The following is a 71,742-nucleotide window of genomic DNA, read 5'->3' as shown; positions in this document are numbered from 1 at the left end:
ATTAGTACTATATCCCCCCCCCCCCCTGCAAAATAATTATTGGTGAACAAGACTCTCTCTGTCTCTCACGTACTGACTTTGAAATCCACGTGGCATACTGTACCAAAGGTCCTATGCATGCACTTGCTGTATGACTTGCCTATAAAGTAACAACAGTACGGGCTGCTATGGGATGAACATTCCATATATCTAGTGCAAAGCTTTGAACTGCCCTTGACACCTTCATTATCGCCTCGCTTTGGTACAAACGTGCAAACTGGAAATGCCACTCGTGTGTGTGTATATAACAGAGGTAATTCCTGAGTATATTTTAAAACATATTTAATTGAATTATATTTATTACAATTACATTCCTCTTGAACAAAAAAAAAAAAGACTTCATGAACGTATGAGTATGACAGACACTGGTATCGGTTTACTATAAATTGACTAACTTACCTGCTGCTCAAATCAATCATGAGTAGAGCACAGACTGACTAAAGGTCAAGTCCCATGCACAGACCTGCCAACAGGAGGAACAAGGTTCTAACTTAAATACAGCACAGAGGAGGCCTCCATAATAAGGATACCTTGAAGTCACATCAAAGTGTATTCGGTGGGGGAAAAAGTTCTCTGCTGTGGTTTTTACAAACATGCACATAATACTATTATTATTATATCAGATGCATATATACTGCCAATGAGGAAAATACGTCCCCTTATGCTTATACTGCCCCCCCCCCCCTCCCCAGACGCATATACTTCCCTCATCTCTCTCTTGTTTCCCTTGCTGCCAAGCAATGACCAATGACTGCTTCAGGGTTAAGTCAAGCCTCCAACAAGATAGCGATGCCCTCCAAATGAGACCATTAATAAAGTAAAACGGAGGAGAAATGGACCAAGGAAGTAAAAAGGGGGGACGTGTACAAAGAGAACAAATCTATATTTTGATAAACAAATCAGCTATCCATGGCTTCAGACGGAGAAGGAGCACCAACTGAAAACAGGGTCAAAAATGCCATTGGGAAAAGCAGTTGCAAACGTCTGTGAATATCATGAAAACCTATATCGGAACTGGTTTGGCAAAAAAAGAAAGAGAAAAGTAGAGGAATAATAACATATGAGAATGACGTTTTTGGAAGGTTGGTGTGGTGGTTTGACATGAGCGACTGTGTTACAACAATAAAGAGAATAATGGAGAGAGTCACATGAGTGAGAGAAAGCTATGGGGACGGCCCGGAGTGGGTGGGGCCCGGAGTGGGGACGGCCCGGAGTGGGTGGGGCCCGGAGTGGGGACGGCCCGGAGTGGGTGGGGCCCGGAGTAGGGATGGCCCGAAGTGGGTGGGGCCCGGAGTAGGTGGACGCTGTACTAAACAATGAAGAAGGAAAAAAAAGAAAATGCATTTTTGTGACTTTGTTTACCAGCATGACTACCCTGCATGACTGTCTTTTCTGCAAGCCCTTTGTTGAAGACAAGGCTGCTAGAGATACAACAAAAAAAACACATATATAAAAGGAATTATTAAAAAAATGTTATATGCAATTAATATATATGAAAAAAAGATTATAATGAAAGAGAAGAGCTATATTTTGTTTTGAAAAAGTAAAAAATGTGAAAATTGAAACATGTATGTTTGCAAAATACACACTGAACAATGTTTTGTTAGATGAAATCTCTCTGCTACTACTGCCCCACATTCATTCATTCCATTTTATTGACCTCTGCAGTACCGTCTGCTTTTATTAAGCCGTACTTAAGTGTTTGTTGCTTCTTGTTTCATTTTTGTTTTTCATTCTAGCCAGTTATAATTCTATCTAAAATGAGCATTTAAGGGTTAATTTCACTCTTCATTTTTGAGAAGTGATCTTAGCCCTTTTCATCGATTCAAAAACTCAACGTTTCCCTTCCTTGAATCATTTTCACCACCACTGTAGCAGCCATTTTAAATCGATAGCGCTCCATACTGTATGTTTGAAGGGTGTATACATTACAAATATTCAATGTTTGCTTTTAGTTGTTGTTGAGAATAATAGACAATTTGTCAAATGATTGTAGCAGGGCAAATTGATACCAATGCCCGTTTGGAGAAGTTTGTAACAGGTTGTTATTGGAAGTGGCTGGGTGGTTATGTTCTGGGGAAGGCAGTCTTCTTCCATCAGTCCTCAGGGGAGAGACGGTGAAAAGGGGGTTAGGCCGGGATTTAATCTGATCAGCGGTAGATCCGTGTTATAGTCTGCTTGAGAGTTAAAGGTAATTTCCAATTGAGCCGTGAACGCGGTCTCCGCGAACGTGGGAACGTGGCCTTTAAAAGGTGCATAGCTGACAACGTGCGATTGGATTGAATCACAGACTTGGGCCCGGGGTTCAAACGAATGCAGATGAATGACCTGTGCACTGCGATTGATTTTTAAAGGCGATTTAAACTGTTTGAGTCGACATCTGTGGCTTTTGCAGCGAACATTATCCGTGTCTTTTGAAGTCAATTGCTGTGCTGGATTGAATCCAGGGCCTTCGTTAGTTATCCAATAAAGTGCAATATCTGTTCATGAGAGAGAGAGAGAGAGAGAGAGAGAGAGAGAGAGAGAGAGAGGTCAAGAGAGATTTGTTACTAGTCGAGAGATTTCAGGTTTGCATGAAACAAACTGCCATTCCAAAGTTGTGTCTGTTTTAAAAGAGACTCAGGTGTGTCGGTGGTTTGTGTGGATTTAGGTGGTTTGCTATTTTCCGTATATAATGAATTCTAGTATATAGATAAAATAATGTGAACACCTTACAGTGACGTGAAACGCATGCATTGTGACTTGATTGTCGATCTCCTGAGGGAACGCGGTCTCGCCATATCCCAGGCTCCTTTGTTGTGTGTCATGAAACCAGTCCGGATGTTATGAACACTGTGCCGTGTCGTAGAGCAGCAACGTCTTCCTCGGAGAGACAACTGAACACTACACACACTCTCAGTGTCAGCATGGGTGTGTAGAGGTAGCTTGTCCTTGTTGTTAGGTGGTCAGGTCTTGCATTCGTTCGTCATCCATTCGAGAACCATCCAGCTGATAGTCGTCGACGGGCAGCAGCTCACGGTAGCATACGTAATGTTATAACACGCTTCATACACGTTATAACATGTTATATCACACTTCATACAAAGACCCAGAGCTTCCAAACTGATGTCATTGAAGTACTTTAAAATGGAGGGGTGAGATTGAAAGAACCAGTGGCCACTACTGTGCAAGTTGGGTAGGTGTAGAAATGTGTATTTCACTAGAGTTCCCCACTGTTGAACAGGTTGGGTGAATGTTGGTTTTCCAGACACTATCTTTAATAACAGTGGCTTTCTCTTAAGGGTGTAAGCCCTGGCAGGTCCAGGATCAGCCCAGGCAGCTGTAAAAAAAAAAAAAAAAAAAAGTACCTCTGTCCATCCCTAATCATGCAATCTAATTGGACTATGACCACTAGACTTAAATGAATGAACTACAGAGTCTACTCACGTATTTAGTTCAATCTATGTTGGTTTCTACAGGGTCTACAAAGTTGTCCACTTTCCCGCGAAAATTGGTCCATGATATTTTTCTTCTTCCTCAATGTGTTTTGTTCACCTTTTCCTTTCAAACTATGATTTCAGGATTTTTTTTTTAGAAGGCATTAAGCCACTTAGGCTCTGGGGGTCGCGAACTGTAGTGTTGATAAATATTCCAGGGGTAAACTTCCAGTAACCACGGTTCGTGAACTGAACACACTCGCAAATTCCCAAGAATTTGAGATATTTTTGGGGTGGTTATGTTTTAATATAGCACAGTATTGTTAATACTTTCTCTGTTATTGACTGATGAGTATTACCTTCCTTTATTATTATTATTATTATTATTATATATATAAAAAATACATGTGACTGCCCACTTCAGGCTAAAAACAAGATGTCTTTTTTTTTCTCGTTTTCTATTGCACAATACTGCTATTTGATTTAACAATGTTGAACACAATGGGTTACAGTGTTAAGAGTGCTAAGTCTGTTTTATGTTCCATTTACAAAATGCCTTTTTTTTTTTTACAACCAAGGGATATACGTAGATATGGACTTCACAACCAATCCTCAACAACAGCTACTGTAGATGACACATTATGTGAGATTCACCCACACCCTGCAGTTAAGTGACTTTAACATATCCACTCATGGTATTATGAAGTCCTTATTTATCCTCACCGACCCTTTTTGTATACCTGGATGATCTATCTACAGTCAATGCATTCTCTGATTTCCGTTTGTTCTCATTTTGAATTGAAGGTTCACTGTAAATACCACTGGTACTATTTATGTACTATCAACAATTTTTTTGTGTGATAGAAACCAGAGACAACTATGCGGTTTAACTACTTGTATGGGTATACTATGGGTAAGGATAAATACATTGCCAAGCTAGTTTAGAGTTGCAAGTTGTCCCTAAGAAAACAAACAACTAACTCTTACCCTAATGCAGTTGTATTACCTCAACACATAGTATAATGACAGACAGAGAAACATAGATATACCTATTGAACCTATTGTATCATAACCATATGGATATATACAGACACAACTTAAAGGCAAATACAGTAACACATTATAATAACTCATGAACAAGCCATTAGAAATGATGATACATGTTACTGAAATGCTTGCAAATCAAAAATAATTAAAAAAACGTGTTTATTAATAGTATGTATACTTCTTACATAGTTGAATGCGTATACTTGAAAGTTGTTATTAAGGGTCACCACAAACTCATTAAAGACATATTATTACCTGTGGACCCTCAGTTCACGCATGGCCTTGAGTTGAAATATCGACAGACACATGTAAACCTAGTCATCAGCATTCCAAAGACAAAATGTATCTCATTTTTTTCACAACACTTTGTAAAAACAGACTTAGGTGTTATTGTTTGCTGCCATGGTAGGAGAACGAATAGGAGAAAAGAAGTGGTCACTGAAACACATGGTCGAGACTAATGCTGTATTTTATTTTTGAAATGTTGGAAACACAAAAGTATTATTCATCAAGAAACTGTATAAAGTATATTTATTTCGATGGAATGTTCATGATCTATCTTTTTATATTTTGGAGAAAAAAACAGAAACATATCAATAAAGTATCATAATTGCACATCGTTTCGACTATTGAGACTTAAAATGTATGAATGTCAATGCGATCTAATGTGAACGGAAATCTCCTTAGCAGCTTGAACGAATAAATGATTAAAGTCATGAACTGCTTTTTCAAAGACACTCAATTGCTTCAAATCATTGAAATGAACTTCAAATAAATGAAAAACATTTCAAATCAAGAGTGTTGTTTGCATTATGTCTGCGTCAACACTTTAATATTGTATCGATCATCATAACTACAACGCTTTCAGAAAATATTCACACCCCTTGACTTTTCCACATTTTCTTCTTTTACAGCCTGAATTTAAAATGAATTAAATTGAGATTTGTTTGTCACTGGCCTACACACAATACTCCATCATGTCAAAGTGGAATTGTTTTTCAAGATGTTTACAAATGAATTAAAAATTAAAATCTGAAATGTCTTGAGTCAATAAGTATTCAACCCTTTAGTTATGGCAAGTCTAAATAAAAATGTGCTTAACAAGTCAGATAACTCTGTGACCAATAACAGTGTTAAATATGATTTCAGTCGAGCAATGAATTTCAAAACACAGATTCAACCACAAAGACCAGTAAGGTTTTCCAATGCTTTGCAAAGGGCAGCTATTGGTATATGGGTAAAAAAAAAAGCAGACATTGAATATCCCTTTGAGATTGGTGAAGTTGTTAATTAAACTTTGGATGATGTATCAATACACCCAGTCACAACAAAGACACAGGCGTCCTTCCTAACTCAGTTGCTGAAGAGAAAGGAAACTGCTCAGGGATTTCATCACGAGGCCAATGGTGACTTTAAATCAGTTACAGAGTTTAATGGGCGTGATAGGAGAACACTGAGGATGGAGCAACAACATATTAGTTACTCCACAATACTAACCTAAATGACAGAGTGAAAAGAAGGAAGCCTGTACAGATTACAGATATTACAAAACATGTGTCCTGTTTGAAACAAGGCACTAAAGTAATACTGTGTTATGTTTGTGGCAAATCCAATACAACACAGAATGACACTTTCCATATTTTCAAGCATAGTGGTGGCTGCATCATGTTATGGGTATGCTATGGGTATCATGGGTATCATTAAGGACTGGGGAGTTTTTCAGGATAAAAAAATAACTGGAATGAAGCTCAGCACAGGAAAAATCCTGGTTCAGTCTACTTTTCACCAGACACTGGGAGATGAATTCACCTTCTACACCGGAGTCGCTTACCAAAAATACACGGAATGTCCCGGAATGGCGGAGGTACAGTTTTGACTTAAATCTATTGTACTTGAAAATCTATGACAAGACCTGAAAATGGTTGTTTAGTAATGACCAACAATCAATTTGACCAACAACCAGCTTGAAGAAGTATTGACTCAGGGGTGTGAATGCTTACAGTGCATTCTGAAAATATTCAGACCTCTTGACTTTTTACACATTTTGTTACATTTGTTATTCTAAAATGGATCACATGTTTTTCCCCCCCCTCATCAACCTGCACACAATACCCCACAATGACAAAGCAAAACAGGTTTTTAGAAATGTTTGCAAATTTATTAAAGATAAAAAACTGAAATATAACATTTACATAAGTATTCAGATCCTTTACTCAGTACTTTGTTGAAGCACCTTTGGCAGCGATTACAGTCTCGAGTCTTCTTCGGTATGATGCTACAAGCTTGGCATAGCAATATTTGAGGAGTTTCTCCCATTCTTCTCTACAAATCCTCTCAAGCTCTGTCAGGTTGGATGGGCAGTGTCGCTGCACGGCTAATTTCAGGTATCTCAAGAGATGTTCCATCGGGTTCAAGTCCGGCCTCTGGCTGGGCCACTCAAGGACATTCAGAGACTTGTCCCGAAGTCACTCCTGCGTTGTCTTGGCTGTGTACTTAGAGTCGTTGTCCTGTTGGAAAGTGAACCTCCACCCCAGTCTGAGGTCCTGAGCTCTCTGGAGCAGTTAAAAAAAAAATCAAGGATCTCTCTGTACTTTGCTCCGTTCATTTTTCCCTTGATCCTGACTAGTGGCTTCCGTCTGGCCACTTTGCCATAAAGGCCTGATTGGTGTAGTGCTGCAGACATGGTTGTCCTTCTGAAAAGTTCTCCCATCTCCACAGAGGAACTATGGTGCTCTGTCAGAGTGACCATCGGGTTCCAAAATGTGGAATAAGTCAAGGGGTATGAATACTTTCTGAAGGCACTGTATGATCAGTGTCTGTTTCATTTAAACTTGTGTGTTGCCCATTCCATGAGAAACAGAAACATTTCAAAACATAAATTTGTTTTATGTTGACTTCGTTTTAATGTTGAAGACATGGGGCTGGAGATATTTGATGATGCACAATTTAGTTTGCAAAAAAAATAGCATGACTTTGACCTTATTCATGAAAATACACTAAATCTGTAATATCAATTGAAATTTTGGGCACTCATAAGATATAAGAGAAGGTGCTTAAAGTAGATATTTCAGGCCATTACATTCTTCATACAGCAGATAAGTGTTTTTTTTTGTGACATTGTGTCAAGTGAATATGTAGGTAGGCCTTTGCCAAATAACACAAAATGGACACGTTCTAAAATCACAATCCAAAATCTATACACCAGTGTTTACTGTATAATGTCACATGACATTTCATCATAGTGTGGCTCAGAGCCATGTATCTCTATATATAACTCTGGTGTGGCAGAATACTCACTATCAAATGGCTGCAGCTGACATCACATGGACTAATGTGTCATTGCAAATAGACATATAGTACACTGAAGCCATATAAAATGGTTTTGTAACATTATGCCTATGTGTGTTACCGCAATTGACAATCCACAGAAAGATGAATGACCAATCAAGGACAAAAACAACACATAGGATGTCCATTCCATGAGAGAATCGTCCAATCAAATCAAACTTTGCCACACGCGCCGAATACAACAAGTGCGGACTTTACCGTGAAATGCTTACTTACAAGCCCTTAACCAACAGTGCAGTTCAAGAAGAAGAAAATATTTACCAAGTAGGCTAAAATAAAAAGTAGTAATAACAAATAACACAATAAGAATAACAATAACGAGGCTAGATACAGGGGGCACCAGTACCGAGTCAGTGTGCGAGGGTACAGGCTAGTTGAGGTAATCTGTACATGTAGGTGGGGGCAAAGTGACTATGCATAGATAATAAACAAACAGCGAGTACCAGCAGTGTACAAGAGGGAGGGGGTAGAAGCTGTTGAGGAGCCTTTTGGTCCTAGACTTGGCCCTCCGGTACCGCTTGCCGTGCGGTAGAAGAGAAAACAGTCTATAACTTGGGTGACTGGAGTCTGTGACAATTTTATGGGCATTCCTCTGACACCAGCTATTATATAGATCCTGGATGGGAGGAAGCTTGGCCCCAGTGATGTACTGGGCCGTTCGCACTACCCTCAGTCGCGTCTTACGGTCAGATGCCGAGCAGTTGCCATGCCAGGTGTTGATGCAACTGGTCAGGATGCTCTTGATGGCTCTCATGATTCATCCTTTTAGTGTGCCAATACAATAAATTGCACACATTAAGTGGGATAAATTGAGTGCTTGTTCAATATTACTAGATAACGTTAAGGACTAAAAAGCAGTCGGTGTGTGTTTGTGTGTGCAGGCCGCCTGAGCAAATGTCAGCAGGGGCCTTTTTCAGCTTTTAATGCAATGTGCCAATACACCACCCCCCTCAGGTGGTGAGATTTAGTTTTGGCCGTGAAGTCTGACTAGTAATGGAGATGGAAAACATTTAGTACAGTACCAAAGCACTACAAGAAATGAAACCCTTTCATCGTGACACCAGTTGACCTTCAGGACACACCCCTGGCACAAGCCTGGGACACCCCTCCCTGGGAGTTTCCTCACAACCTTTCTCTCAAAACAAGATGACCACATGTAGTTCCGCGTTTATCCATTGGGTTTCAGTTCAGTTGAGGCAATGTTTGACTTTTACTATTACAGTGCATTTGAGAAGTATTCATACCCCTTCACTTTTCCCCAAAATAATTTACTTTACAGCCTTATTCTAAAATGGATTCAATCTACACACAATACCCCAACATGACAAAGCAAAAACAGGGTTTTAGAAATTTTTGCAACTTTATTAAGAATAAAAAACGGAAATATTACATTTACATAAGTATTCAGACACTTTACTCAGTACTTTGTTGAAGCACCTTTGGCAGCGATTACAGCCTCGAGTCTTCTTGGGTATGACTCTACAAGCTTGGCACACTTATATTTGGGGAGTTTCTCCTATTATTCTCTACAGATCCTCTTAAGCTTTGTCAGACTGGATGGGGAGCGTCGTTGCTATTTTCAGATCTCTCCAGAGATGTTAGATCAGATTCAAGTCCGAGCTCTGCGTTGTCTTGGCTGTGTGCTTAGGGTTCTTGTCCTGTTGGAAGGTGAACCTTCAGCCCAGTCTGAGGTCCTGAGCGCTCTGGAGCAGGTTTTCATCAAGGATCTCTCTGTACTTTACTTTGTTCATCTTTCCCTTGATCCTGATTAGTCTCCCAGTCCCTGCTCCTGAAAAACATCCCCACAGCATGATGCTGCCACCACCATGCTTCACCGTAGGGATGATGCCAGGTTTCCTCCAGATGTGACACTTGGCATTCAGGCCAAATAGTTCAATCTTGGTTTCATCAGACCAGAGAATCTTATTTCTCATGGTCTGAGTCCTTTCGGTGTCTTTTGGCAAACTCCAAGCGGGCTGTCATGTGCCTTTTACTGAGGAGTGGCTTCCGTCTGGCAACTCTACCATAAAGGCCTGATTGGTGGAGTGCTGCAGAGATGGTTGTCCTTCTGGAAGGTTCTCCCATCTCCACAGAGGAACTCTGGAGCTCTGTCAGAGTGACCATCGGGTTCTTGGTCACCTCCCTGACCAAGGCCCTTCCCCTCCGATTGCTCGGTTTCGCCGGGCGGCCAGCTCTTGGAAGAGTCTTGGTGGTTCCAAGCTTCTTCCATTTAAGAATGATGGAGACCACCGTGTTCTTGGGGACATTCAAAACTGCAGACATGTTTCAGTACCCTTCCCCAGATCTGTGCCTCGACACAATCTTGTCTCAGATCTCTATGGACAATTCCTTCAACCTCATGGCTTGGTTTTTGCTCTGACATGCACTGTCAACTGTGGGACCTTAGACAGGTGTGTGCCTTTCCAAATCATGTCCAATCACTTGAATGTATTTAAAATCATAAAGAGAATTGCACACTCTATGTATAAACTCCCAGTGATTTATTGGGTAAATCACGTTTCGGCATCACTGTGCCTTCTTCGAAGAAGGCCTAATATACAATGGAATTGCTTACCAAGATGATATTGAATGTTCCTGAGTTACCAAGATGACATTGAATGTTCCTGAGTGGCCTAGTTACAGTTCATCTTCAAAATCTATGGCAAGACTTGAAAACGACTGTCTAAAAACAACCAACTTGACCGTGCTGGAAGAGTTTTTAAAATAATAATGGTCAAGTATTGTACAGTCCAGGTGTGCAAAGCTCTAAGAGACTTACCCAGAAAGACTCACAGCTATAATCGCTGACAGTAATTCACTTTTTGGCCTGAATACAAAGTGTTATGTTTGGGGCAAATCCAATACAACACATTACTGACTACCACGCTTCACAATTTCAAGCATAGTGGTGGCTGCATCCAGTGGCAACATTTTGAGCCCAACAAAATAAAAATACAAATAAAACTTGTGTTATATTGGTGTTAAATATGTTTGTTTTTCTTTTTTTTTTTGGGGGGGGGGGGGGGGTTGCCTGTTTTGCATGTTATTTTGGCATTAATACATGTCACATATCAGTTTGCAAACCATGTAAAAAAGATATACAGTGGGGCAAAAAAGTGTTTAGTCAGCCACCAATTGTGCAAGTTCTCCCACTTAAAAAGATGAGAGAGGCCAGTAATTTTCATCATAGGTACACTTCAACTATGACAGACAAAATGAGAAGAAAAAATCCAGAAAATCACATTGTAGGATTTTTAATGAATTTATTTGCAAATTATAAAAATAAGTATTTGGTCAATAACAAAAGTTTATCTAAATACTTTGTTATATACCCTTTGTTGGCAATGACAGAGGTCAAACGTTTTCTGTAAGTCTTCACAAGGTTTTCACACACTGTTGCTGGTATTTTGGCCAATTCCTCCATGCAGATCTCCTCTAGAGCAGCGATGTTTTAGGCTGTTGCTGGGCAACTCCCTCCAAAGATTTTCTATGGGGTTGAGATCTGGAGACTGGCTAGGCCACTCCAGGACCTTGAAATGCTTCTTACAAAGCCACTCCTTCATTGTCCGGGCGGTGTGTTTGGGATCATTGTCATGCTGAAAGACCCTGCCACGTTTCATCTTCAATGCCCTTGCTGATGGAAGGAGGTTTTCACTCAAAATCTCACGATACATGGCCAGAGGAGCCTCTTAAAGAAGAAGTTACAGGTCTGTGAGAGCCAGTGACCAAATACTTATTTTCCACCATAATTTGCAAATAAATTCATTAAAAATCCTACAATGTGATTATCTGGATATTTTTTCTTCTCATTTTGTCTGTCATAGTTGAAGTGTACCTATGATGAAAATTACTGGCCTCTCTCATCTTTTTAAGTGGGAGAACTTGCACAATTGGTGGCTGAATAAATACTTTTTTGCCCCACTGTATATAATTGAGGTCATAAAGCCCCATACAAACATTTTGTATTCTTGAGTAAGGCAGCTCCAAAATGCAGGTGTTTCAGCCTAGCTCAGTGCTTTCTGTGGTGGTGGGGCAACCAGTGGAAAATATGGAGCGTAGGGGTTGGTAATGTTCTCTAGTTGCTCTGTGATTGGCTCAGTGTTCTGTCACTCGTGAGGACACTACGTCACCGCCAAATCTAAGGGGAGAGCTCGAAAATTCAAGCCCCTTGGGTGCTGCCATAGAGTTACATTAGAAGTGTCCATCCAAGAAGGCTCAAGGTTATTGGCCATAGATAAAATGACGTCAAATCACGTTAAATCTACAGTAGCTTTTATTGGACTGATCATGTCAACATCATACTTTCAAAATCTAAGCTAGCAGTCATCGTCATTAATCAAGTCGACAATCTACTGGCAAATCCTTTTTAACATTTGTCATATGAAAATAGATAATGAAAAGAAATCAAAGATAAAATGTATCGGTGCTCATCAGCCATTGGACAAAAACATTACACAACAGGTTGGAAATCGCAAATTCAGTCTACTTTCCTCCAGACACTGGGAGATGAATTCTCCTTTCAGCAGAACATGAACCTAAAACACAAGGCCAAATCTACACTGTAGTTTCTTACCGAGAAGACAGTGAATGTTCCTGAGAGGCCGGGTTAAGGTTTTGACTTAAATCTACTTGAAAGTCTACGGCAAGACCTGAAAATGGTTGTTTATCAATGATCAACCACCAATTTGACAGAGCTTGAAGAATTTTGAAAAGAATAATGGGCGAATGTTGCACAATCCAGGAATGGATATCTCTTAGAGACTTACCCAGAAAGACTCACAGATGTCATCGCTGCCAAAGGTTCTTCTAGATAGTATTGACTCAGGGGTGTGAATACTTATGTAAATAAGATATTTCTGTATTTCATTGCCAATACATTTTCTAACCTGCTAGTTTTGGAATATTCAGATCATCATAAGTTGAGAACCTGATGAACATCACATCTACCTAAGCAGCACATCACTGATCATTTAGATTTGTGGACTGACATGATGTTTATCATTATACATTAGAACTCTATACAGTCCATCACTGAAGTCAATCATGGCATTCAAAGGGCAGTCGGTCCAACAAATGACAGTCAGCCATCTCAGTTGTCCGTCTCATGGAGCGGGCCCCATTTCAGTTAGGGAGCTTACTGTAACACACCAAGTACCAGTGCAGAGGCGGTGACATTTGAGAGGGAGGGTGAAGGTTGTTCCCGGCCCTGGAGCAAAAGGGAGCGAAAGGACGGGAGGGGCCAGGCGCAGATTGAATTTCAACAGGACAGCATTCCCAAAAAAAATTAAGACAGACAACATAAGAGAGAGAAGAGGGAAGGACAGAATTGTGAGTATTGAACAGCAAACAGGTAGAAACGATCATTCGTGAACAGGTCAGGGAGGTGAGAGACAAGAGTGGACGAGTACTGGAGGAGTGTCCATCAAGGAGTGTCTCAGGGTTGGGGACAACCGTAGAAGACCACGTGTTGGACGGACAGGCGGACATGGTGACAGACCGAAAGATTCATGGGAGAAAAACAATGTGACTTTCCATCCCGCAATTAGTCTCCGTTAGCGGCTGCCAGTCACTCAGTGAGTGACTCGCTACATCTGGCTATCAATTGCTCGTTAGTCATTATACCTCACGTTTATAGTGCATTGTCGTTACTGTTCTGTCTCAAACAATTATTTTATGGATGAAAGGTGTTGCATAACCCTTACCAATGAAATGTGTGAAATAAATGAAGAGTATACCGTACAAACATATTTGGATTATGTGGACATAGCGTACCTTAGACATAATTACACATAGTTTGAAGATAATTTTGTACAGTACAGGCCTTTGTACATTTACATGTCTCACAGAGAACTCAACAGTAACAAAGACGTTCGACATGACTGCTTCCTCTTGCATATTTACAGCTTACATCCTGCAACTAATAATGACTATATCATATGTGTAGTGATAATGCCTCTATTCCCACACTGATCCAATTCCACTCTGGTTTCAGACCCACATCCTCTTTAAGTCCAAACTGTCCTTACTACACACAAAGGAGAAAGGGCCCGGATTGTGGACTAGGCCAATAAAGGCAGGGATGGAAAACAACGACCCAGAAGGAGGTGGAGAAGGAGGAAGGAGAGACATAGAAGAAGGAGAGAAAGACAAACGGCTGAAGAACCAACTCAACAGCGAGGAGAAGGGCGAGACAGAGAACCAAGTGGGCGGTGAGAAGGAGAGGAAGCGGGTGAGCCGGCGGTCCGGATCACTGTGGAGGAGCGGCTGGACGCCGAGTGAACGTCTTGCGATCAACGTCTCAGGGATGCGCTACGAGACCCAGCTCCGCACCTTGGCCCAGTTCCCAGACTCTATGCTGGGCGACCCCAGGCGGCGGCTTCGCTACTTCGACCCATTGCGCAAGGAGCTCTTCTTGGACCGCAACCGGGCCTGTTTTGACGCCATCCTCTACTTCTACCAGTCGGGCGGGCGGCTCCGGCGGCCCGCCAACGTGCCCCTGGACATTTTCATTGACGAGCTGTATTTCTATGAGCTGGGCGAGGAGATCATGGCACGCTTCAAGGAGGATGAGGGTTTCCCCAAGGAGGAAGCCCCATCGCTGCCCGTCAACGAGGTCCAGCGGAGTCTGTGGATGCTTTTCGAGCACCCGGAGTCGTCATCGGGCGCGCGCATCATCGCCATCGTCAGCGTCATGGTGATCGTGGTGTCCATCCTCATCTTCTGCCTAGAGACGCTGCCTGACTTCAGGAGCGAGAAGGAGCTTCGTGAGGTAAGGCAGCAAGAGGGCAAGGGAGGAGTGAGGTGGGATAAATAGGACAATGGAACAAGTTGGTGTTTTGTGTGTGTGGGGGAATTTTTCAATAGTCCAAACTGGCATCCTCCACTTGTTTCCTCATCTTCATCGGCACTAATCTGAGAGCTCTGTATAACTGGAAGTCAGATAGAATATGTTAGTGGCCAACTGGAGGACTTACTTATTCTTGTTTGATTCTTCAAATTCAGTGTTCAACTTGGACTGAAATAAGTGCTGGTACTCATTTTGGGTGCCGGTATTGTTTATAGTTAGGTGCAGGAGCAATACGCTAATATTCTATAAGAGGAATGAACTGGAGCTCAAGCAGTAGAAAATGTGAGGTGCCGGTACTCAGCTCTGGTGAGCTCCTGCCCAAATCAAGCACTGATGCTATAGAAGGAGATTGAGTGGGCAAAGGCTTTTGGAGTGAACATTCAGTAGAAGGAAAGTGTTACAGAACATTGTGACATACTGGACATGTATTGGAAAGGGAGAGGGTAAATATTATATTTTGTGAAAGATGCATAACAAGCATATAAGAAGCGAGGTAATGACGTCAATAAAACAATTATGTCATAAAAACAACGTCATTGAAACAATCAAATGAAATACTACATTTTGGTCTAGCTCCCACTTATCTGCTTTTGAATATTTAATAGAATTTTGAAACGCGTCACGAGAACAAGATGGATGGAGGGAAAGATAAATGAGAGCCATGTGTCATTTTTTAAATCATAATAATAATTGGAACCGTTCAAATCGGATATTGGATATTTACTTCAGATATTGTATTGAATGAGTAGGGTGACACGTGTTTTGTGTCGTACAGTCAACTCATCAAGCAAAAACCTACCTCACATGGTCTGTGTGTCTTGAATGGGATGTGTGTTGTCACATGTGTCAAACGGCAACCGGATACCACTAACCAGCAGGTGTTTAGGTAAACACACTACCGGTGTACATAGCTGACTACAGTGAATTATGTGGAGAAATATTGACAGGGAGACAAATCAAGGAGCGATAAGAGTAAGGCTGACGTGTGATTATTTTAGTCAGCTGGTGGCCCAAGACCTCTACAATATACTTCAGTCACGAAGATGAGATGGGAAGACTTGGGAGATAAAGAGAGATATGTTGTGTCATGTTAACACATTGCTTCAGGAGAGCTGTGCTAGGCTGATGGCGGCTGCCTTTTTGCGCGAGGGCCGACAGCCAAGAAACGCAGTAACCCCAGTGAGGAACGGCTGGCTGACTTGAAGCGTGTTGGCTATGCTGGGAGGAAGACGGGATATAGCGGACAGTGGAGATGGATGGGGAGTAGCGTGAACACTCATGTTTCTCCTTGGCGATCTCAGGGGGCTATATATAGTGCCGGGACACTCCTAAGAGTACATCAACACGTAGATATCTGCCTTTATTAATAAACACTTCGACTGCGACCTCCTACCAGAGAGAAATCGTGAATAGGTCCCACTAGATTATACGTTTGATTTGTATTGTATCTCCAGACACACAGTAATATTTCACACATTGCACTCCTGGTTGTTGTGGTGACTTTTTCCCCTCGAGACGTTTTGATCACTCGACATTAAATATGAGAGGCTGAAATAAATAATCGGTGGACAGTCTGGCACTCTGACAGGGGAAAATAGACAGACAGTTGGACAGTCTGATAGACTGTCACCGGACAGATTGAAACTCAAAGCCAGAAATAATTTGAGCTCAAAGTGTGAAAACAGCTATTTCACATGTGAAAATGTGGATCTGCAAATTTGACGTGCTTTTTCCGTAAGGGAACAAATGAACCCCCAAGAAATGGCGCAACATTTTGTATTTGCTTGTAGTACATTTTGTTACTTCATCATCATAAAAATATAAATTGTTTATAACTAACTGACAAGAACATTGTGTGATCAGGCTGGACCAACAAAACAGTATTTTTCATTGGCAATAAGTACTAGATGATTAGTAAGGCATAAACCAATAATAAGCAGAGGGGTAAGTATAATTCTGTTTTTAGGAAGTGAAATCTGTAAATCGAAAGGAAAGTTTATTTCAAGTCACATTATCTGCTCAGTTTTCGCTCCAAGATACCAAACCCAAATATACCGAAAATGTTGCAATACATAACACAGAAAAATGCTCTACAAATCACAGTAGGCCCATAACGTCTCATCTTCATCCTCTGACAGATTAGAAGTTAAATTTGCATTTTTTTCTTACTCATTTTCCCCTCTTCCTCCCTGCCTCCCTGTCTTCTCCTCTCCCTTGACCAGGAGTACTTCTACAAGTACCACGCCCACCACAAGAACATCTCCATGCACATGCTTCCCCCTGCCAGTGTCTTCCAGGATCCCTTCTTCCTGGTGGAGACTATATGTATCTGCTGGTTCTCTTTTGAGCTGTTCATGCGTTTCATCTGCTCGCCCAGCAAGATGCACTTTTTCAAGGACGTGATGAACGTCATCGACTTCACCGCCATCCTGCCCTTCTTCGTGACACTGATCACCGAGCTCTCCAAGGACACGGAGAACGCACCGGGAATGTCACTGGCCATCATCCGTGTAATCCGGTTAGTCAGAGTGTTCAGGATCTTCAAGCTGTCCCGCCACTCCAAGGGCCTGCAGATCCTGGGCCAGACGCTGAGGGCCAGCATGCGTGAGCTAGGCCTACTCATCTTTTTCCTCTTCATTGGCGTCATCATCTTCGCCAGCGCCGTCTTCTTCGCAGAGGCCGACCACAAGGACACCGCGTTTGTCAGCATCCCCGGCGCCTTCTGGTGGGCCGTGGTTACCATGACCACCGTGGGCTACGGTGACATGTACCCAGAGACGGTGTGGGGCAAGCTGGTTGGCTCCATGTGCGCCATCGCCGGCGTGCTTACCATCTCGCTGCCCGTGCCCGTCATCGTGTCCAACTTCAGCTACTTCTACCACCGCGAGACGGAGTGCGAGGACCAAACCCAGTACACACACGTCAGGACCTCGCTGTGGGAGGACGAGGAGCACGAGAAGGGCGAGGAAGGGGAGGAAGAAGGGGACGGAGAAGGAGATTACAATGCCATAGAGGGCATCTGCAACCCTCTGAATAGGACTCTGTTGGGGGGGCTGTGCACTGGGCAGAGCAGGGAGTCGAGTGGGGCAAAGATGTACCTCAGGGAACCCCTGGTAACTCAGGTGTGACAACAGGATGTGATAACAGGATGACCCTCAGTTGTGATCCTGTCACAAAAAGAGAGAGAAACAAGTGAAAAAAGTAGGGATTGAAAAACAGGGACTACAAATGTTTAAGACAGCTGAATGGCAAACTGTCACTGGCCTAAAGTGTGAAAGCAGCAATACGTGTAGCAGAAAAACATACATGCCTGTTTAACACTACACTCACCAGGGGAGGCATTAAACGATTGACTGGTGTATGAACATAGAACTGCACTACCGTAAATTTCTTGCCAGAAAAAATAAAGGAGATTGAGTGACATGCTTATCGGTTTCCATGGTCATGCTGTTTATTATTTAAACTATGAGTTGTAAAAACTATTCATTGTAGTATGAGCTTGTGTGTTCTTTTAAAGAGTTGAATCTTCCTTGTCGTTTTAGTGCCGTCAATATAAAACCATGGCGTCTTCTCCTCTTTAATCTGATCTAGATTATACAGTTTGTAAAATGTATTTTTATTTATTTATTTATTCAGATGTACTATGAAAGAGCGCTTTCAGAGTGAATAAGCAAATGTTGGTCAACACAGACAAGGAGCAACTATGAGATAGACATAGTGCACAATGTTACTCAGTCACAGCTTCGCCATCCCAGTGACGCATGTGCTAATGCTTATAGATAACAGGTTTTACATGCCACTTTAACATTCTCAATCGGACTACAGCTACAGCATGCTTATGATGATGTGTGACTTCTTCTCAAGTTTAAACTTCAGAGCCAATATTTCCTGATGGCTGGAGCTACATACATGTAGCAACATTCTGGTTCCTATTACTGTATCATCTGATCTCTGATCAGATCACCGAACGTATTGTTACCAATTTAGAGGGAAGGAGCGTGGAGGTCGTTTATTCTCAGGGTAACTTGGTGCGAAAGGCCTATATTTGTGTATGTGTTGTTTTTAATAAAGATTATATTTTGTAAATTTTCTTAAGATGCCGTGTGCCGTCCATTGCTGTTGATAATCAGAAATGCTACATTTAATGGAATTCTCGCCGCGTTCCCTTCTTCAGAGAACAGGTGAAACTCTAGCTAGAGCTAGAGACATTAATGAAATGTTTATTTTCTGGATAATTAATTTTATTCTGTGGACAGCCCTTCGGTTGAAGCTTTGGGAAAAGAGACTGTTGAACAGATGGTAGAGGACAATTACACATGCAATTATTATAATTTTTTAAAAGTTATGTGTTTCCATTTTTTTTTTCTGAGACATTTCTGTAAAATCTCAGATCCAGGATGAGCCCCCACAATCTACCCTCGGAGTCGAGCTGAATTGCTGTACAGCATCTCTCTCTGAGCATCCGAGTGGCACAGCGGTCTAAGGCACTGGATCTCAGGTTCGAATCCAGCCTGTATCACATCCGGCCGATGATTGGGAGTCCCACAGGGCGGCGCACAATTGGCCCAGCGTCGTCCGGTGTTTGACCGGGGTAGGCCGTCATTGTAAATAAGAATTTGTTCTTAAGTAACTTGCCTAGTCAAATCAAGGTTAAATTAAAAAATAAAAATCCCAGGGCCTTTTCTAGAAGTAACACACTGTCTTGGTGAATGATGTGCTTTTATGTCCACTAGAGGGCAGTCCAAACCAACATCAATCGTACATCCACCATGAGGGAGTGCTCTAAAGTCTGTAACAAATACATTTTTGACACCACACTCCACAAAGCAAGTTATGCAGGCTCTAGTTTTATCATATCTTGATTATTGTTCTGTCATATGCTTAAGTGCTGCGAAGAAAGACCTAGTTAAGCTGCAGCTGGCCCAGAACAGAGCGGCACGTCTTGCTCTTCATTGTAATCAGAGGGCTAATATTAATACTATGAATGCAGTCTCTCTTGGCTAGGAGTTGGTTGTGGAAAGATTGACTGTGCCACTTCTTGTTTTTATAAGAAACATGAATGTGTTGGAAATTACAAACGGTTTGCATAGTCAACTGACACACACACACTTACCCAACCATTATTTTCACAGTACCCAGGTCCAGAACAAATTCAAGGAAACTACAGTCTTATGCAGAGCCATGAGTGCATGGAACTCCATTCCATCTCATATAGCGCAAGTGAACAGCAAACCTGGTTTCAAAAAACAAACAAAGCAACACCATGGCACAATGCCTCTCCATGTGACCTACATGTTGTACCACATTGAGACCACAAGATGTCACCAAATGATTTCCCCAACACTTTCCCTGGCTGCCACTGCTCTTGCTCAAAGACAAATAATTCCTGTGTCATCACAACTTTTGGACATATTTCAACAAAACCACTTTGTGGTAAATTTATACATTTTCTGGAAATGTTATAAAAGTCATATATACGTATATATATATATATATATATATATATATATATATATATATATATATATATATATATATATATATATATATATATATATATATATATTCCAATGAAGTTAGATCTATAATTGTTTTTTAAATATTTATAATATTTAAATATACAAGTAGGAAAGCCTTAATATGAGTAGTAGTAATATATTGGCTGAGTGTGTTGGGGACAACTCGCCCTATAGTTTTGGCAAGTTGGTTAGTACATCTACTTTGTGCATGACACAAGTAATTTTTCCAACGATTGTTTACAGACAGATTATTTCACTTATAATTCACTGTATCACAATTCCAGAGGGTCAGAAGTTTACATATGCTAAGTTAATTGTGCTTTAAAATACTTGGAAAATTCCCCAAAATGACGTCACGGCTTTAGAAGCTAGGCTAATTGACATCATTTGAGTCAATTGGAGGTGTACCTGTGGATGTATTTCAAGGCCTACCTTCAAACTCAGTGCCTCTTTGCTTAACATCATGGGAATATCAAAAGAAATCAGCCAAGACCTCAGAAAAACTATTGTAGACCTTCACAAGCCTGGTTCATCCTTGGGAGCAATTTCCAAACGCCTGAAGGTATCACTTTCATCTGTACAAACAATAGTATACAAGTATAAACACCATGGGACCACGCAGCCGTCATACCGCTCAGGAAGGAGATGCGTTCTGTCTCCTAGAGATGAATGTACTTTGGTGCGAAAAGTGCAAATCAATCTCAGAACAACAGCAAAGGACCTTGTGAAGATGCTGGAGGAAACAGGTACAAAAGTATCTATATCCACAGTAAAACAAGTCCTATATCGACATAACCTGAAAGGCCACTCAGCAAGGAAGACGCCACTGCTCCAAACCGCCATAAAAAAGCCAGACTACGGTTTGCAACTGCACATGGGGACAAAAATCATACTTTTTTGAGAAATGTCCTCTGGTCTGATGACACAAAAAATATAACTGTTTGGCCATAATGACCATCGTTATGTTTGGTGGGGTAAAAAAAGCTGAAGAACACCATCCCAACGTGAAGCATGGGGGTGGCAGCATCATGTTGTGGAGGTGCTTTGCTGCAGGAGGGACTGGTGCACCTCAGAAAATAGATGGCATCATGAGGTAGGGAAAATTATGTGGATATATTGAAGCAACATCTCAAGACATCAGTCAGGAAGTTAAAGCTTGGTCGCAAATGGGTCTTCCAAATGGACAATGACCCCAAGCATTCTTCCAAAGTTGTGGCAAAACGGCTTAAGGACAACGAAGTCAAGGTATTGGAGTGGCCATCACAAAGCCCTGACCTCAAACCTATAGGAAATTTGTGGGCGGAACTGAAAAAGCGTGTGCGAGCAAGGAGACCTACAAACCTGACTCAGTTACACCAGCTCTGTCAGGAGGAATGGGCCAAAATTCATCTAATTTATTGTGAGAAGCTTGTGGAAGGCCACCCTAAACGTTTGACTCAAATTTAACAATTTAAAAGCAATGCTACCAAATACTAATTGAGTGTATGTAAACTTCTGGCTCACTGGGAATTTGATGAAAGAAACAAAAGCTGAAATAAAACTCTCGATTATTATTCTGACATTTCACATTCTTAAAATAAAGTGGTGATCCTAACTGACCTAAGACAGGTACTTTTTACTAGGATTAAATATCAGGAATTGTGAAAAACAGAGTTTAAATTTATTTGGCTAAGGTGTATGTTAACTTCAGACTTCAACTGTATGTACAAATTATAATAGTGCAATAGCAGAGCATGAAAGTTGCCACATCAATGTTACACTGAGTTAATTAGTTCAGTTATTGTTACTAAATGTTACATTCCAATGTTATTTAATGTTGTTAGTTATATTCCATTCCAATATTATATTCCAATTAATGTTTTTTTTTATGAATTAAAAATGATTAAATACCTTTTGCTCCTGAATGTCAAGGTACCTGGGTACTTAAAAAAAACACCCAGTGTAAACTGTAGCCATTTATTTCCCTTTATAGTTTATTTGTCTAAGCATGATCTTCATCCACATACCGTTTCTTTCTTCCAAATGTTGCTTTTTTGTGTCAACAATTACACATTGTTCTTAGGGGGGGGGGGGGGGGGGCTAGTTACCCCCTAGTACTCCATGCATAACTGATAGATTCACACACACACACACACACTACATGTTTATGTTTTTAAGTGTATGTAAATTGTAAAGTCTTTTGTAATGTATTTTTCGTTATATATCGGGACCCCAGTAAGACTAGCTGTCGCCATTGGCGTCAGGCTAATGGGGATCCTAATTAATCAAAGGGTTCATTATGTTGGCTACAACCTTCCAAACACTCAGCACTTATTAGCTATTTATGGTGTGATGTGTTTAAGCATTTCTCCAGAAGAACTGCCCTGGTTGGTCTGGCCTATTCCTCCATTTTAGTATCTCTACTTGAGCATCCTTGCTGCTTTTGGTATTTTCATTGTATTGCTATTCAGTGTTTTAGAATTAAATTAATAACATGATCTAGCTGGTATTTTCACTGGATATCTGCAGACAGCCTAGTCATACTTTACTAGAAAACATGAGCACATATAAAGCTAAGTGTTACAAAATTACTCTTTATTTATTTAGCAATACTCTCTTGGACTCTAATATCAATAAGCTCCTAGACATGGTGTCAAAAGCCAGATAGAACTATTGTTCATACATAATTTAGCAACCTGGTCTCATAGACTAGACGTAACATAGTAAAATTAAATCCGGGAAACTCAAATTAGTATGATATGGTGCTATGGTTACATAAGACAGAAGGTTACTTAAAGCAATCATGTAAGAAGGGATGGGTGGATGGGTTGACATATAACGCGAATGTGTAGCAACCCAAAGGTTGCGTCTTCAAATTTCATAACGGACAATTTTATAATTTTAGCTAATTAGCAACTTTTCAGCTACTTACTACTTTTTAGTTGCTTTGCAACTACTAAGAATGTTAGCTAACCCTTCCCCTATCCTTAAACCTTTAATCTAACTCCTAACCTTAACCCTATCCTTAACCCTAATCCCTAGCCTAGCTAACATTAGCCAGCTAGCTAATGTTAGCGTTAGCCACTTAGCCACCTAGCTAACGTTGGCAACAAAACAATTGGAATTGATAACATATCATACATTTTTGCAAAAGCGTTACATATTGTACGTTTGCAAATTAGTATCATATCATACAAATTGAAATTTGTAACATATAATACGAAATGGATGCTGGACCTCCACAAAGGACTACATTCATACGAAATGTAACATCTCATAATAAAAAGTGTGTCTTGGATATACATACAGATTAATGCAAAATCATCTGAGACTAGGTTGCATTTAGGCTTCAAAAGGTTTAAAAATATAAATAACGCAAATAAATTATAGCTACAGTACAATGATTCAAACTTGAATTCAAAACACAAGAGAGAAATATACTGCATATAACATATTCAACATGACATTCAAAGTGAGACCATATACACACCAGTCAGTCCCATCATAGAGTTATGGAACTAAAGTTCACCATCTACTTACTGAACTCTTCGAACCAAAACATTTGCCACGGGCCAATAAAAGTAACAGTGTTTCTACCACAAGTGAAAAAAAATCACTTTAGGAATTAACATGGTTATACAATCCAGTATACCTTTAAATAAATATACTCGGTTCCTTGTATACTTCCATCAACAAACTCAATTTTCAACTTCACTTATCCCTGGAGAACTGTGGACTGACAACACCAGTGAGACCCCTGCCGAAAGGGTTATCTGAGTCCAGGTCAAGCTGTTGCTGATTCTGTTGTTGATTTTCAGCTGTATTCGTCATACTTCTAGATACCAAAATGTTTCTCAGGGGTAGGAACCGATGGAACGGGAGCCCATGTTGCGGTGTGGAGCCTTTTGAGGTGAGGGACACATAAAGTTTGTGATGTGAAGAGAAGAAACGAGAGTATCCATCAGCTAGCAGCAGCTCTCTGAAGGTGCAGTCAGCCTCTGTGTAGTGGCTCTGAGGAAATGGATAACATCGAAAGAAATGTGTTAGATGCAGTGAAGCAAGGCCTTTAGCTGTGCCATATTTCATGCTATAGTAGATGATATTTGTCCACTGCCCACCTGTCCCCTCAACTGGCCAATGCTGTCCACACAGAGGAAAAGGGATGAGGACACACCCTTGATAACTGTCTCACCTTCTCGAACTGACCTCATCTCCAACACACCTGAGAACACACAGTAAACACATCCAATACAAATGTCATCTATTATTCAGATGTTTGGGAGATGACTTATACAAGTATAAACTTCATAATACTAAATGCTGTAAGGTCTATCTGTCTGTCAAACACTCACTGCAGTGGAGGCTCCTCGGTGAATTTCAGAAAAATAAATAGTGAAACATAAAAAAGTCATCCCTTTTAGATTCAACTATACTAAATATATTCATGTCAATTAATACTTTATTAAAACACACTGTTTTGCAATAAAGGTCTGGAGTAGCCTCATCAGCACTTTCTGGTGGGCTCCCGAGTGACGCAGCGGTCTAAGGCACTGCATCTCAGTGCTAAAGGCATCACTACAGACACTGGTTCAATTCTAGGCTGTATCACAACCGGCCATGATTGGGAGTCCCATAGGGCGGCGCACAATTGGCCCAGTGTCATCCAGGTTAGAGTTTGGCCGGGGTAGGCCGTCATTGTAAATAACAATTTGTTCTTAACTGACTTGCCTAGTTCAATAAAATAAATAGTATAGCCGGAGCACAGCTAGTTTCCGTCCCCTTCAATACAAAACCTAGAAGGCTCATCATTTTTACCCCATTCCGTAGACTTACACAGTAAATATGACGACTTCAGGAGGACGTCCTCCAACCTATCAGAGCTCTTGCAGCATAAACTGACATGTTGTCCACCCAATCAAAGGATCAGAGAATGAATCTAGTACCAAAAGCATATGCTACAGCTACCTAGCACTGCAATGCATAAAATGTGATGAGTAGTTGGCTCAAAGAGAGAGAAAGACAATAGTTGAACAGTTTTGAACAAATTAATTTCTTCCTAAATAAAGGAAAAGCAAGAGAGAGAAAGAGAGAGGGCTAGCTATATTTCATAGTATTTTTTCACATTCACTTACTTAGCTAGAAAATGCAGCTATCTAATTTAGCCTACTCAAACACCTGGCTCAAACAGAGAGCTATGCTGTGTTAGCTAGCTGGCTAGGCTATCCAACACTGGAACTCTTCCAAGCCAAGGTAATCTTTTCGTTTTATTAATTTATTGCCATTGGGGCCCGCCAGTGTAACTATTAAGCTGCTTGCTGTACACAGTACTGCATGATTGTAGTTTACTAACGCGTAAGTTGTAGTAGCTATTTTGACTATGACGTTAGCTAATATGGTGACAATGATGTAGGCTGTGTGTAGCTGTTAGCGGTTATGGTATGAAGGTTTGGCTTGGAAAGGTTTTTCTGCCTGGTCACAGACAGCTGTTTTGTTGTGCACTGAAGTCCACAAGCGAAGGGAAAAGGTGAAAGGAGGACAGCGTGGAGATGCGAAAAATAGTTATACAACCAGCAAAGTGATCATGCTGTTTGTATGTGGCTGCTATGAAAGTGAACTGTGTGTGCGGGTTATCAGAGGTGTTTTAATTCCACTGTTTCTTAAACGGAAGCAAATGGAACAAAACAGGGATAAACGTGCCTGAATTTGTCCAATAGAAACTCTTGTTTGCAACTGTTTGGAGTAATGATTACACCCTAGATTAGCTAGATGCAGGCAAGAGTGTGCAAGGCGATATTGAATGTGTCATTGTCTGTTAACTTGATTAATACATATTTTCTCCCGACCTGTGCACCTACCTTGTAATAGAAATAAGCCCATGATCATAAAAAAAAGTCCTCCCTAATCTTAAACGGCACCGACCGCAACTGACTTACTGTGAGAGGTCTGAGCAGGGCTTCCTGTCACTTTTCCATCTGGGGTCATCTCCAGAAACAGTTCTTTTCTTTGATTATCTGGGGGGGGGGGGAGACATTACATGTAAACATGACAACAACAACAACAACAACGACAAAAACTATTACTACTAGGAAAAAAAGATGGCCTACATACCACGAGCATAAACCGAAGGATCGATAAGTACACACCTGAAATAAGTTTTTTTTTTTAAGTGAATGAACATAAGACAGAAGAGAAGTGAGCTTAATACCTGTGTAGAGATGTCTTTCTCTGACTTGATCATTGAAGAGCAGGAGTGGGTTGGAGTCAGGAATATATGATGATATAGAGAGAGATAGGAGGCCCAGAAGGGAGCAGGAGAACAGGGAGATGTGTGCACACAAGGACATTTGCGAGATGAAATTGACGAGAGAGCTCTTGCAAAAAAATAAAAATAAATCTGGTTCTGCAATGTTTCTGGATATATCAACAGAATAAATTAAATAAATAACAAATAAATAGAGAAATAACTACAAAGCTGTCTTCACCCCAAATTCTAAAGTGTAGCACAGTGTGCATCCTTATAAAGGAGGTAATGGAGAACGTCAGGGGGAGGTCACAGGGATTGACGGTATAAGGATGAGTCAGGTCGATTCTGAGGAGTTTATAATAACATAAAATTGTCAGGACCTGGAGAATGTGAAAAGCCCATGGTAGGAAATGCACAGTGGCTATATAAGGGCTTCCTCCTTGTCGGCCCCTTCTAAGATGAATATAATTACTTTTTACTACAGTGACATTTCTTTTCAGCATGTTATGCTCATGGTAAGCATCTTGGTGTTTACTAGAAAACTGTGGGCAGTGTCAAACAGCAAAATTGGTAACAAATTAGAGCTTATGGTTTCCAACTTTCCTATATGTTTAATGCTCTTTTCAAGTGTTAAAAAACAAGTGTTCCATTGTGAAACAGCTAAACACTTATTTTAAAGTGTTTCGGTTGGATTCAATCATTTATCATTTTCACGAGTCTTCAAATAAACACATCCTCGTTGTTTTTCTTCCATACCGATTGCTCAACGTCATGACGGCTGTGTTAGTTGAAGACGGGGAAATGTCAGGTACTGATGACAATGTTTGTATTATTTTGAGTGTGTATAAGGGGGTATGCTGTGGGATTTACAACCGTCGTTGAGCATGTGTTTACTGAACTCCAGCTGCAGTAAGACACTTTAACAGGGTCCAGGACAGTCAGCCTGCAACAGTCACACATGCATTAGCACACTTCTGAACAATGTAGGACATGACCACTGCGCTGTATTCTCCTGAATGAACGTGCACACGCAGTCATCTTGTTGGACGGGGATCCAGTTAGCGTGGATGACACCTTCCACCATTCTCGTAATAACTAGGCGTGAACTTTGACTGAATCTGATGTTCTCCGATACGAGTGTCATGGAATGTACGTCATTGTAGAATGACGGGTGAATTTGCCCTTTGACATTTTCCGATACAGGCACACTTCACTGTTCTGAACTCGCTCAAAGTGACATTGCTTCCTTGAAGAAGTATTACACATTACTGTAGGCTAGACTAATTGACGCCGAGCAGTTGAAGAAATCTCTATCGACGTGTCTTCATGATGACGAATGAAGGATGGAGTCCCACCAACAAAGTCCTATAGTCAGTGCAGATTCACCCAGAGAAAGTGTACCTACGTAAGGATGTTTTCCACACTGATGCCCTAAGACAAGATTATTGGGGTTAGAGAACTGTCCGTTTTGTTTAGATTCTCTTGGTTAAACTATGAAACATTCGGTTAAAAGCTGTATAAAATGTTGATTTAAATGTGCTCCATGAAACAATTTACAGATCATTTTGTTTTCCTCACAGTTCGGCATGTACAGAGCATGAGGAGGAATAAGGGGGAATTTCCCAGCCTCTAGTTTCCAGAGAAAGCCCATGTAACACACGAACACAAAGTAGTGTTATTGTCTTCAGCCTCAGAAACGGGAAGAAGCTGCTGTTTTGATGCAACGAACGTGGCCACCTGCCAGTAAACAACTTACTCTATAGCTTCAAACAACGGATACTGTATGTCATTGACACGAAGGGCTATTTTCAGGTGGAATTGTCACATCGAGCGCCTTTAATTGAGAGAAAACAAGTCGATGTTAGAAATATGAGTCAAACTGAGGACTTGGGAGAAAACGTGTAAATATCATCACGATACAGTGTAAACATCCACACAACCATAAGAGGGAAGAATGATGAAAATCAGGAAATCGTCAAGTAACCTGTAATTTCCTGTTGACCTCCCGTGACTTTATTTGGAATAGAAACTATGAAGCTGAACAAAAATGAACAAACACTCAGTTCCCATCCATTTTACAGGTCTTTTTTAATTATAGCTTTTACAATCATTATCATTATTGTTATCATATTATATTTAATTATCCTCACTACTCTTCATTATTGATATTAGTTTAAATCATAACACAATTTGTTTTCAAAATGTACACATACAAGTAGTATATCTTAATGTCCATCATTTGAAACGTATTTACTTTTCAACCTAAAATGAAATTACAGTCAATCTTAACTAAGTATGAAATTAAAATACAGTCCAATACATACATACTGTACACACACATACATACCACACACACACACACACACACACACACACACACACACACACACACACACACACACACACACTTACCTACCTACATACAATAGAGGTTATCATTTTAAAAAATGATAAAAAATAAAATACACCCATTTTACAAATTCCTTACCCAAGTTTTCACGTCATTAGATGATTGATTTCATTACTCTCACTCTATGTTTTTGTTTTGGCATGCATATTAACACAAACGTTCAATTCTTTTCTCTTTGTTTAACAGGATTTTGTCATAATGCACTTCACCAATTGTCCATGGTCCTTCTCATCTCATGGTGTCTGTTATGGCTTAAGAACATACGAATCCATTCCCTCATTCCCTCGCATACTCTCCCTTCATAACACCTTTTTAACCCTTATGACTCTGTCCTCATACAGTACATTGTTTCTCAACCTCTGGTCCCTGGACCGACAGCAGTCCCTGTGGTGATTCTCACCGATCCCTCAGATGTTTAGCTGTACCTGACCCTAGTGAGTACTCAAATGCTAGTTTTAATGTAAGTGCTTCCCCAAAAGAGAAGGACCATAGCTTGTGGGTCCTGAGTAAAGGAAATACCTTAGCTCGCCTGTCCACGGTAGAAAAAGGTTGAGAAACAAAATCCTAATACCAGTTAATGAGATAGGGTATGCATGTTCTATCGACAATTCCAATCAAAGAAACGTCTATCAGGGTCATAATTCTGTTGATCCAAATGGAAATGCAGTTTTACATCCCAATGAAAAAAACAAGAGTCATTGTGTCAATTTTCCCATTTCGCACATGGAAGAAGAACTTCACACTGGGCGATGGAGTCATTTTTTACAGCATCGAACAGCTTCATGCCACAACTGTGGACTAAGACGGAGGGAGAGAGAGAGAGAGAGAGAAATGGACAGACAGACATTCACTCTATTTTAGTATATTTTCATTCTCTCACATTGCCCTTGTTTCTTCAAGGATTCCAGTGGAATTCTTTTTTGTTTGTGTTCTATTCTCCATTTTGTTGATGATCTTCATCTTTTTTTCTTCAAAAACTTTTTTTTTTTTTTTTGGGGGGGGGGGGGGGGGGACTCTCTAAAACAAAGACAGGATAGATAAATAATGATGCAACCATAAAGTAAAACTCAATTTCAGTATGGGTCGGTTCTTGTCTGAAATGTGTTTGGAAAACTGAGATTACTGAAAGGACTGAGATATGTTTGGATGAAAGGTTACTGAAATTACTGAATTGTTTTTGGGATGACTGAGAACACTGAAATGAGCTAAATGAGTTTCAATAACTGATATGAATGACTGAAATACAGTTTGTTTGGATGCATGAGATTACTGAAATAATTGAAATGTACTTGGATGACATGCTTGAGTGACTGAAATTCAGACAATTTTACAGAAGGTGACAAGAAACCATTCCGATTTTTTAGAAGTTGATGCTTTGTCGAGCCAAGACCCTAAGGAATTATTTTGGACTACTTTGCAAACTTGAAAACGTTAATGATATTCTTTGGCAATCAAGTATTTTTCTCACCTGATGTGCTTATCTCTAGCAGGAATATGTTCTCACTGACCCCGACTCACCCCTGGGCCCAGAGTTCACTGAAACAGACAGCATTACGGTTTTCAAACACCTGTCAATGACACTAGACCACCAGTCAATAACACTGAAATGAGTGGTCAGCATGGAACCAATGACTAATAGAGCAGGTTTCCAGTGGGAAATACATGAAGAAGAGGACCCCCTCACCTTCACTCTGGACTTTCCTCAGGGTGACGGAGGGCGTGGAGATGGCGGAGGCACGGAAGTTGGCGGGTAATGTTTCTGAGGAGTCAGAGGTCACGCCCCGGAGGTCCTTCTCTCTGAACATCTTCCTCCACGAGGGCGAGCGTGTGAACGTCTTAGTGCCGTCCTGTCAACAAGACGCAGAGGATTGACACACACAAAATATTGTACCATGCAATTCATTAGATTTCCCAAGTGCTAGTTAGGTATACTAAAGAACAGCATGTGGAAAAAAAATACATGCACATGGGCAGGTAGCCTTGAGGTTGCTGGTTTGAATACTGGAGCTGACAAGGTAAAAAAAAAATTAAAAAAAATAAAATAAAATAAAATTGCAGTACCCTTGAGCAAGGCACTTAACCCTAATTACTCCAGGGTCGCTGTACAATGGCGACCCTGGCCTTGAACCCACTCCCTGCAGGTTTCTCAGGGGGAGTTGGGATATGCAAAAAAAAAACATTTCCATTACACATCTTGTGTGTGACAGGACAAATATAAGCACCTCCCCCCAAACAGTTAATGTTGGTTGAAGCAAACTGCCTATCTTGAAAAAATGGCCTATCTTTATGAGCAATAGTCTTAAGTAACCAACTACATTTTTAAAATGCGTTTTACCTCATCTGGTCTTCTCTCAGTTCCCATGGAGATGAGGGCATTGTACTCCTTCTCCAGCATCTGCCTCGCCTGGGAGAGAAATAATGAGTGTTTTAAGATTATAATTAAGATTATCAAGTGGATTTCATGATTAAGATTATCTTGATTAAAATGTAATGACCAAACAGTTGCAGGTAAGGGAAATTAAGTAGGTTGGTGATTGTGGTGAATGAGGGTTATTGTGATTAGACTACAATAGTAGAATTGAGCGCATGTGCTCTGACTTTCTAGCATAGTGGTGAGTACCCCGCATGTTCTGACCGGACTTCTAAGTTCAGGTACCTGTGTGTTCTGATTGGGTATCTGGAGGAGCAGGGCAAGGTCAGTGTAGTCAAACGTGTCGTCCAGGGCTAGGAGGGCCCCATGTACCCCACTCTCTGTGAGGTTATCTGCAAACTCCTTTAGCCCAATGGCCTGGACCCAACACATCACTCGCTCATTGGACCATACCATCACATCTACGGAGGGGGAAGAAAGCTAATACAGCGAAACAGCTAATACAGCGAAACAGCTAATACAGCGAAACAGCTAATACAGCGAAACAGCTAATACAGCGAAACAGCTAATACAGCGAAACAGCTAATACAGCGAAACAGCTAATACAGCGAAACAGCTAATACAGCGAAACAGCTAATACAGCGAAACAGCTAATACAGCGAAACAGCTAATACAGCGAAACAGCTAATACAGCGAAACAGCTAATACAGTGAAACAGCTAATACAGCGAAACAGCTAATACAGCGAAACAGCGAAACAGCTAATACAGCGAAACAGCTAATAAAGTGAAAAAGAGCATTTGAGAGACAGAAATAATATAATATTTTGCCATACAACATTATTTTGCAATGTCAAAATCCAAATCCCAGACGAGCCCCGAAATATATTACGGCTTAAGTTACCTGTGTGCAGTATTCTCACCTTGGTTCTGATGTTGGCTCTCATCCCTCCTCCTTTCAAGCTCCTTCCTGTCGTAGTTCAAACGCTTCAAGCACATGATGCCATAATGCAGACTTACCCTGAGAGAGAGAAAGAGGGTGAGAAAGAGAGAGAAAGAGATAGTGTTACTGCCAATGTCCTCACAACCAAAGACACAACCACTGTAAAATCCTGATGCAGACAAACTAAGGTGGAGAAGAAAATAGAAAAAATTACTCTGAAACAGAGAAGAGGAATGAAAGAAATGTTGGAAAAACCATCGGTAGAAATGTGTAACTAAGCAGAGGACACTAGACGATCCGGTATTAGCTTTGGTGTTTTCATGCGGCACACAAATTAAGGAAACAGATTTGTGCCAAATCCATACCAACATTTTTGCATGAATCTGCTTCCATACACAGATTGCCTTTCAATGACACTAAACATGGATTGAAATTATTTGAATCCAACCTGTGGAAGCTGTCCACCATTTTGAGCTGTCCCCTCAGCTCCTTCTTGGTGAGGTGGTCCAGCATGCGAGCGTCCACCAGGGACTCCATGAAGTAGGAGCGGTACTGGGGCAGACCCAGGCTGGGAAGCCACTCATTCCCTACCCACTCATGGTTCATGTCCCCATAGGCAAGGATCTAAATAGGGGAAGAGAGAGAGAGAGAGAGAATCAATGTCCACTGAGAGACAATATATTTAAAATATCCTTCCAAAATCTCATGTGAGATACAGTACCAGTCAAAAGTTTGGACATACCTACTCATTCAAGGGTTTTTCTTTACTTTTACTATTTTCATTATAGAATTATAGTGAAGACATCAAAACTATGAAATAACACATACATAATCATGTAGTAAGCAAAAAAAGTGTTAAACAAATCAAATATATTATACATTTGAGATTCTTCAAAGTAGCCACCCTTTGCCTTGAAGACAGCCTTGCACACTCTTGGCATTCTCTCAACCAGCTTCGTGAGGTAGTCACCTGGAATGCATTTTAATTAACAGGTGTGCCTTGTTACAAGTTAATTTGTGTAATTTCTTTCCTCCTTAATGCGTATGAGGTAATCAGTTGTGTTGTGACAAGGTAAAAGACCAAGTCCATATAATGGCAAAAACAGCTAAAAAAATAAAAATAAAACGACCGTCCATCATTACTTTAAGACATGAAGGTCAGGCAATCTGGAAAATTTCAAGAACTTTGAAAGTTTCTTTAATTGCAGTCGCAAAAACCATCAAGCACTATGATGAAACTGTCTCTCATTAGGACCGCCACAGGAAAGGAAGAACCAGAGTTACCTCTGCAGCAGAGGATACATTCATTAGAGTTACTGTAACTGCACCTTAGAATGCAGCCCAAATAAATGCTTCACAGAGTTCAATTAACAGATACAGTTGAAGTCGGAAGTTTACATACACCTTAGCCAAATACCCTGCCTTGCGAAAGTATTCGGCCCCCTTGAACTTTGCGACCTTTTGCCACATTTCAGGCTTCAAACATAAAGATATAAAACTGTATTTTTTTGTGAAGAATCAACAACAAGTGGGACACAATCATGAAGTGGAACGACATTTATTGGATATTTCAAACTTTTTTAACAAATCAAAAACTGAAAAATTGGGCGTGCAAAATTATTCAGCCCCCTTAAGTTAATACTTTGTAGCGCCACCTTTTGCTGCGATTACAGCTGTAAGTGGCTTGGGATATGTCTCTATCAGTTTTACACATCGAGAGACTGAAATTTTTTCCCATTCCTCCTTGCAAAACAGCTCGAGCTCAGTGAGGTTGGATGGAGAGCATTTGTGAACAGCAGTTTTCAGTTCTTTCCACAGATTCTCGATTGGATTCAGGTCTGGACTTTGACTTGGCCATTCTAACACCTGGATATGTTTATTTTTGAACCATTCCATTGTAGATTTTGCTTTATGTTTTGGATCATTGTCTTGTTGGAAGACATATCTCCGTCCCAGTCTCAGGTCTTTTGCAGACTCCATCAGGTTTTCTTCCAGAATGGTCCTGTATTTGGCTCCATCCATCTTCCCATCAATTTGAACCATCTTCCCTGTCCCTGCTGAAGAAAAGCAGGCCCAAACCATGATGCTGCCACCACCATGTTTGACAGTGGGGATGATGTGTTCAGGGTGATGAGCTGTGTTGCTTTTACGCCAAACATAACGTTTTGCATTGTTGCCAAAAAGTTCAATTTTGGTTTCATCTGACCAGAGCACCTTCTTCCACATGTTTGGTGTGTCTCCTAGGTGGCTTGTGGCAAACTTTAAACAACACTTTTTATGGATATCTTTAAGAAATGGCTTTCTTCTTGCCACTCTTCCATAAAGGCCAGATTTGTGCAATATACGACTGATTGTTGTCCTATGGACAGAGTCTCCCACCTCATCTCTGATCAGTCTTCTCCTTGTATGAGCTGAAAGTTTAGAGGGACGGCCAGGTCTTGGTAGATTTGCAGTGGTCTGATACTCCTTCCATTTCAATATTATCGCTTGCACAGTGCTCCTTGGGATGTTTAAAGCTTGGGAAATCTTTTTGTATCCAAATCCGGCTTTAAACTTCTTCACAACAGTATCTCGGCCTGGTGTGTTCCTTGCTCTTCATGATGCTCTCTGCGCTTTTGACGGACCTCTGAGACTATCACAGTGCAGGTGCATTTATACGGAGACTTGATTACACACAGGTGGATTGTATTTATCATCATTAGTCATTTAGGTCAACATTGGATCATTCAGAGATCCTCACTGAACTTCTGGAGAGAGTTTGCTGCACTGAAAGTAAAGGGGCTGAATAATTTTGCACGCCCAATTTTTCAGTTTTTGATTTGTTAAAAAAGTTTGAAATATCCAATAAATGTCGTTCCACTTCATGATTGTGTCCCACTTGTTGTTGATTCTTCACAAAAAAATACAGTTTTATATCTTTATGTTTGAAGCCTGAAATGTGGCAAAAGGTCGCAAAGTTCAAGGGGGCCGAATACTTTCGCAAGGCACTGTACATTTAAACTCAGTTTTTCACAATTCCTGACATTTAATCCTAGTAAAAATTCCCTGTCTTAGGTCAGTTAGGATCACCATTTTATTTTAAGAATGTGAAATGTCAGAATAATAGTAGAGAGAATGATTTATTTCAGCTTTAATTTCTTTCATCACATTCCCAGTGGGTCAGAAGTTTACATACACTCAATTTGCATTTTGTAGCATTGGCTTTAAATTGTTTAACTTGGATCAAATGTTTTGGGTAGCCTTCCACAAGCTTCCCACAATAAGTTGGGGGAATTTTGTCCCACTCCTCCTGACAGAGCTGGTGTAACTGAGTCAGGTTTGTAGCCTCCTTGCTCGCACATGCTTTTTCAGTTCTGCCCACAAATTTTCTATACGATTGAGGTCGGGGCTTTGTAAGGGCCACTCCAATACCTTGACTTCGTTGTTCTTAGGCCATTTTGCCACAACCTTGGAAGTATGCTTGTGGTCGTTTGTCCACTTGGAAGACCCATTTGCGACCAAGCTTTAACTTCCTGACTGATGTCTTGAGATGTTGCTTCAATATATCCACATAAGTTTCCTCCCTCATTATGCCATCTATTTTGGGAAGTGCACCAGTCCCTCCTGCAGCAAAGCACCCTCACAACATGATGCTGCCAACCCCCTTTCTTCACGGTTGGGATGGTGTTCTTTGGCTTGCAAGCCTCCCCATTTTTCCTCCAAGCATAACAATGGTCATTATGGCCAAACAGTTCTATTTTTGTTTCATCAGACCAGAGGACATTTCTCCAAAAAGTACGATCTTCGTCCCCATGTGCAGTTGCATACCGTAGTCTGGCTTTTTTTATGTCGGTTTTGGTGCAGTGTCTTTTTCCTTGCTGAGCGGCCTTTCAGGTTATGTTGATATAGGACTCGTTTTACTGTGGATATAGATACTTTAATACCTGTTTCCTCCAGCATCTTCACAAGGTCCTTTGCTGTTGTTCTGGGATTGATTTGCACTTTTCGCACCAAAGTACGTTCATCTCTAGGAGACAGAATGCGTCTCCATCCTGAGCGGTATGACGGCTGCGTGGTCCCATGGTGTTTATACTTGCATACTATTGTTTGTACAGATGAAAGGGGTACCTTCAGGGTTTTGGAAATCGGTCCCAAGGATGAAACAGACTTGTGGAGGTCTACAATAGTTTTTCTGAGGTCTTGGATGATTTCTTTTAATTTTCCCATGATGTCAAGCAAAGAGGCACTGAGTTTGAAGGTAGGCCTTGAAATACATCCACAGGTACACCTCCAATTGACTCAAATTATGTCAATTTAGCCTATCAGAAGCTTCTAAAGCCATTACATAATTTGGGGGAATTTTCCAAGCTCTTTAAAGGCACAGTTGAATTAGTGTATGTAAACTTCTGACCCACTGGAATTGTGATATAGTGAATTATATGTGAAATAATCTGTCTGTAAACAATTGTTGGAAAAATTACATGTGTCATGCAAAAAGTAGATGTCCTAACTGACTTGCCAAAACTGTAGTTTGTAAAAAAGAAAATTTTGGAGTGTTTGAAAAACAAGTCTTTATAACTTCTTATGGCTGGGGGGGATGTATTGAGTAGCTTGGATGAATAAGGTGCCCAGAGTAAACTGCCCTCTACTCAGGCGCAGAAGCTAAGATATGCATATTATTAGTAGATCTGGATAGAAAACACTCTGAAGTTTCTAAAACTGATTTAATGATGTCTGTGAGTATAACAGAACTCATATGGCAGGCATAAACCTGAGAAAAAAATCCAACCAGGAAGTGGGAAATCTGAGGTTTGTAGTTTTTCAACTCATTGCCTATTGAATATACAGTGTCTATAGGGTCATATTGCACTTCCTAAGGCTTCCACTAGATGTCAACAGTCTTTAGAACCTTGTTTCAGGGTTCTACTGTGAAGGAGGAGGGAATGAGAGCTCTTTCAATCAGGTGTCTGCCATGAGCTGATCACGCGCGCTCCCGTGAGAGGTTGCTGCGTTCCTTTTCATTTCTAAAGACAAAGGAATTCTCAGGGTTGGAACATTATTGAAGATTTATGTTAAAAACATCCTAAAGATTGATTCTATACATCGTTTGACATGTTTCTATGGACTGTAACGGAACTTTTTTACTTTTCGTCTGGACCTAGTGATCGCGCCTCATGAATTTGGATTTGTGAACAAAATGAGCGAACAACAAGGAGGTATTTGGACATAAATTATGGACTTTATCGAACAAAACAAACATTTATTGTGGAAATGGGATTCCTGGGAGTGCATTATGATGAAGATCATCAAAGGTAAGTGAATATTTATAATGCTATTTCTGACTTCTGTTGACTCCACAACATGGCGGATATCTGTATGGCTTGTTTTGTGTCTGAGCGCTGTACTCAGATTATTTCATGGTGTGCTTTTTTCGTAAAGTTAAAAAAAAATCTGACACAGCGGTTGCATTAAGGAGAATTGGATCTATAACACTTGTATCTTTTATCAATGTTTATTATGAGTATTTTTGGAAATTGATGTGGCTCTGCAAAATCACCGGATGTTTTGGAACTACTGAACATAACGTGCCAATGTAAACTGCGATTTTTGGATATAAATATGAACTTTATCGAACAAAACATACATGTATTGTGTAACATGAAGTCCTATGAGTGTCATCTGATGAAGATCAAAGGTTAGTGATTCATTTATCTCTATTTCTGCTTTTTGTGACTCACCTAACATAATCGTTTAGCATGCTTCCGTCGTAAAGCCTTTTTGAAATTGGTTTATCTTTAAAATGGTGTAAAATACTTGTATGTTTGAGTTATTTTAATTATAAGATTTCTGTTGTTTGAATTTGGCGCCCTGCACTTTCACTGGCTGTTGTCATACCGATCCCGGTAGTGGGATCTAAGCCATAAGAAGTTTTAATGACTCCAACCTAAGTGTATGTAAACTTCCGACTTCAACTGTACATCTCAACATCAACTGTTCAGAGGAGACTGCGTGAATCAGACCTTCGTGGTCAAATTGCTGCAAAGAAACCACTACTAAAGGACACCAATAAGAAGAAGAGACTTGCTTGGGCCCAAAAACACAAGCAATGGACATTAGACCGGAAATCTGTCCTTTATTCCGAGGAGTCCAAATTTAAGATCTTTGGGTCCAGCCGTCGTGTCTTTGTGAGACGCAGAGTAGGTGAACGGATGATATCCACATGTGTTGTTCCTACCGTGAAGCATGGAGGACGAGGTATGATGGTGCTTTGCTGGTGACACTGTCAGTGATTTATTTAGAATTCAAGGCACACTTAACCAGCATGGCTACCACAACAATATGTAGCAATACGCCATCCCATCTGGTTTGCGCTTAGTGGGACTATCATTTGTTTTTCAACAGGACAATGACCCAAAACACTATTTGACCAAGAAGGAGAGTGATGGAGTGCTGCATCCGATGACCTGGCCTCCACAATCACCCAACCTCAACCCAATTGAGATGGTTTGGGATGAGTTGGACTGCTGTGTGAAAGAAAAGCAGCCAACAAGTGCTCAGCATATGTGGGAGCTCCTTCAAGACTGTTGGAAAAGCATTCCTCGTGAAGCTGGTTGAGAGAATGCCAAGAGTGTGCAAACCTGTCATCAAGGCAAATGGTGGCTACTTTGAAGAATCTAAAATATAACATATATTTTGATTTGTTTAACACTTTTTTGGTTACTACATGATTCCATATGTGTTATTTCATAGTTGTGATATTCTACAATGTAGAAAATAGTAAAAATAAAGAAAAACCCTTGAATGAGTAGGTGTGTCCAAACTTTTGACTGGTACTGTAGATAGATAGAGTTAACTTCAATTCTAGTCCTGAGTATAGTCTATACTTTATTTTGAAGCGGACAAAAAGTCTGTAAAAAAGTATTGATCAAAATCTAAGGAAAATGCCCAAATTGCTGTATCAGATTTATGGCCTGTTTACAATGTGATATCATTGATTTAATTTCCTGTTCATGACAATAGTATTCATGACAAAAACTACAATAATATCTCACCTGGTCCCAGCTGAACTCCTTCACTTCCTTCAGTGGAGGCAAAGGAAAGGGATAGAGAGAGAAAGGGATAGAGGTGGAGGGAGAGGGAAAGGAACGATTGCCAGGACGTGTTTTTACGGTAAATGACAGGAGGCGTTATGGAGAAGAAAAGATGTAAGGAAGGAAGGGCAGAAGGAGGAATAGTTTGTTAGTGAATGAAAATGAGTTGGAGAAACACTACACTCAAAGAGAATTTGGGGGAGTAGTGGGGAAAAGGTGCAGCGACACATGCCTAATCAGAGACAAAGACAAGGAAAACAAATTGTAAATGGACTTTCATTCAGCATAGTCTCAAGTTGCTTATTGATTTCAAGCAAGTTGCATGTGTACCATCAATTCTTATACAGTTAGGAATTAATAGAATATTGTTAGATAATTGAGTTGCACGAAAGTCTTGGGATGTCTTAATTCGTCAAACATAGATTAAATCACTTTTGAAATAAGATAGTGTGTAGGAGAACTAAAAGCAAATATAAAAAGAGAGAGATAGGCAAAACAACTTACTGGTTTTATGGCAGCGGTCAGTGACTCCATTTCGGCATGAGTCATCCATATATCACTCGTCGACTGTGATGTCATCGAGGACAATTTGAGATTCAGATGGAAAAATAATAAGGATATGTTTACAGTTTGCATACATTTTCACTCAGACTTATTCAAACTTCTATATGTGCAGCAAGTATGTTACTGAACATATGCTAATGTTTGTGTGCGTGTTTGTGAGTGTATATGCTTTAACACTTACGGAGCGTGTGCTGGCCGGTGCCGAGGGGCTGGTGAGGGACACCATCTCCTGGATGGCCAGGCGCAGTTTCAGGCGGTGCAGGGGGTTACTGATGCCAATCTCCCGCTGGATCTCTGTGTCCGACAGGTTGGCCATGATGGCACCGCTCTTCACATTGGCACGACATGCTGCCACATACCAGGCGGGCATGCCCACCCACAACTAAGAGGAAGAGGAAAAGGAAGAGGAGGGAGAAGATGTATCTGCTTTGGAGAAGATGTATCTGCCAATAAGGATGCATTTAATATGTTCATCATGTACAGTACATTATTCAGATTCATTCATAGTAAGATGGAGCACCTTCAGGTAAAACAATGCACATGATTTCCTCCCAGATAGTTAACCAGTGAGACTTCATACCTCAAGCCATGTAACCACCGTGGGGCCATCCCATGAAGCGAAGGGAAGACCCTGGCGACAAGCTTCTTCTAGCAGGTCGTGCTTCTTCTTGCTGCGGCGATCTTTCTCCACGGTGCCAGTTCCCATCTTGGCCAGGCCCAGGGGGTCAGCTGAGCCCAGGTCATCAGAAGGTGTGGAGGCTGAGGTCAAAGGTCATGTGAGAAACTACTCCCCATGATTACTGGACAATCTCTCTTGCCATAAATCATTTGTTTTTCTTCTAAAAACACAGAAAAATGCTACCCTGGTTGATTATTTAAAAGAATATTGAGTATAACTGTGTACACTGAGTATACCAAACATTAGGAACACATTCCTAATATTGAGTTGAACCTCAATTAGTCGGGGCATGCTCTACAAGGTGTTGAAAGCGTTCCACAGGGATGCTGGCCTATGTTGACTCCAATGCTTCCCACAGTTGTGTCAAGTTGGCTGGATGTCCTTTGGGTAGTGAACCATTCTTGATACACACAAGAAACTGTTGAGTGTGAAAAACCCAGCAGCATTGCAGTTCCTGACACAAACCGGTGCACTTGGCACCGACTACCATACCCCATTCAAAGGCACTTAAATCTTTTGTTTTGCCCATTCACCCTCTGAATGGCACACATACAGTGGCTTGCGAAAGTATTCACCCCCCTGGATTTTTTCCTATTCTGTTGCCTTTCAACCTGGAATTAAAATAGATTTTTGGGGGGTTTGTATCATTTGATTTACACAACATGCCTACCACTTTGAAGATGCAAAATATTTTTTATTGTGAAACAAACAACAAAATGAAAACTTGAGCTTGCATAACTATTCACCCCACCCCAAAGTCCATATTTTGCAGAGCCACCTTTTGCAGCAATTACAGCTGCAAGTCTCTTCGGGTATGTCTCTGTTTCCCCTTGCTCCTGTTTGTTTCTAGTTTTCCAGTTTTGACCATTCTGCCTGCCCTGACCCTGAGCCTGCCTGCCATTCTGTACCTGTCACACCACACTGGATTATTGACCTCTGGGCTACGGCAGTATGGGAACAACAGTTGGCCATATGCTTCAGTCTGGAGGAGTTCGTGGCGTAGGTAAAGGACGTTTTTGATGCTCCATTGTCCGGGAGAGAGGCTGCCCAGAAGTTACTCCAGCTTCGGCAAGACTGTTCGGCAAGTGTGGCAGACTATGCGGTGGATTTCCGCACGTTGGCAGCTGAGAGTGCCTGGAACCCGGAAACACTTTTTGACATGTCCCTGCACAGAGTATCGGAGGAAGTAAAAGACGAGCTTACTGATGGACCTCGACTCGCTCATCGCCTTGACCATTCAGATCGATGGGCAACTACGGGAACGAAGGAAGGAGAGGAGATTCCATTTCACTCGCCCGCCCAAGGATTCCACCTCGCCTCCGAGGCATCCCTGACGACCCCAATGGCTCCGTTACCGAGAGAACCCGTGGCTACCCGAGTTCCCCCGAGAGTCTACGAAGGTCTGCCGATTCACCTCTTCCCGAGCTAAAGTAACTAGGCAGAACTAGGCTGTCTCCAGCTGAATGGCTATACAGGCTTCACACTAAGAGTTGTCTGTATTGTGGGAAGACTGGTAATTTTGCCTCCACCTATCCACTAAAAGACCAGGCTCACCAGTAGGAGCGAGAACTCTGGTGTGCCATATGGAGAACATTTGTTCTGCCCTGACTCACATCCCTTTTCATGCCAGTCGAAATCTCATCAGGTACTCATCGACTCTGGGGCCAATGAGAGCTTTATGGAAGCTACCCTGGTGTCTGAGCTGGGTATCCCCACCCTGCTGGTCATCTATGAACATTTGAACATCTTGGCCATGTTCTGTTATAATCTCCACACGGCACAGCCAGAAGAGGACTGGCCACCCCTCATAGAGAGGAACCAGGCTAAGTTTATTCCTAGGTTCTGGCCTTTCTAGGGAGTTTTTACTAGCCACCGTGCTTCTACACCTGCATTGCTTGCTGTTTGGGGTTTTAGGCTGTGTTTCTGTACAGCACTTTGAGATGTCAGCTGATGTAAGAAGGGCTTTATAAATACATTTGATTTGATTTGGACGGGCACTCTATAGGCCGGGTCATCCACAATCCCACCCCCATCAACCTACGTGTATCAGGGCACCACAGCAAGACGAGCCAATTCCTGCTCATTAAGTCTTATCAGGTTCCCGTGGTATTAGGATTCTCTTGGCTCCAGCCATCATGGGCTGGAGCCTGTTTTGCCACGCTCATTTCCTGAAGTCCGCGCAGCCTGACCCAGGACATCTTCCTGGGGGCTCGGAAGTTGCCCCGGACCTCTCCACCAGGACCTCCGGGAGGTGTTCAGTAAGGCCCGGGCCACCGAGCGCACCGACCCTATGACTGCGGGATAAATGGATATTTTTCCTGACGCGGTCCACTCCTCCAGGCTTGCCTGCCCCTCAGGTTCCCATCGTACCCTGGCCTTTGTGCGACAACGCTTTTGTGCGACGCCCATCATAGTTCCTGACATCTCCATGTTTGTTGACACATGTACTATCTGTGCACCGAACAAGACTCCTCGGCAAGCACCGGCTGGTCTCTTTCAACCTCTGCCTGTCCCTCACCGTCCTTGGTCTCACACATCCCTGGACTTTGTCACGGGTCTCCCGCCGTTTGAAGGAAATCCCAACATCCCGACAGTAGTGGACCGGTTTTCCAAAGCCGGCAAATTCATTCCTCTCCCCAAGCTACCCTCTGCCAAAGAGACGGCCCAGCTCATGGTGAAGCACGTCTTCTGGATCTATGGACTCCCAGTGGACATGGTCTCCGATTGGGGTCCTCAGTTCTTGTCCCGGTTCTGGAAGGCGTTCTGCACACTCATTGGGTCGTCGGTCAGCCTGTCCTCCAGGTTCCATCCCCAGTCCAATGGCCAGTCGGAGCGAGCCAACCAAGACCTGGAGATGACTCTTCGCTGCCTGGTCTCCGCCAACCCCACCACCTGGAGCCAGCAACTAGTGTGGGTCAAATACCCCTGCAACACCCTTCCTTGCTCTGCCATGGGTCTCTCGCCCTTTGAACGTTTCCTGGGTTATCAGACTCCGGTCTTCCCTGAGCAAGAGGTCGGCATATATTCAGCTCAGATGTTTGTCTGCCGCTGTTGTCGTACCTGGAAGAGAGCCCGGTCGGCCCTTTTCAAGACCACCTACACATATCGACGACAAGCGGACCGCCACCGGACCCTGGCATTGTCATGGGCAGAAGGTATGGCTGTCCACCCGGGATCTGCCCCTCCGTGTGGAGTCCCGCAAACTTTCCCCCCGGTATATCGGCCCTTTCCCCATCTCCAAGGTCATTAGCCCCTCTGCTGTTCATCTTCTGTTGCCCTGTACCCTCCGTATACATCATACTTTTCATGTGTCTAGAATCAAACCCATGTCTCACAGCCCTTTGTCACCTGTTTCCTGATCCTGAGATTGCCTGCCATTCTGTACCTTTTGGACTCTGATCTGGATTACCGACCTCTGCCTGCCCTTGACCTGTCGTTTTGCCTACCCCCTGTTCTTTTGTTACTTCGACACTGTCTGCATCTGGGTCTTCCCTAAAACGTGATATGGTCAGTATATGTCATGGAAAGATCAGGTGTCCTTAATGTTTTGTATACTTAGTGTATATTAGTGTATACTTTATAAGTAAACAGTTTGTGTGCAAAATACAAGCGACCTTACATTGTTTCTAACCCTCACACCCCACACACGGTCAACCGGTGGTGAAAAGTACTTAAGGAAAAATACTTTAAAGTACTACTTATGTATTTTTGGGGGGTATCTGTACTTTACTTAACTATTAACATTTTTGGAAACTTTTACTTTTACTTCACAACATTTCGAAAGAACAATTTGTATTTTTTACTCCATACATTTTCCCTGACACCCAAAAGTACTAGATACATTTTGACAGGAAAATTGTCCAATTCACACACTTATCAAGAGAACATCGCGGGTCATCCCTACTGCATCTGATCTGTCAGACTCACAAAACACAAATGCTTCATTTGGAAATTATGTGTTAAAAAAATATTTTTTAAATGGTGCTGTCTGGTTTGCTTAATATAAGGTATTTGAAATGATTTGATACTTAAGTACATTTTAGAAATTCCATTTACTTTTGATACTTAAGTTTTTTTTTTAAACAAATACTTTTAGACTTTTACTCAAGTAGTATTTTACTGAGTGACTTTTAGTTTTACTTGAGTCATTTTCTGTTAAGGTATCTTTACTTTTACTCAAGTATGACAATTTAGTATTTTTTCCACCACTGCGGTCAACTCTCTATATTGACTTACCCAGAGAGGCAGACTGACTCCCAGGTCCTCCGATCCTCCCCTTCTCCTTCTTCCCAAACAGGCGTCCAATGGAGGACTTGATGCTCTTCTTCTTGCTGGCTTTGTGGAGAGAGTCCTGACTACTGGTGGTTACAAATTAATCACAGAACATCACTGGTGAACAAAAAATGCAACCATTTCAAATAAGGAAATCAGACAATTTAAATAAATTCATTAGGCACTAATCTATGGATTTCACGACAGGGAATAGAGATATGCATCTGTTGGTCACAGATACCTTTAAAAAAAGGTATCGGCGTGGATCAGAAAAACCAGTCAGTATCTGGTGTGACCACCATTTGCAGTGCAACACATCTCCTTCGCATTGAGTTGATCAGGCTGTTGATTGTGGCCTGTGGACAGTTGTCTCACTCCTCTTCAATGGCTGCACGCAGTTGCTTGGCGGGAACTAGAACACTCTGTCGTACACGTCAATCCGGAGTATACCAAAGAGCTCAATTGGTGACATTTCTGGTGAGTATGCAGGCCATGGAAGAACTGGGACATTTTCAGCTTCCAGGAAATGTGTACAGATCCTTGCGGCTTGGGGCTGTAAATTATTATGTTGAAACGTGAGGTGAGGGGGGCGGATGAATGGCACGACAATGGGCCACAGGATCTCATCAGGGTATCTCTGTGCATTCAAATTGCCATCTATAAAAGGCAATTGTGTTGGTTGTCCGTAACTTATGCCTACCCATACCATAACCCCAACGCCACGTTTGGGCACTCTGTTGACAACGTTGACATCAGCAAACCGCTCGCCCACACGACGCATAAACGCGGCCAGTTGGACGTACTGGCAAATTCTCTAAAACGACGTTGGAGGCGGCTTATGGTAGAGAAATGAACATTAAATTATCTGGCAACAGCTCTGGTGGACATTCCTGCAGTCAGCATGCCAATTGCACACTTCATCAAAACGTGATACATCAGCGGCATTGTGTGACAAAACTGCACATTTTAGAGTGGACTTTTATTGTCCCTAGCACAAGGTGTATCTGTGTAATGATCACGCTCTTTAATCAGCTTCTTGATATGTGACACCTGTCAGGTGGATGGAGTATCTTGTCAAAGGAGAAATGCTCACTAACACTTACTAATACTTTACATGTTGAGTTTATATTTTTGATCATTATACATGATGGTCACTGAAATAGTTGGTTATCCAGCCTACTTTATATCATAATATATCATAATATATATTCTATTGGCATTAATATATTTTATTTTTTATTTTATTCAACCTTGATTTCAATACGGAGTGATATACTTTCCATTACCTAGCTTCCCAGCAAACACACATTGTCTCAATGTTGACTAAAGTAACAACTGTACCTGCGGAATTCGCGGTGATCATCCAGCCCAGCCCCTGGGTGTGTGTGAGTCATTCTATCCAATCGCAGAGCACGAGGAACCGGAGGAGGGGTGGAGTCAATCAAGGCTAGCGCCCGGCAATCGTCGCCCTCTTTGCTGTTCTGTATTGACAGACAATCAGCTCAAGTGAGTCACTGTAGACAACTATTTTAATCAAATCCCAAATAAAATAAATTAAAATAGTCTTGGTGACATACACATGGCTGGCAGATGTTATTGCGAGTGTGGTGAAATGCTTATGCTTCTAGATCTGACAGTGCAGCAGTATCTAACAGGTAATATCTAACAATTCCACAACAAAACCTAATATCTAACAAATTCCACAAAACCTAATACACACAATCTAGTAAAGGAATGGGATGAGAATATATAAGTATAAAATATATGGTTGAGCAGTGAGAGAGTGGCTAAGATGCAATAGATAGTAAAGAATAGATATTGAAGGATACAGTGTACAGTATATACATATGACATTCTTAAAGTGGCATAATTAAAGTGACTAGTGTTCCACCTATTAAAGTGGCTTATGATATCAAGTCTGTAGGTAGGCAGCTGCCTTTCTGTGCAAGTGCTGGCTGTTTAACAATCTGATGGCATTGAGATAGAAGCTGTTTTTCAATCTCTCTGTCCCAGCTTTGATGCACCTGTACTGATCTCGCCTTCTGGATGGAAGCGGGGAGAACAGGTAGTGGCTCGGGTGGTTGTTGTCCTTAATTATCTTTTTTTGCCATCCTGTAACATTTTTTTAAATGTTTTTTTTCACCAGGTAGGCAAGTTGAGAACAAGTTCTCATTTACAATTGCGACCTGGCCAAGATAAAGCAAAGTAGTTCGACACATACAACAACACAGAGTTACACGTGGAGTAAAACAAACATACAGTCAATAATACAGTAAAAAAATACGTATATATACGATGTGAGTGTAACAGTATAACTTTAGACCGTCCCCTCGCCCATACCCGGGCGCAAACCAGGGACCCTCTGCACACATCAACAAAAGTCACCCACGAAGCATCGTTACCCATCGCTCCACAAAAGCCGCGGCCCTTGCAGAGCAAGGGGAACTACTACTTCAAGGTCTCAGAGCAAGTGACGTCACCGATTGAAACGCTATTTAGCGCGCACCGCTAACTAAGCTAGCCGTTTCACATCCGTTACATGAGCAAATGAGGTGAGATAAGGGAGGTAAAGGCAAAAAAAAAGCCATGGTGGCGAAGTAAATACAATATAGCAAGTAAATACAATATAGCAAGTAAAACACTGGAATGGTAGATTTGCAGTGGAATAATGTGCAAAGAAGAAATAAAAATAATGGGGTGCAAAGGAGCAAAATAAATAAATAAATAAATACAGTAGGGGAAGAGGTAGTTGTTTGGCCTAAATGATAGATGGGCTATGTACAGGTGCAGTAATCTGTGAGCTGCTCTGATAGCTGGTGCTTAAAGCTAGTGAGGGAGATAAGGGTTTCCAGTTTCAGAGATTTTTGTAGTTCATTCCAGTCATTGGCAGCAGAGAACTGGAAGGAGAGGCGGCCAAAGGAAGAATTGGTTTTGGGGGTGACCAGAGAGATATACCTGCTGGAGCGCGTGACATCAGGTGTTATAGGTGTCCTGGAGGGCAGGTAGTTTGCCCCCGGTGATGTGTTGTGCAGACCGCACCACCCTATGGAGAGCACTGTGGTTGTGGGCGGTGCCGTTGCCGTACCAGGCGGTGATACAGCCCAACAGGATGCTCTCAATTGTGCACCTGTAAAAGTTAGTGAGGGTTTTCGGTGACAAGCCACATTTTTTCGCCATCTTCACCACACTGTCTGTGTGCGTGGACCATTTCAGTTTGTCGGTGATATGTACACCGAGGATCTTAAAACTTTCCACCTTCTTCACTGCTGTCCTGTCGATGTGGATAGGGGGGTGCTCCCTTTGCTGTTTCCTGAAGCCCACGATCATCTTTTTTGTTTTGCTGACATTGAGTGAGAGGTTATTTTTTATCACACTCCGAGGGCCCTCACTTCCTCCCTGTAGGCTGTCTCGTCGTTTAGTCATTTAGTCATTTAGTTCAGTTACCTTAGCTTTCTTGGGAACAGGAACAATGGTTGCATCGTGGAAGTTAGAGTAGCAGTGGTCGAGTGTCTCTCTGATTAATGCCCTCCTTGCCTGGTCAGTGAGTTTTGGTGGGCGGCCCTCTCTTGGCAGGTTTGTTCTGGTGCCATATTCTTTCCATTTTTTTTATAATGGATTTAATGGTGGTCCATGGGATGTTCAAAGTTTCAGATATTTTTTATAACCCAACCCTTATATTGCAGACCCTGGGACCTTTCAGAACAGGTGTAGATATACTGAGATCATGTGACAGATCATGTGACACTTAGATTGCACACAGGTGGACTTTATTTAACAAATGATGTGACTTCTGAAAGTAATTGGTTGCACCAGATCTTATTTAGGGGCTTCATAGCAAAGGGATGAATATATATGCACACACCACTTTTCCGTTTTTCATTTTTTAGAATTTATTTAAACAAGTTATTTTTTCATTTGATTTCACCAATTTGGACTATTATGTGTATGTCCATTACATGAAATCCAAATAAAAATCTATTTAAATTATAGGTTGTAATTCAACAAAATAGGAAAAACACCAAGGGGATGAATACTTTTGCAAGGCACAGTATATATATTGTTATTATTATTATTTGGTATTTTTTACCCCTTTTTCATGATATACAATTGGTAGTTAAAGTCTTGTTGTCACATCTGCTCCTGCCACACCCCCTAGTGGACATCCAGTGTCTCATTGACCTGCTGCCATTCCCCCCAATTCCATCTCCCTCTCCCTTTCTCTCTGTGTGTGTGGTTGGAGACAGGTGTGCTGGAGTCAGAGCAGTTCCCCACCAGCTGCAACCCGTTCCATAATCAAGACCTCCACAAATACTCAGTCCTGCCACTTCCACTCTGCTAGATCATAATCTCTGCTCAGTCAGTATTATGCTTCTAGCCTTTTATGATTATTCAAGCTCCAGTTTCCCTGCTGTGCCTGTTTCCCTGCCGGACGCTGTTATCCTCTCACTGCAGTTTTGCCGCTCTGACTCTGGTACCCGTCTCCTCTCACCACCCTTCTACCCTGTTTTGGATTCAGCTCACCATCACTTCCTTGGATTTCACTTCGGACCTGTTAACCCTGTCTCAACCCAGCTCACTCCAACCTCAGCCTCCACATCTGCTTTCCTACAACCCACCCAAGCTTCGTCTGACCTGCACTCCTCTCTCCCTGTGTTGCAGTAAATATCTTGGTTCATTCATTCTTGTTTCCTGGTCTGAGTCTGCTCTTTGGTTCCCCTGTGCTGCTCCGCGTAACACTTGTCCCATCGCTGCAACTCCCGTACTGACTCAGGATAGGCGAATGTCGAGAGCAATGCATTCTCTGAAACACGACCCTACCAAGCTGCACTGCTTCTTGACACACTGCTCGCTTAACCCGGAAGCCAGCCGCACCAATGTGTCGGAGGAAACATCATCCAACTGGCGACCGAAGTCAGCTTGCAGGCGCCCGGACCACCACAAGGAGTTGCTAGAGCGTGTTAGGACAAACCCTCCCCTAACCTGGACGACGATGAGCCAATTGTGTGCCACCTCATGGGTTTCCCGGTCATGCCCGGCTGTGAATCAGCCTGGGATTGAACCCGGGGCTGTAGTGACGCTTCAAGCACTAGGCCCGAGGTACACACTTGTCTATATAAGGTCCCACAGTTGAAAGTGCATGTCAGAGAAAAAAACAAACCCTGAGGTCAAAGGAATTGTCCGTAGAGACAGGATTGTATCGAGGAACAGATCTGGAGAAAGGTACCACTTTTTTTTTGCTACATTGAATGTCCCCAAGAACACAGCGGCCTCCATCATTCTTAAATTTAAGTAGTTTGGAACCACCAACACTCTTCCTAGGGATGGCCGCCAGGCCAAATTGAGCAATGGAGAAGGGCCTTGGTCAGGCAGGTGACCAAGAACCTGATGGTCTTTCTGACAGAGCTCCAGAGTTCCTCTGTGGAGATGGGAGAATCTTCCAGAAGGACATCCTTCTCTGCAGCACTCCGCCAATCAGGCCTTTGTGATAGAATGGCCAGACGGAAGCAACTCCTTAGTAAAAGGCACATGACAGCCCGCTTGGACTTTGCCAAAAGGCACTTAAAGACTCTCAGACCATGAGAAACAAGATTCTCTGGTCTGATGAAACCAAGATAGAACTCTTTGCTTGTATGCCAAGCATCACATTTGGAGGAAACCTGGCACCATCCCTATGGTGAAGCATGGTTTTGAAGGCAGCATCATGCTGCGGCAGGGACTGGGAGACTAGTCAGGATCAAGGGAAAGTTGAACGGAGCAGAATTAAGAGAGATCCTAGAAAATCTGCTCCAGAGTGCTCAGATCCTCAGACTGGGGCGAAGGTTCACCTTCCAACAGGACAACGACCCTAAGCACACAGTCAAAACAACACAGGAATGGCTTTGGGACAAGTCTCTGAATGCCCTTGAGTGGCCCACCCAGAGTCCAGACTTGAACCCGATCTAACATCTCTGTAGAAACCTGAAAATATCTGTGCAGATCTGGCAGATCTTGAGAGGATCTGCAGAGAAGAATGGAAACTCCCCAAATACAGGTGTGCCAAGCATATAGCGCCATACAGAAGAAGACTCACGGGCTGTAATTGCTGCCAAAGGTACTTAAACAAAGTACTGAGTAAAGGGTCTGAATACTTATGAAAATGTAATATTTTGCAAAAAACGGTCAACGCAATAGTCCAGGTAGCCATTTGATTAACTGTTCAGCAGTCTTATGGCTTGGGGGTAGATGCTGTTCAGGTGCCTTTTTGTCCCAGACTTGGCGTTCCGCTAACGCTTGCCATGCAGTAGCAGAATGAACATTGTATGGCTTGGGTGGCTAAGGTCTTCGAACATTTTTGGGGCCTTCCTCTGAAACCACCTGGCATAGAGGTCCTGGATGGCAGGGAGCTCGACCCCAGTGTAGAGGTTTTAATGGGTCCCATTTCGAAATGGACCTGGGGCTTTCCCACTTGAACCCAATATGCATAAATTCGACCTGTTCCAAATGGACCCGAGGACATCCAGATCCATTCTGTATAGACGTCATTTGAATTCATTTTAATTACAGCTTCCATTGATTAGATATCCAACTTTTACCACACACGGAGGAAGGCTCTATGACTGTAGCCTATTACTGCTTTGATGACTCATGATTGGCCAACCACAAGCTACACGCGCCATGCTCCATTCTCGTGAAAAGCAAGAGTAGCAGCATAAATAATAACATTTCTCTCTCTCTCTACTGCAGCAGTCACATTTGGATCTGTATGGGCCCTTCCAGGCAAGTCAATTAAAATTACACATACCCGAGACCCGTAACAATCATATCAAATCCAATCCAGACCCGTGACATTATTTTGAATTCTGCATCTGGACCCACTCCATTACCAGTGGATCCGTGAAGACCTCTACCCCAGTGATGTACTGAGATGTCCGCAGCAACCTTTGTATCGCCTTGTGATTAAGGGCGGTGTCGTTTCCATACCAAGCGGTGATGCAGCCAGTCAAGATGCTCTCAATGGTGCATCTGTAAAACTTTTTGAGGGTCTGAGGGGACTGCCAAAAGGCGCTGTTGTGCATTTTTCATGACTGTGCTGGTGGGACAGGACCATGTTAAGTCCTTAGTGATATGGACACCGAGGAACTTGAAGCTCTCGACCCGCTCCACTAAAGCCCTGTTGACTTGGAAGGGGTGTGCTCACCCCTCTGTTTCCTGTAGTCCACAATCAGCTCGTTTGTCTTGTCGATGTTGAGGGAGAGGTTGTTGTCCTGGCACCACACTGCCAGGTCTCTGACCTTCTTCCTATAGGCTGTCTCATCGTCGACGGTGATCAGGCCTACTACCGTTGTGTCTTCAGAAAACTTGATGATGGTGTTGCAGGCATGCGTGGCCACACAGTCGTGGGTGAACAGGGAGTACAGGAGGTGTCTGGGATGATGGTGTTGATGTGACCAGCCTTTCAAAGCATTTCATGGTTACAGATGTGAGTGCTACAGGACAATAGTAATTTAGGTGGGTTGCCTTTGAGTTCTTAGGAACAGAGACAATGGTGGTCTGTTTGAAAGATGTTGGGATTACAGACTGGGACAAGGAGATGTTTTAAAAATGTCCGAGGAGACACTTCCCAGCTGGTCTGTGTATGCTCTGAGAATGAGCCCTGGTATTCCGTCTGGCCCAGCAGCCTTGCGAGTGTTAATCTGTTTAAAAGTCTTACACACATCTGCCAAGGAGAGAAAGATCACACAGTTGTCCGGTACAGCACGGGTGCTCATTCTTGGCTCAGTGTTGTTTGCCTCAAAGCGAGTATAGAAGGCATTCAGCTCGAATGGGAGGTTTGCGTCACTGGGCAACTCATGGCTGGATTTCCCTTTGTTGTCCACAATAGTCCGCAAACCCTTCCAGATCCGACAAGCATCTTAGCCAGTGTAGTAGGATTCTATCTTAGTCCTATATTGATTTTTTTTCCATGTTTGAGAGAGAGTGTTCATGTCTGTATATTGTTCCTTGAAAATGTATAGCTCTAGCATTTAGCCCGGCGAGGATACTGCCTGTAATTCATGGATTCTGGTTAGGATACGTATGTACGGTTGCTGTGGGGACAATGTCGTTGATGCACTTATTGATGAAGCCCGTGACTGATGTGGTAAACTCCTCAATGCTATCGGATGAATCCCTGAACATATTCCAGTCTGTGCTGAAGCCGTCTTGTAGCTTAGCATCTGATTCGTCGAACCACTTCTGTACTGAGAATGTCACTGGTACTTCCTGTTTGAGTTTTTGCTTGTAAACAGGCTTGTAAACAGGAAGCAGGAGGATGGAGTCATGGCCTGATTTTCCAAAGGGAGGTCAAGGGAGGGTCTTGTATGCTCGTTGAGTGCCTGCTTAGTGCCATTCTCATTTTGTGGTGGAATGTCGACAGCAGTGATGATTAGAGATGAAAACTCTCTTGGTAGATAAAAAGGTACGCAATTTACCATAAGGTATTCTAGTTCAGGTGAGCAAAAGCTTGAAGCAGCACACCAGTTGTTGTTTACAAGGAGGAACACCCCTCCCCCTTTGGTTTTGCCTGAGTCTGCTCTCTAGGAGCAACGAGGCATGGAGAAACACTTGAATTTTATGTCCATATCACCCGTCAGCCAAATTTCTGAAAAGGATAGAATATTGCAACTATTCACGTCCCATTGGTAGGAAACTCAAAAAACGAAGCTCATCCATCTTGTTCTCAAGTCGACCATCTCCGTCAGCACCATCTCAACCAGTTCTTATTGTAAACTGACATTATGATGTAATTTCAATTAGCCTTACCCGTTGGGTTGCCACAACCACGAAGACATACATTGAAATGCAAGATGCTTCCAATCACAGATAGCCACAGCCGTAAGGTACTGTACCTGTCTGTCTGATTCTCTGGCAGGGGAATGTGGCAGTTGGGGGGTGGAATGTCCAGAGCTGGGGGGTGAAGGGGAGGCCAGGGTGGAGGAGGTGAGGGAGGGGGTCATGTAGCCCCTCCCCACGCTGTCCCTGCCCCCACCCAGTGAGGAGGGGGGGAGAGGAGAGGAGTCCAGGGCCACGCTGCTCACCCGGCTCTCGATCTCCTCCGCCCTCAGCTCAGTGCTCTCCTTCTCCTCCTGGATCAGCCTGAGAGGAGATGGGGAAAGAGAGAGTAAAAGAGAAAGGGGAGGAAAGGAAAGGAAGAGAGATGAGACGGAGGAAGCAAGTGGAGGTCAGTGGAAAAGTAAGGAAAGGAGAAGCGAGAGGGAGACAACAGAGCGAGAGGAGTTAAGGAGAGGAGAGGGTACAAAAAGAGTGAACATAACTCACGTTTATCATTTTACTCCTAAACTGAGGATAGCCGCAATGAGATGAGGAATAAATGTTTGTGGTATCAAAATCAAATCAAATCAAATTGTATTTGTCACATGCGCCGAATACAACAGGTGTAACACCTTGCTGTGAAATGCTTACTTACAAGCCCTTAACCAACATTGCAGTTCAATATATAGAGGTAAGAAAATATTTACTAAATAAACCAAGTGAAAAAAAATTATAATAATCTAACCAAAAAGTAACAGAATAAAAATGACATAACAATAACGAGGCTATATACAGGGGGTACCGGTACCGAGTCAATGTGCGGGGGTACAGGTTAGTCGAGGTCATTTGTAAAGTTTTGTCGTGCCCTCTTCACAACTGTCTTGGTGTGTTTGGACCATGATAGTTCGTTGGTGATGTGGACACCTTAATAATATGCTTGTGGAATAAACCTCTGGATAGAGTAAAGCACAGGAGGTGTGAGTCTTTCTTTCTGTATCTGCGGTATTCACTCCTGGTTTGGACAAAGCAAAGGCAGAGGTCAATTTTAGATATGTGTTTTTGTATGTGGAATTGACCTCAGGATCACCCATTGAATGGGAACAGAAGATATTTCATATGTGGCAAAAGGGTTTTTATTGTGATTTGTATACAATGTGTTAAATCTCATGCTGTTAACCGGCCCCTTTGCTGTGTGAACCTAACTCATGTTAGGTTGCCTCTGATTATCTGAACGGGCGCACCTGCTTGGATCCCCTTGTAACGAGGGAAGGATACACCTTTCTCTCTCTCTCCTCCCGCACTCGTTACAGCATCAAACGCTACCGCAACAGCCACAGCCTGTTAGCTACCAGTCTAACAGAACCAGTGACGAAGCAAGCACGGACGAGAGGCAGACGGAAAGAAGCAGATGGAAAGAAGCAGATGGTGGGCACGTGTACCACGCTCACTGGGAGTTCGACAGGGTCCATCGACTACTGGGAATCTGGTGAGCTTGTCCAAACATTGTGTGTGTTGAAGTGTGGAGGCGAACATAATTGAGGAAGACGAGGCCAGGAATTGCTGTGGTAGCTTACTAGTAGATGGTGGTGGAATTACTGGTGTGTGTGTGTGCTTGTGTGTTCTTGACTAGTGGAGCGAGTTTGGGTTCTAGATTGAGTTATTATTGTAATTATGTCCCGTCGTTTTGGCACCCCCTATTTTGATTTGGTTTAGTCCTTCACTTCGCTATTGTTCCTGATGATTTAACATAGACTGACAGACAGAGTTATTCAGTGATTCAGACGTCAAACTGTCGCCAGTTCTGCCTTGCAGTTCTTATGAGAACGGATGTCGTCAGCCTATTTTTCAAAGTCGTTCGCAGAGAGGCAGGAGGGTGGGCAAGGAGATGGAAGATGAAGGAGTGGGGAGAAAGTGGAGGGCAAGGAGGTGGAAGATTGAGGAGGGAGGAGAAATTGGAGAAGAGTTTCCCAGGGTTGGGTGCAGATGCTTGAAATGTAGAGTGTTAGAAAGTGGCTTTAGCAGCGGATACAGAGGAAGAGAAGGTAGAGAGGAGGGAGTTGGGAGGATGATAGGTCCTTCGGAAGTTTAATTTTACTCCATTTCCACTCAGCTGCCCGAAGCCCTGTTCTGTAAGCACGCAGTGATGACCATCTGGGTAAGGGCTGAGTGGGTAGGGTTGGAGGAAATAAAGTCGTGATCAGAGATATGGGGGGGGGGGTTGCAGCGAGATCAGTAAGAGAACAGCTTCTAGTGAAGATGAGGTCAAGCGTATTGCCTGCCTTGTGAGTGAGAGGTGGCTGGAAAGGGTGAGGTCAAAAGAGGACAGGAGTGGAAAGAAATAAACTGAAGTGAGGCGTCGGGAGGTTAATGTCAACCAATGAGTGGTGAGCCATCATCGGGAAAGGAGCTTATCAAGGTGTCAATCTCATTGAGGAACTCTCCAAGGGCACCTGGTGGGCGATAGATGACAACAATGTTAAGCTTGAGTGGACAAGTGACAGTGACAGCATGGAATTCAAATGAGAGGATGGACAGATGAGAGAGCAAGAGAAAATCTCCACTTAGGAGAAATGAGTAGCCCTGTGCCACCACCCTGACGACCAGATGCCCTCGAACTATGAGAGAACACGTTGACGACGAGAGAGCAGCTGGAGTCGCAGTGTTCTCTGGGGAAACCCATGTCACAGTCGGGGACAAAAAGTGTCGGGACTGAAGGGCAATGTGGGCCGAGATGAACTCAGCCTTATTGGCCGTAGATCGGCAGTTCCAGACGCTACCAGCGACCCAGAATTCCATATGGGTTGTGCGGGTTGTGCGGGTGGGGAGACGTCTGTAAAAACCTGCAGGGCGAGGAGTGAACTGGGATGGGAATCAGACACATCCTTGCCAAAGCTACAAAATGAGATCATCAGAAAATAACTTGTTAAGATACTCAAGTGAGAGAGTAGTGTGATTGACTGGTTAGGCAGAGCTCCCCAGGCTCTGGTTTGAACCTGGAGTGGCGTACACTACCTTTCTTTACCGCCTCACAAATCTTCTTTGGTAGTTCTGAGGCATTTGTAGGTGTGTTAAGACCTCAAAACCCCATTATTCCTGTTGTGGTGTAGCTGAATACTTACTTGATCTCCTTGTTGATGGCCTCCAGTTGCTCCTGCAGCATGATGGCAAGGGTCTGCACGTCCGTCTGTCCACTGGGCGAGAGCAGCTCCGAGCCAAACAGGGTCTCCCTGTCGTCCTCATCATCTGAGCAGCCCCCCTCGACTCCCCCCTCGAACCCGGGACCTAGCATGTTGCCACTGTCCCACTCTCCATACTGTCGACAGACCGGGGAGGAGAGAGAGAGAAACAAGAGAGAGAGGAGGGAGAGAGGAGGGAGACAGAAAGAAAGGAAGTATGAAAGAATTAAGCGAAAGGGGAAAAAGTAGAGATGATTAAATGAAAGGTTGCCTCGTCATGTTTTTCCTACAGGCAGTCCAACATGACTTGGAATGCTGTTAGCTACTTTAATCCTTGCGTATAAAGTCACAGCACAAACAAAATGGCCCCCATGTGTAGGAGTGACAGGTCACTCAGTCAATCACAAATAATGAAAACACATTAGGCACCACCCAGGGAGCTAGCTTGGTTCTATACTGTACGTTGTGGGACAGGAGTTAGGAGTTGAAACCCTGATGAAGACAGCATAGCTGTCAAAACGTATATTTTTTGCATTGGAGCCATAAGTGTGCACCATTTATTTTCTTTTCTTTTCGCAGGTTGGCTATAGCCCTTACAGTATGGAACCAGGCCACTAGGGAGCTACAGTCCTGTAGGTAGTCAATGAGATCCTCACCTTGTTGCTGTCATCCCTGGGGGGAGCCCATCGGCCGCGGTGTGCCCTCCGGACCACCACGCCACTGGAGGAGCTGCCATAGCCGGCTGGGAGGGAGCCACCACCCTGGGGGTAACGGAGCTCTGAGGCACTCCCTGGAAGAGATCTTCGAAAAAGGGTGGAGGGAAGTGAGCTCACGTTGCTCGTCCTACAGAGTTTGTGAGATTTTATGAGATGAGAAAATAAAATTGCTTTATTCGTTATAGCACTTTTTTTTTTTTTAAATGTATTGCCGCCATTTCCTGAATAAAATTTACTTTTTGAATGAAAAAATATTTCAAATATTCAAACAAATTGAGTTATTGTGACATTTGATCCTTAATCACAACAATGGTTTATTCGTTACATTCACTACATTAGAAAAAAATCTAATTCTACATCAACTGACAGAAAGTGAGAATAACAACGTAAACTTAAAATCAACTCTTTGTACTGTTCGTCTCTTTGCTAAATATTTTTGAAAAAACATTTAGAAAGTCTATTTTACGAAGAGTAAAGTGTTAGTTTTCCCTCGAAAGATAGAACAAATGTGTTAATTAGATGCGTTTATTAAAAAAAAAAGTATTTATAAATACCCTTGAAGCTCCATTGTGGCTAACCTGGAATAGGAAGAGCCAGGCCTGCCCCTCAGTTGATCCAGCTCCAGCTGAATCCTCTCCAGCTCAGCTATGAGCTGGTCCTAGGAGAGAGAGACAGGAGCAGAGTACAGTACAGGATTACATAATATCACAGTAAAGAAAAGTTTCAACTTTTTTTTACATGCATCTATTGCCCTATTAAAAGAACACAACAAAGCCCGGATACAGAAGCAGGCAAGAATAACTAAAGAACAGACAGAACTAATTGATCACAAAAGTCTAGGTCTCAAAACACTGTTGTCAGTGCAGAGCAGTGTGACTGGTCTCCGGTTCTTGCAGCGAAACACATAAACCCTTGCGATGATAAAGAGGAAGTTGCATATCGAGACTAGGGAGTACTCAAAAAAATTAGGTGGTTCAACAAGGGTTCTTCGAAGATCCTCAACGTTCTTACTCCATTTCCACTCAACCTTAGGGTTCTTGGCACTGACGATTGCCCCCAAAAGGTTCTTCCATGAACCCCATAGGAGGCGGGGTTCCTCAAGGGACCTCCTTAGTTGGTGGGGGTTCTTGCAGGAAACTACAAGCTTTCCCAAGCTTTAAACATCCCAAGGAGCACTGTGCAAGCGATAATATTGAAATGGAAGCAGTATCAGACCACTGCAAATCTACCAAGACCTGGCCGTCCCTCTAAACTTTCAGCTCATACAAGGAGAAGACTGATCAGAGATGCAGCCAAGAGGCCCATGATCACTCTGGATGAACTGCAGAGATCTACAGCTGAGGTGGGAGACTCTGTCCATAGGACAACAATCAGTCGTATATTGCACAAATCTGGCCTTTATGGAAGAGTGGCAAGAAGAAAGCCATTTCTTAAAGATATCCATAAAAAGTGTTGTTTAAAGTTTGCCACAAGCCACCTGGGAGACACACAAAACATGTGGAAGAAGGTGCTCTGGTCAGATGAAACCAAAATTGAACTTTTTGGCAACAATGCAAAACGTTATGTTTGGCGTAAAAGCAACACAGCTCATCACCCTGAACACATCATCCCCACTGTCAAACATGGTGGTGGCAGCATCATGGTTTGGGCCTGCTTTTCTTCAGCAGGGACAGGGAAGATGGTTAAAATTGATGGGAAGATGGATGGAGCCAAATACAGGACCATTCTGGAAGAAAACCTGATGGAGTCTGCAAAAGACCTGAGACTGGGACAGAGATTTGTCTTCCAACAAGACAATGATCCAAAACATAAAGCAAAATCTACAATGGAATGGTTCAAAAATAAACATATCCAGGTGTTAGAATGGCCAAGTCAAAGTCCAGACCTGAATCCAATCGAGAATCTGTGGAAAGAACTGAAAACTGCTGTTCACAAATGCTCTCCATCCAACCTCACTGAGCTCGAGCTGTTTTGCAAGGAGGAATGGGAAAACATTTCAGTCTCTCGATGTGCAAAACTGATAGAGACATACCCCAAGCGACTTACAGCTGTAATCGCAGCAAAAGGTGGCGCTACAAAGTATTAACTTAAGGGGGCTGAATAATTTTGCACGCCCAATTTTTCAGTTTTTGATTTGTTAAAAAAGTTTGAAATATCCAATAAATGTCGTTCCACTTCATGATTGTGTCCCACTTGTTGTTGATTCTTCACAAAAAAATACAGTTTTATATCTTTATGTTTGAAGCCTGAAATGTGGCAAAAGGTCGCAAAGTTCAAGGGGGCCGAATACTTTCGCAAGGCACTGTAACTGCCCAACTGAAACATTTGGATTTGAAAGACAGCAGGTGCAGACACTCAACTAAAAAATGTTAAAGATCGCCTCAATTTAAGGTACGTTTTGTCCCTTGTATGATCTAAATTCATACTGTTTTATGATACCATTTATCTTTTCATATTTGTGCAAATCTTTCTAAAATGGACAGAATCCAGTGGATATCAATCAAGCAAAAAGGTATGAATATGTAGGCTATAACAATATGTTGAAGGCTAGCTGTGTTGGGTGGCTATCTGCTCACTTTTGTGTCTGTGTCTGCAGGTAGAAGAGGCGGCATACAAAGGTATGTCAATTGGTATTGGTACGTCATGCAGATCCCCTTTACCATCCTTCTCCCTTGCCTCTTCAATGAATATCCCCATCGGCCTTTACATTATGGACACGGTGTGGGTATGAAAACCATTATCAGAACAGTTTTCATCGTTCACATTCACCACAAACACCAAGGTACGAACGCTGTCGAGGGCATGTTTTGTTAATCTGTATAATTACAACATTTTTGGATTCACAGACTTCACCCTCCCTAAACCTCCGATGAATATAACAGGAAACCTGTTCGATCAACATGCACTGCAAATTCATTCTGGCTATGGATACGGAGAACATCAACACATTAGCATCAACACGCCAGATTAAATACCCATTGGACTTGGGGCTCTGCTGGGAGTTTACCTCATATTTCATATTTGAATTCCGCTTTGCCACTAAAATCAAAATAAACGCTGAGAACTAAAACATTGTGTTATTGTTGTGCGTATTGTTATTATTTATAATAACGGGGGGGGGGGGGGTAGTTCAAATATTAACCCCAAAAAGATTCCTCAAAAGGTTCATTGAGGATACATTAAAAGGAAGAACTTATAGGGGTTCCCCCCCACACAGTTTCAATTTGAACAACTCCCAAAGGATACTCCAGGAACCGTTTTCTTTTTAGAGTGAGCATAAACTACCTACCCTATTATTCCAAAAAGGGTTTGCAAAAGTCAGTGTATAGCCGTAAAAAGGCAGTCCAAAGTCTTCCTGACAGTTTTAAGTCGGTATAAAGTACAGCTGATGTGCTCATCACATGTATACACAGATGTAAATTACAGCAAAAACATACATAATTAAACCTAAACCGACTGGATACAATAAGGGGAAGACATGTACCTTGTTCGCTAGCAGATCATCTTGGATTTTCTTCATGTTTGCGAGCTCCTCTGACAGGGAATTCTAAATGAGGGGAGGAGTGATTGTGCCAAGTTGACTCATGTTTGCTGTTGATTACGTTGATTTAAAAAAAAAAAAAGACTTACTGAGCATTAATGGTAATTTTTGCTTAACTTAATAAATGGTTAACAAAGCTTTAGAGCACCTTCTCCTCGAGGGCAGCCATTCTCTCTTTGAGGTGAAGCTGCAGTCTTTCGTTGGACTCGGACAGTAGCTTGTCCACCGTGTCCGAGAGGCGTTTGTTGTGTTCGTCGTTCATTTTCTCTCTCTGCCTTGCCTGAAACGTAGACAAAAGGACACAGTCGGGGGGGGGGGTCAAGGTAGAAAACAGATGTGAAGGAGAAAAATAATAAAAAAAAGCAGAACCAACTGTTTGGTTTCGGGTAGCAATAAGAGTTCAAACAGTTCACAAAGACAGGATTTGGTTTCAACTGATTGGCCAAAACGGAGGGTACGGAACACAATGTAACACTTCACCACTTCTAGCCGGCATATTGCGCCGCAACTTGTCAGAATCCCGCATGAGACTTAGTAAAAGGCAAGTGGACAAACAAACAGAGCATTATTACCCTCTGCAACGCCTGATTTTTCTCTTCAAGTTGTGCCTCCATCTGTCGTAGTCGCTCCTCAAAGTTCCCATGGCGCTCCTCGGCCTATAAAAGAGAAGCGAGAGGAAGTGTCTGTACATGGGATCAAACATAAACTCAGACTAATACATTGAAAGATAGATTGGCTGCCAATAAGAGGACAACTCAGGTCATACAGACGGAGAGACGGAAACACGGGAGAAACACGGGAGACCGACAAAAACTGAAACAGAGACGGACGCGTTCAGGTAGAATGTGGAAAAGAGACGGATGGACAAATCAAACAGACAGTTCCGATCCACACTTGAAAACAGGATCAAGACCGCGAACGCACACGACAGTACCTTGTTGAGGGCAGCCACTCTCTGGGCGAGCTGGGCCTCGATCTCGGGCAGTGTCTCGGCCCTCTGCAGGGTCTGCTGGAGCTTCTGCTTGGCGTCATCCAGACGCTCCTGGAGCTGCCTGTTCTTCTCCTCACTCTGACAACACACAGGAAGAGAGGAGGGAAGAGAGCGGAGCTGTACTAAAATCCAAGTCTGAGTCCGAGGGCCGTTTTTCGGCACCCGGATTAAGCCTTGCCCTGGACTAACACACGCTTTCAATGGAGATTCTCCTTTCAGAATGATTTACCTGTCCAAGATACATCTAGATCCAGGAAATTGGCCATACGAATCAGGCTCTAAGTATTAAAAGACGTTACTCTGGATATAACCTATCCATTTGTACAGGGTTACTGTACATCTATGTAAGCCACGCTCGTAGTCGTTCGTTAACCAATTACCTGTCTGTGCAGTGACTCCTTGCTGGCCAGCTCATTCTCCAGCTTGTCTTTGACGTCATGTAGAGAGGTTGCTTCCCTCTGAGCACTGAGGTACCTGCAAACAACATGGACACATTGTTAGCAGGGGGGGGGGGGGTAATGCAGCATTGTAAACGCAAAAGCTATTTGGCACGAAAGGAACGTAAACGCTTTTCACCAATCTAAAGGCGCCTAAATGATGTTTAAGTGCATTTATGCTCCACTACATCCCTGACCATTAGTTATGAACTTCCACTCCTCACAGCATGGAGAGACACAAGCCAACTCTTGCAGTGCGCTGTGACAATTGAAAATACCCAAACAAGTGAGATGAAACGGCGAGATAAAGAGGTAAGCTGCGAGGTACAGGTGTTGGTGACACCTTGGTGACAACTTTTCCGATAACGAGGAAAACACCCGGTGGTTTGGCACCATAGTCCCGGGTGTTAGAAATGGTGTTAGAAAGAGGGTTACCTGCGCTCTAATGTAGTGATCCTCTCCTCCATATCCTCCCTTTGGCACAGAGCCTGAATGATGCAGAGACATAGCGAAGCATGTTTAAAACATCCAAAGAAACACATCAATTGTACAGGGCACACTGTACCACTCTGAACAGCATCAAATGGCAACCTAAACATCTAACAGGGGAATGTGCACATTCAGAATTGACTACTGATTGACTATTCATTATCACATGTGTTCCGTCATTGTATACGTGCACAGGTCCTCTTGTCTATCGTGTCACTTACGGTTCTTCTTTGGTTTTCTATCCAAGAGGTACAACTTTAGTATAGGTATCACAATATAGGCACGCATGTGTAATATAAGTAGCTAAATAGGCCTTTATTATGTATTATAGACCATTTACTATTAAAGGAGCAATCTGGGATTGGTACAGCCATTTGTTTGGACTTTGAAATGAATGGCCATGATGAATATGACTCATAAATGCCTCTTTTCCCCAAATTCATACTAGGCATTCCAATGCTCTGTGCTTTGAGATATTTGCTTTGGATGAACATAGTGGGATGGAACAGTCGCCCGCGGATCGCAAACTACTGCCCGCGGATCGCATCTGGCCCGCCAGCCAATTATTGTTATTTTGTTTTTTTGCGGGGGAAATTATTATTTTGTGTGAAATAAATGCTCCAGGCTACATTTGAACATCTAAAACTAAGTAGAGAGTTTGTAGAAATGATAATGGGCGTATTTACTTTGTAAATAACTTCCTTATTTCTGGCCTGCAAATCGATTTTGACAAAGAAACCCCCCCCCTCCCCTAGTAGAATTTCATAATCCCGATGTGGCCCTCTAGCCAAAAGGTTTGCCCACCCCTGATCTAAGGCCTTGGCCAAGAACAGATTGGCCTGACATACCTCCTTCACATCCCTCTGGAGCTTCTGATTGGCCTCCTCCGACTTCGTCACTTCCCTCCTGGCGGCTGCAAGCTGTTCCTCTATTTCCCCAACCTGACGTGACACGAGGAAGAGCAATACGATGGTTAAGGGACAATAAGGGACCGTAACAGAACAGAGGGCCTTCATGAGTGAAGACGTGAAGCACTGGTTTGGGCAGAGGCAGGTTTATGTTAGCTACATAGAAAAAGACTGTCATGCACTGTGTGGTTTTTGCAGAACAGATGCAATGCTATGACTGTCCACAAGAGGGAAGAGGAGAACTGGTTTTAACAATCTTCATACAACCCCCAACCCAAATCTATTTTTCTTTATCGCTCTTCTCTCTCTTTCACCCTTGTTCTCTCTCTCACGCTCTCTCACACACACACTATTCTTGGGAATGGTTCGTAACGGTATAGGCTAGATTATGGTTCATTATAAACTAGGCAATGCATACATGTAGGGCAGGCTACTCTGTCTCTCTCTCTCTCTCTCTCTCTCTCTCTCTCTCTCTCTCTCTCTCTCTCTCTCTCTCTCTCTCTCTCTCTCTCTCTCTCTCTCTCTCTCTCTCTCTCTCTCTCTCTCTCTCTCTCTCTCTCTCTCTCTCTCTCTCTCTCTCTCTCTCTCTCTCTCTCTCTCTCTCTCTCTCTCTCTCTCTCTCTCTCTCTCTCTCTCTCTCTCTCAAACCAACCTGTCGACACATAAGGGCCAATCTTTCTTTCAGCTGGGAGAGCTCGGCTCTCTGCCGCTCTATCTCCGTTTCTCTCTGTCTGTCGATCTCACCGTCGTCCAATCCAGAGGAGGGTCCATTGGGTAGGCGCTGTTGTCGCCGGGGAGATGGCATCGAGAAAGGAGAGCGATGGGGAACAAGATGAATTAGACCCATCATCAGACGGTTGACGATCAAAGAGACAGACTAAAGAAGAAAACGGCATCATAACGCCAATTATCTGCTAACGTGCTGCTGTTAACTTTAGGACACTAACAAACACAAACACTGGAAACGACGTGCATGAATCCCCCCCTTACGTCTTTCCCGCCGTCCAACCCTTGTTGTCGTCTTTTAATTTGGTCTCTTAAAGAGATCACCTGCAAGAGAGGTAAATGGTGAGCAAAATATATTGAATGCATTTTCTTATTATCGTGAAATGGAGCATTAACGTGCTCTAATAAAACATGTGTATCCCGTATGGCTTTTACCTCTTGAGCAGACGCTTGTAGTTGATCCTCCAAAAGGGTCACTCTCTCAAGGGCCACACGGAGTCGCTCTCGAACCTTATGGGCCGAAAAATAAGAAATGACTGAGAAACGCTGAGAAACGTGTTTGTATGGATCTTTTCCATCAAAGCAACAAACAAAAAAAAGCGACTGTTGAGAGAAAGCTACAGTAGCTGCTTATGAGTTGGGATGGAGACCCCAAAATGGCAGCCTGGTCGCCCACCTTCTCATCCAAAGCCTTGTGGTGCTCAAACAGGGACTTGAGGGCCTTGAGGACCTCCACTTCACTGGAGACCCCCGCCGGGGACTGGGCCTGCCTCTTCACCACCGTCATCCTCAGACTGCGCTCGTGACGAGACACAAGACACTCCAGGTGCTCTAGTAGCAACTGCGGGAGGAGAGAGAGATAAAGTGATTGAGGTAGAAGAAGAGAGAGAAAGAGAGAGAGAGAGAGGCAGAGGAGTAAGAGATGCAAGGATGGAGATGGAGAGAGAGGCAAAGTAAAAGGGGAGAAAGAGAAAGGAGAGGAAAAAGAAAGAAAAGGGAGGAGAGAGAAGGTAAGAGAGGCGGGGGAGGAGAGGGAGAGAGACAAGGAAAGGTGGCAGAAAGACCGAGTAAGATTGTTTAGAGGGAGCAGAGAGGGTTGGAAGAGCATAAGGTAGCAGAAAGAGAAGGGGGAGAAACACGTGGAGAAAAAAGGAGGGAAGGAGAAAATGTGAAGGTGAGTACTAGGGAGGAGAAGAACGAGTATTTCGAAGTCGATGCCACAACTATGATGTGTGAGAAAGAACAAACACAACTGCTGTGAGAGTGCTAGTCAGTAAAATGGCCGATAAACATCTTACACGTGTGTTGTTTCTCTCCGCCTTGAGCTCAGCAATCTCCTCTTCCCTCTCCAGTAGCTGCTCCCGGCAAACATTCAGCTCCTTAGTCAGCACAGCAAACTCCTGCACAGCCCCCAAGCAACATAACATTCATGAACAATATGGGTGACCTGTAACATGCTCACATGCACACAATCAATGTTGATGCAAAATGACAGGAAATATACTTTGACTTGCAAGGTGTGCAACCAACTCTGTTAACACTCACTCACTCACACACACACACACACACACACACACACGCACACACACGCGCGCACACACGCACTATCAGTCTCAGGCTCGTAACCTCCTCTGTGAACTGGCCTTCAAGGATTATGTCACTGTGTTACACAATGATACTGCACTGAAATGCAATGGAGAGGCGAGAGACACTCACAGCATTGACGTGTCACTTACAGTGCAAAACTGGAAACACACTGTCAACAACAGCATTGCCATCACAAGGTAATATAACATGCAACCATCAATTAATTAGTCCTTATGATCACAAGCCTTCCCGGTAAAAAAACATGATCTCAATTACTTGGAGGGGGAGAAAAACACCAACAACTTCAGCTTCATTTTGTAGGCACAAGGTTTAGAACCTTTGTTGTTGAGGCACAAGAACCACTTGACTACCTTTAGACTAGAGGACTGCAACGCAAAGCCACAGTAACAGTTGCATTCGAAATGCAAATCGGAGATAAGAGAAGGGGGAGTATACAGATGGTGACACAGTAGGACCGTTGGCGCTCGGCCTTCTGGGATTGGTCCTTGTTTGGGTTAAAGCTCTGAATTTCACTTGGCATCTCTTCTCATTTCTTTTTTCATTCCATCTCTCTCTTATTCTCGCTCTCTGACTGTATGGTCATTGGATAGGCCATGGGCTCCTTTCATTAGCACTCATATTGAAAGAGTAAACACACAAACTTACCCTTTATCACATGGTCCAAGTAGGTTGGCGTGTGCTACGTATACTGTACAGTTCACATACGTTTGTTTGTTTATTGTACGGAATGTGTGCTGTGTACTTACATATGAAACGTATTAGCTCCAATCTCAAATCACAGAACGGTGTTGGGGTACTGTTCCACAATCTAGTTTTCACAATAAGCTGTGTGTGTGCCCAGGTAAGGGATGGCTTAACAAAGATAAGTTTCATCGAACCTGATTTAAATCTGATCTTTTTGAGGGAGCATTTACCCACTGAAGAAGATTTAGCCCTCCACCTACGGTGGCCATGAAGGTCAATCTAATGAAAAATATGAATATAGTACTACTGTCTAATTCCCTATTAAGCTATTGCCAATAACTGTATGGTTATGACCGTGCTAAAAACAAAAAACAAAAAAATCCCTCACTCTGAGATGAACAATTGCTAAAAGAAAATGCTGAAACAACCAAGGGAGCAAAAAGACAAAAAGGGAACACAAGCACAAATCCTCTCCATGTGAAAGCGCAATACTAGTGTGGCTATTCTAAAAAGGCAGTAGTAGAATGAATTGATGTCCCTGTCTACAGCCTATAGTTATTTCTCTACGTGGTGGATGGAGCACACTGATCTGTCACTACAGGGACTTCTTTCGAGCCAGCTTGGCTCTGCAACTGACACATACACACGCACGTACGAACACACTCACACACACATGCGGTCGCACACACGCACGCACCACACACACGCACACACACAGCGCACACACAACGCACACACACACACACACATAAGAACACACACACACACACACACACACTTAGACATGCCCATCACACCCACATTGTCACATGAACATATACTGACAGTACCCACACTCATACACCGATGTACTATACACAACCCCCTGTACTAGGCCTGGGTGATATACTGTTTATACCGTATACCGGGATATTTCAAAATACTGACGGGGTTGGTGGGTGCGTGCTACGCCACTGCTTCTAACCATAAGTTAAGTATACCTATAAGCAATCGAAGATGTAATAAATGATATCCAGCTCAGGCCTCCAGCTATGCATTCGGTTTGCTAACTTGCTAGCTAAGTGGCTAGATGTCAAGATCAAGCTTCTTGGTTACAGCAGATACATTCAATCTCCTCCTAGATCAAGATCCCTAATGTTTTTATTTTTTATTTTTTTTAAAGTGCCCCTTGTGTGCAAATTCGGTAATACATGGTACAGAAACGATATGACGGTATGAAAATCTGGATATCGCCCAACTGTACCCCATACACACCCAAACACAACTGCACCACACACACACACACACACACACAAGCACACACACTATACTGTACCTGTGGCAGGGCGATGGACAGCTGTCTCGAGAGGGAGTCCTTCTCGTGGCCCAGCTCTCTGAGGCGTAGCTGGGCCGTCCCAAGGCTGTCTTGGGTCTCCCTCAGGCTCTCCAACAGCCTCTCCCTCTCGGTCAGCATGTTGACCATCAGGGATTCCAGGTTCCCTGTGCTGCCTCCCTCGTCACCCCCGCCCCTGGATTCCCCTCGGCCACCGTAGCCCCCTCCCCCCATGGCCCCACCAGGGCCTCCAATCCCAGCCCCAACCCCAGGAGAGGAGGGGCCTCCTCCTCGCCCGTCCTCCGAAATGGTGGGCATCACCTCACACATCATCATGAGACTGGAGAGAGTGTGGTGGGCTCCAGGAGAAAACGTCTATGTTAGGAGTGCTTGTTTACGCAAAAGCCCTGTGTGCAGGGGTTCCGTAGGTCAAAGTGCGTGTACGTGTGATTTGTGGACAGAATGTCAATCTGTTACCTCACTTGCATGCGAGCTTCTGTTTGAGCCTGTTATCTCATCACTGAGATGACAGTGTTAAAAAGAGAAATCGTTGCTTTTTTTCTTCGTCAAAAATAGCTTTCAACCAGTCGTGTTCAACGCTTCCTCTTCACTCTCTCTAATTTTATCTATTGCCTTACTTATTTTCTCCAAAACAACACCAACAAATAGGCCTAGTGGATTTTTCTCTCTCACAGCTTTTTCTTACTATGCAACAATCTGAGTTTTGTTTACCATGATGGAACTATGTGATCTTGAAGGACCAAAGCAGTAAGAAAGTATCTATGGGAAACTGGGCTGTGGTTTGAATCTAGGATTGGCTGAAGGTGAGGAAGGGGAGGGGCCGCAGGAGAGGAAGGCCCACCTTCCGACTCGGTCCACTGGTTGGGTCTTCACAGCACCGGGAGCAATAGCTGAAAGAAATTAAGATAAACGAAGTGTCACACTAGGCCCACCTTAGTTAACACACTGTATACAACAACATAGAAGTTAGGCCAATACTACTACTACTGTAAGACAATGGCACAAACAGAAACATTGTACTGCAACTCTTTGTAAGTGTAGACAGATAATAACCCGAAATATGCAATTTAATGTACAGGGCATGGGTCGTGTTCAGCAGGGCTGTAACGAATCTCTTCGTGGTCTGAGGAGGAGTAGGAAATATCGGACCAATATGCAGCGTGGTAAGTGTTCCTCATCATTTATTTGACTGAACGCACAAAACAAAATAACAAAGTGAAATGGAAGAAACTAAACAGTTCTGTAAGGTGACATACACTAAACAGAAAACAATCACCCACAACTCAAAATGGGAAAAACAGGCTACCTAAGTATGGTTCTCAATCAGAGACAACGATCGACAGCTGCCTCTGATTGGGAACCATACCAGGCCAAACACAGAGATACAAACATAGAAATCACAACATAGAATGCCCACCCCAACTCACGCCCTGACCAAACTAAAACAGAGACATAAAAAGGAACTAAGGTCAGGACGTGACAGTACTCCCCCCCAAAGGTGCGGACCCTGGCCGCAAAACCTAAACCCATAGGGGAGGGTCTTGGTGGGCATCCGTCCGCGGGGGCGGCTCTGGCGCAGGACGTGGACCGCACTCCACCATAGTCTTGGCCCACTGAAGTGGCGCCTTTGGAGCGGCGACCCTCGCCGCCGACCTCGGACGGGGGACCCTTGCAGCGGGCCCCGAATAGACGGGAGACTCCGGCAGCGCCGGACAGGCGGGAAACTCCGGCAGCGCCGGGGTGAAGGGCGACTCTGGCGGTGCCGGACTGAAAGGCGGCTTTGGCAGCGCCGGAGTGAAGGGCGACTCTGGCGGTGCCGGACTGAAGGGCGGCTTTGGCAGCTCCGGAGTGAAGGGCGGCTCTGGCAGCTCCTGACTGATGGGCGGCTCTGGCAGCTCCTGACTGATGGGCGGCTCTGGCAGCGTCGGACTGGTGGGAGACTCCGGCAGCGCCAGAGTGAAGGGCGACTCCGGCTACGCCGGAGTGAAGGGCGGCTCTGGCAGCTCCTGACTGACGGGTGGCTCTGGCAGCTCCTGCCAGACTGGAGAACCTGGAGGGAGGAGACGGAGAGACAGCCTGGTGCGTGGGGCTGCCACAGGACCCACCAGGCTGGGGAGACCTACAGGAGGCCTGGTACGTGGAGGAGGCACCGGATGGACCGGGTTGGGGAGGAGCACTGGAGATCTGGTGCGCAGCCTTGGCACCACTCCTCCAGGCTGGATGACCACTTTAGCCCGGACCCTCCAAAGTGCAGGCACAGGTTGAACCGGGCTGTGGGTGAGCACTGGAGATCTGGTGCTTACCACTCGCACCTCTCCCTTAGGCTCAATGCCCACATTCGCCCGGCACGGGCGGAGGTCAGGCATAGCGCGCACTGCACCCTCCCAGCGCCCCGGGGACACAGCACGCAGCGCCGGCACAGGATACCCTGGGCCGAAACGGCGTACCGGAGACCAAACACGCTGGGCCGGCACAATACTCCCTGGCTGGATGCCCACTCTCGCATGGCACTTGCGAGGGGCTGGGATGTAGCGCACCGGGCTAAGAACGCGCACTGGAGACACTGTGCGCTTGACCGCATAACACGGTGCCTGACCAGTACGATGCCCGCCACGGTAAGCACGGGGAGTTGGCTCAGGTGTCCAATCTGACTCTGCCACACTCCCCGTGTGCCCCTCGTGCCTGTTGCGCTGCCATGCTAACTTCTCATATCGCCGCCGCTCGGCTTTAGCTGCCTCCAGTTCTTCCCTGGGGCGGCGATATTCCCCAGCCTGTGCCCAGGGTCCCTTACCGTCCAAAATCTCCTCCCAAATCCAGGAGTCCAGAACCCTCTGCTCCAGGTTACCACGCTGCTTGGTCCTTTTTGGTGGGTGATTCTGTAACGAATCTCTTCGTGGTCTGAGGAGGAGTAGGAAATATAGGACCAATATGCAGCGTGGTAAGTGTTCCTCATCATTTATTTGACTGAACGCACAAAACAAAATAACAAAGTGAAATGGAATAAACTAAACAGTTCTGTAAGGTGACATACACTAAACAGAAAACAATCACCCACAACTCAAAATGGGAAAAACAGGCTACCTAAGTATGGTTCTCAATCAGAGACAACGATCGACAGCTGCCTCTGATTGGGAACCATACCTGGCCAAACACAGAGATAAAAACATAGAAAACACAAGATAGAATGCCCACCCCAACTCACGCCCTGACCAAACTAAAACAGAGACATAAAAAAGGAACTAAGGTCAGGAAGTGACAAGGGCAAATGTTTTAAATGATTTGCAATGGAAAACAAAACAAACAGTGTTCTTATTGGACAAGTTCAGGTGGCACCTCCCCATTTCAAAATGTTTTCTTCCTACTGAACATGGCCCTGTTATTGACAACAAGCAGGAATGGCCCAAACACCTCAGGCTCAAGGAAGTGCGTGTTATACGTATTAGTGTATTCTCTGTGATGAACATAGCCAAAATAAGACCGGAAGTCACCAAGCCTGGTCCTGGAAAGCTGCAAAGTTTTTTTGTTCTGTTTCATCGTATATATAATAAACACACAAGTATGGAAAACCAGGTGCCAAATGACAATGAAAAATATTTT

At 43.2% G+C, this 71,742-nt stretch overlaps 4 protein-coding genes across 10 annotated transcripts in view; 2 read left to right on the top strand and 2 right to left on the bottom strand.

Moving 5' to 3' along the window:
* LOC110491650 (potassium voltage-gated channel subfamily C member 1) overlaps positions 1-5,290 on the top strand; it is a 77,548-nt gene extending 72,258 nt beyond the window's left edge. For both annotated transcript variants that reach the window (XR_005036480.1, XM_036946538.1), the window contains one exon: positions 1-5,290. This exon is cut by the window's left edge and continues 994 nt beyond it. The gene's annotated coding sequence lies outside the window, so the exon portion shown is untranslated.
* A 7,778-nt stretch (positions 5,291-13,068) lies between these two features.
* Positions 13,069-18,792, top strand: LOC110491649 (potassium voltage-gated channel subfamily A member 7). The gene is made up of 3 exons (XM_021565253.2): positions 13,069-13,423; positions 13,843-14,619; positions 16,920-18,792. Exons 2-3 carry the CDS (start codon positions 13,930-13,932, stop codon positions 17,823-17,825), a joined length of 1,596 nt encoding a protein of 531 aa, XP_021420928.1. The 5' UTR covers positions 13,069-13,423; positions 13,843-13,929; the 3' UTR covers positions 17,826-18,792.
* Positions 18,793-21,949: 3,157 nt separating this feature from the next.
* On the bottom strand, positions 21,950-27,328 carry fgf21 (fibroblast growth factor 21). Its single transcript, XM_021565252.2, has 4 exons — positions 26,401-27,328; positions 26,129-26,206; positions 24,314-24,417; positions 21,950-24,206 (listed from the first exon to the last, which is right to left on the bottom strand). Exons 1-4 carry the CDS (start codon positions 26,537-26,539, stop codon positions 23,907-23,909), a joined length of 621 nt encoding a protein of 206 aa, XP_021420927.1. The 5' UTR covers positions 26,540-27,328; the 3' UTR covers positions 21,950-23,906.
* A 1,180-nt stretch (positions 27,329-28,508) lies between these two features.
* Positions 28,509-69,068, bottom strand: LOC110491647 (liprin-alpha-3). Of its 6 annotated transcripts, none has more exons than XM_036946530.1 (30): positions 68,128-69,065; positions 65,819-65,920; positions 65,197-65,361; positions 64,956-65,030; positions 64,785-64,844; positions 64,447-64,575; positions 63,735-63,827; positions 62,833-62,885; positions 62,341-62,434; positions 61,904-62,038; positions 61,542-61,625; positions 61,118-61,249; positions 60,913-60,975; positions 57,983-58,086; positions 57,369-57,555; positions 56,656-56,849; positions 53,614-53,860; positions 46,088-46,227; positions 44,711-44,832; positions 40,376-40,554; positions 39,977-40,177; positions 39,736-39,798; positions 39,193-39,219; positions 32,610-32,785; positions 32,142-32,239; positions 31,506-31,681; positions 31,185-31,253; positions 30,534-30,696; positions 30,318-30,385; positions 28,509-29,866 (listed from the first exon to the last, which is right to left on the bottom strand). In XM_036946530.1, the coding sequence occupies exons 1-29, from the start codon at positions 68,458-68,460 to the stop codon at positions 30,333-30,335; spliced, it is 3,717 nt and encodes a 1,238-aa protein (XP_036802425.1). In that variant the 5' UTR covers positions 68,461-69,065; the 3' UTR covers positions 28,509-29,866; positions 30,318-30,332. The 6 variants fall into 6 exon arrangements, with proteins under 6 accessions (XP_036802425.1, XP_036802426.1, XP_036802427.1 ...); XM_036946531.1 differs by having other exon boundaries at positions 28,509-29,647; XM_036946532.1 differs by having other exon boundaries at positions 44,711-44,829.
* Positions 69,069-71,742: the final 2,674 nt, after the last annotated feature.

The sequence above is a fragment of the Oncorhynchus mykiss genome, chromosome 16 (genome assembly GCF_013265735.2).
Source record: "Oncorhynchus mykiss isolate Arlee chromosome 16, USDA_OmykA_1.1, whole genome shotgun sequence".
Classification (NCBI taxonomy): domain Eukaryota; kingdom Metazoa; phylum Chordata; class Actinopteri; order Salmoniformes; family Salmonidae; genus Oncorhynchus; species Oncorhynchus mykiss.
This window is presented reverse-complemented; position numbering and strand designations above follow the sequence as displayed.

Bases quoted from the DNA above. Each gene is read 5' to 3' on its own strand.
- LOC110491649 (XM_021565253.2), top strand. From the start codon at position 13,930: ATGGAAAACAACGACCCAGAAGGAGGTGGAGAAGGAGGAAGGAGAGAC. The intron at 14,620-16,919 runs GTAAGGCAGCAA...TCCCTTGACCAG, and splicing joins GCGAGAAGGAGCTTCGTGAG to GAGTACTTCTACAAGTACCA.
- LOC110491647 (XM_036946530.1), bottom strand. From the start codon at position 68,460: ATGATGATGTGTGAGGTGATGCCCACCATTTCGGAGGACGGGCGAGGA. The intron at 63,828-64,446 runs GTTGGTTTGAGA...GTGTCACGTCAG, and splicing joins TGGCCCTTATGTGTCGACAG to GTTGGGGAAATAGAGGAACA. The intron at 30,386-30,533 runs GTGAGGGGGTCC...TGTCTGTTTCAG, and splicing joins GAGGAAAGTCCAGAGTGAAG to TGAACTCTGGGCCCAGGGGT.
- fgf21 (XM_021565252.2), bottom strand. From the start codon at position 26,539: ATGTCCTTGTGTGCACACATCTCCCTGTTCTCCTGCTCCCTTCTGGGC. The intron at 24,418-26,128 runs GTAAGTCAGTTG...GTGTGTTCTCAG, and splicing joins CCCTGCTCAGACCTCTCACA to GTGTGTTGGAGATGAGGTCA. The intron at 24,207-24,313 runs GTGGGCAGTGGA...CCATTTCCTCAG, and splicing joins TTGGCCAGTTGAGGGGACAG to AGCCACTACACAGAGGCTGA.